This window comes from Bos taurus, chromosome 11 (assembly GCF_002263795.3).
Source record: "Bos taurus isolate L1 Dominette 01449 registration number 42190680 breed Hereford chromosome 11, ARS-UCD2.0, whole genome shotgun sequence".
Classification (NCBI taxonomy): domain Eukaryota; kingdom Metazoa; phylum Chordata; class Mammalia; order Artiodactyla; family Bovidae; genus Bos; species Bos taurus.
In genome coordinates, this window is record NC_037338.1 from 20,223,403 (window position 1) to 20,295,491 (window position 72,089).

The following is a 72,089-nucleotide window of genomic DNA, read 5'->3' on the forward strand; positions in this document are numbered from 1 at the left end:
GCTAGCTTGGAAATTAACAAGGCATTTTGCAGCATCCCAGGTGCAATCCATTTAAAATTAACCCCAATTAAAACACAAAATAGTGCACACTGAACAGGTTTATTGCATATTAATTTTGGATGTACACTGCCAGAATTTAAATGAGCTTTGTCTGTCTATTGAGCAAGCAGTAATGCACAGGCCAGACTCCCGATGTGTTTTTGACATTTGCTGACAAAAATGTGTGGATGTTATTTTTCTTTTCACCTGAGGATGTTCCACCTATTCTAGCAAGGAAGGAAAACTGGACTGAGTGGGTCCTTAGCCAGCAAAGTAACTGTTTACACTGCAGATGCTGATGGAGTGGAGTAGTCTTGATGAGAAAGAGGGATTGAGACAGAGAAGAAGAAACCCAGAGGTCTGATTTGTCTTCTGTTTTGATACCAAGTGTCATATTTTCAAGCACAAGGTTTAAAAAAAAAATCTCATTTGCAAAAGGAAAAAAAGAGAGAGAGGAAAAAAAAATCTCTTTTGCAGCCTGCAGCCATCAGCTGGCTGCAAAGCTCAGGACCTTCTCTGAGGGAGGAGAAGCACTGTGGCCTCGGGGACCACGGTGCTGCACGTGAGCTCAGATAGTGAGGCCAACTGCCAGAAGGGAGAACGATGGGAGAACATAGGCTGTTTGCAATGGACATCAGAAATAGTGGCAGGCAGGAAGCCCGTATAATTTATCATCCAAACTAGACACTTTGGAAAGAGGGCACTATTAATCTTCACACCAGGTCAATAGATATGAACGGAGCCCACCCCAGACAAATGGGGACACAGGGCTCTGCTACCCAGAGGAGGCCTGCTCAGGATACCTGTACTTTCTCTTTACTAGGTTTGCAGTGAAAACATCTATAGCTTCCCTGAAGCCTCACCTTCAGGGTTATACTGCCTGGAAATGATTTTGAGAATGTATTTTGGAGCAAAACAGATTTGTTGAAGACGATGTCCTCATAAGTGTGCAGCAATAACTATAGACGAAATTCTATTCCCACTTTGTCCCAGTGTGGTTAGAGGAGATTCTAGAATTAAAGAAGAAACTTGAAAATGAAAGGCCCGACCTAAGGGCTTAATTTTGCCCTTCAGGAAGCAAAACACACAGATTGGCCAGTGGTTCTTTAAAGATGCTTCCCATCAGTCTTCCACCACATATTCATTTGGTCTGCTTCTGCCTGACTATCACATTTCACTTTTTGAAAAAAAAAAAAAAAAGTATCTTATCTACCACCTAGAAACTCTGATACAGTCTGTCAACACTTTTACTGTGAACTGTGCCCATCCCTGCCAGTGCACAGCTTCTTGTTCAGTGGATTTCATTTTATGCTTTTCAATTTTTATTTTTGGGTGTGTGGCATGTAGGATCTTAGTTCCCCAACCAGGAATTGAACCTGCACTCCCTGCATTAGAAGAGTGGAGTCTTAGCCACTGGACCTCCAGGGAAATCCCTCATTTTATGCTTTTGTCTCTCTTCATTTGAAATACCTGAGATGGTACCATCTCAAACAAAAATGCAACCATTCAAGGAGAGAGAGCAGGAATGCCTGAGCTGCCACAGGAAATGAGACGGGACTGGGGCTGGGCCGGGGCGTGGGGGGGACTGTAAATATAGCAAAAGCCTGGGCAGAACGACAAGAAATGTTTGGCATTCCTGGCTTCCCACAAAGGGTAGGTCAAGGAGAGGGAATGGGCAGTTGGGCTGGACTGTACACCACAACTATTCTTTCTCGGGCTAAATCCAGTCCACTGTGTCATAGCAACGTCCCTGGTGGGAAGCCCCTGCGTTTATCCCACACTCTGGCAAATGCTCAGCATAATTAGACCCGATGCCTGTCTGTAGGCAGGATGGGGTCAATGTCTGTGGCAAAAGCAGCTGCTGGTTTCGAGGCTATGTGTTAAATCCACTTTGGCTAACGACCATCAGAGCCATATTCAGAACACCACGTGTTTAAGAGATGGAGCCCCAGAAGTCTGCCTCCACGGGTCCCAGTCAAAACACAGTCCGCTACTTCATGGCCTGCCCACAGGAGGGCTGTTTTAGGACCCTGCTGGCCGCTTTTTTGATTGAAATTTTGAACAAGGAGCCATGCTTACTGGTTCCCTGGGTAATGAATTGAAGATGTGTCTTTGTTTTCTCTGAAACTCTCGAGGGGGGAAAAAAATCCCACCTTATCATCCATAATGAAATAACCACAGATCCACCAAGACGAAAACAGCCATTTAATTTATTAGATTATTGGTCACTCACAGGCTTTCTTCCTGCTTGCCTCTCTGGTCCTTTCAGGGTAATTCAACTTCTGCTACAGGATCTATAAAGTGCTGTATTGAGACTATTTCATTAGGTTTCCAGCAGTGGGAAATTCCAGCTACTGGAAATACCCAAGGCCCATATAAGCTTTTTTTCTTTTCTTTTTCTTAATTCGAGACTCTGGCTGTAGAACAAACAGCAGAGCTTACTGTTGCTGGATGTCTGATTTCCTCAAGCATTTCTGAGGCAAACATCACAGGACAAGAGATGAACGGAGGTTCACATGGAGTATGAGACACTGTGACCCAAGGGTCAGCCGGTAGATGGACGGCATGTAAACCTTCTCGCCTGAGTCATTCAGATAAGCAGGTCTTAGGTGATAAACCTGAGAAGGTGCTCCCAGAACAGCAGGGTGGCTTTCCTGTCCCCACCTCTGTTCTGTCTCCATGACCCAGAGTGAAATGGAGATCTGGTAATCGTGCTAAGAGTTTGATACGTGGCAGATGTTGCTTTGGAATTATTTTTATTTTTTGTTTCATTCAAATGAACAAGTAATCTTTTTTCAAAAAAAAAAAAAAAGATGATTTCTTTGTTCCTTTATGCGGCTGGTCAGGTCTCAGTTGCAGCACATGGGACCTTCACTGTGGCAAGCAGGATCCTTCGTCACAGCAGTGGGCTCTAGAGGGCACGAGCTCAGGAGTAGCAGCTTGGCCTTCATTGCTCCACAGCATGTGGGATCTCTCCCTGACCAGGGATCGAATCCACGTCCCCTGCATTGGAAGGCGGATTCTTCAGCACTTAACCACCAGGGAAGTCCCTGAACAAGTCATATTGATGGAGTGGCCATACGCATTTCCTGAGACAGTCTTAATAGCTAATATTTTGTTTGATCGCCCCATAAGTGCACCAGAATCATGTTCCCTCAATTTTTGGTTCAAAAATATGGTTGGAGAAATCTTGGTGAACCTGCATGTTTTAAAGGAGGAGGAAAGAAGTTGGAGAGAGGGGAGGGCAGGCATGGAATGCCTGCTTGGTGACAGGTAAACTGCCATAAATTTTGCAGGGTTATGTGTAATGAGTAATAGGCATTATTGCTTTAAGTTTATAAATTTGGAAACTAGTTCAAAGCAATGCAGTGACCTGCCCAAGATACCTGGCTATGAGGTGATGAAACCAAGATTCAAATTCAGATCTGACTCCAATACTCATGAATTTTCTACCATTGTATAAATTGCTGATTCTGTTTTTAAGAAGCGTGATCATTCTTAAGGAGGTAAGATTGATAATCATGAAAACTCCAAATAATAAAGATGGGCTATATAAAAATACTTTCTTACATTATGACAAATGATCAATTCTTTAATCAGATAATTTACTCATCTGTGGCAAAATCTGGTCTGTATACACACCCAAGTTTTATTCCCAGTGAAATAAATTTCCTTTTAAAAATTATTTCTGGAAGAGGATTCCCAAAGCAATGCAGCCTGGAATATCAACACCATGTAGGAAATGAAACTCAAAAAAGTCAAGACCTGCCAATCAAAACCTTGGTTCTGCTCAGGAGGGCTAGCCATCTCTCAATGTCTTGCTGCAGAGATGCTGCAGAAATGGAGGGATGCTGCAGAGATGGAGGTGTGCCAATGGTTGCCCACTGATAAGTACTGACGGCCATGACGCTTTACAATTACTGTTTACAATGAACATCTTCCATTCCATTCCCTGGGTACCTGTTGTGTACAAAGCACAATGCTGAAGATAATGGGATGAGAGGGAGACATAAGACCCAGTCTCCACTCTCCAGGGGCTTACAGAGGAAGAAGCTATGAAATATGACTGTGTGAAAATTCCAGATGATAGATACAAATAGTAAACTCTGGCAACTCCAGAGGGGAGTGTTATCACTGAATCTAATGGGGATATCAGTGGAGGAGGCATCTGACATAGGCCTTGAAGTATGTGTAGGAGCCCAACAGACAGGGGTATGGAGCCAAAGAACAGAAGGAATGCTCAAAGTGGGGAAAAAGAACAGAATCTGTCTAAATAGTGAGTCATTCGGCTTGTCTGGATTGTCAGATGTATGAAAGGGAGTATTAGGAAGAAGGCTTATTTTCTGGGTTGGCACCTCACCTTGAACTTCAGTTGATGTAGGAATCCATCACTTTTGGCTTGTCCTCCTGGCAGGACCAGACTCCCTCAGTCAGTAGGCAGCCTGGCCAGCAGCCCAGCTTCTCTCTTATGTGTGTGTATATTCGGACCAGCGATGCAGGGGTCAAGGTGGTTTCCTCACTCAGAAACTTGCCCCGTTGACAAGCACTAGCCTCACTGACCTGGGAAGCCGATCTGGCTCTTTCTGACTTTCTGTTTTCTCATCCTGAAGCTCTGAGCCCCTGGACAGAAGCCTGGGGCAGTTCTGCCTGCAGCCAGTGGCAGTGAAATAAATTTCCTCTGTGAAAGAGGCCACCTTTCACAGGGACCCTTCTCCATCACTTCTGGGGTGGGCAGCTAGCAGCTTCTCTTTCCCTCTAGTTCCAGGCAATGGCTACCTATCAATTAAGCTGTAAGATGTTTGCCCTTGGGATGTGGTTTCAGGGTCAGTCAGTGGTTTAAAACAAAACAAAACTAATTCTTCCTCACTGCATCTTAAATTGTTGACTTCTGGTAAAGTATCTTCTAAAAATATAGCAGACACAATCACCCATGGGCCCAATAATCCCATGAACAGAAGTGAGAACTAAAAGCCTGCTTTAGCTCTTCTCTCATTTCATTGCCTCATGAACGTGTCTGGTTCTCAACTTGACCCCAACTTATCAGCTATGATGTCTGCCATATATCAACGTGGACCAGCGAGTTAGAAATGCAGATGCTGGGGTTCATCCTAGACTCAGTGAACCATAACCTCCAGGTTGAGAGATAGGCTTGTGAGTTTTATTTTTCAATATATGCTCCCCAGGTGATTATGATACACAGTCAGGACGGAAAATCACTGCCTCGGGCAAATGTCTTAGAACTTTTTGCATTTACGTTCCCTGTCTTTTGCATCCTAGAATTTCTAGAGTTAGAGGGATCTGGAAGATCAGTTGATGCAGCACTTGCATTTTTTATTTATTTTTGGCTGGCTGGGGCTGCACTGATGCATGTGGGCTTTATCTAGTCTCAATGGCTTCTCTCGCAGTGGAGCATATGGGCTTTGTTGCCCGTGGCATGTAGAATCTTCCCGGACCAGGGATTGAACCCATGTTCCCTGCACTGGCAGGTGGATTCTTAACCACTGGACCACCAGGGAAGTCCAAATGCAGCACTTTTTAAACTCATGGGAGGAAGAAGCTGGTTTAAGACCTAGGAATGTCATGGGCAGCGTTTACCCCAGGACATGACTGGAAACCAACTTCTCTTGGAGTGTAGATTAACATCTCACTATCTCACTGCCTGAAGGACACAGCATGGTTAAAAACTGATTAGTTCAACCTCCTCTTTATGCTATTGAAGAAAGGAGAAGTGACCATCTGACGGCACATGGCTCTGGATCTCCAGCCTCACTTTCTCCTGCCTGGGATACTCCTGGCTGATTCCTACTACCACCATGGTAGGGAGAAGGAGACAACAGAGGATGAGATGATTGGATGGCATCACCGACTCAAAGGAACTAAGTTTGAGCAAACTCAGGGATATAGTGAAAGACAGGGAGGCCCAGTGTGCTACAGTCCATGGAGTCGCAAAGAGTCGGACGTGACAACCACCACCATGGGGGGAGGATGGCAGGCCGCAAACAGATGTGACACTTGTGGGAACACCATGCTCTGACAGAGTGTGAGGTGACCTGACCTTATTCTGAGCATTGCCTGTGAGACCATGGCAGCCACTGGAATCGCAGAGATCTTAGAATCACTGAAGAAAGCAGAACTCATTTTTTCCCCAGAAGAAATTCCAGATCTTGGAACTTGGAAACCAAGAATCCTCTATTTCTACCCCAGGTTGATTATGGTTTTTTGGTTGGATTCTGTGCTCTAGCACAGAAGTCAGCCTCCAAATCCAGAGGCTGCCTAGGCTGAGCTCCTGGCAATGGTCAGTCAGGAGTAGATGCTCATAGCAGAGGGAACCGTGGGCATCTGGATGATCAGAGAGGAAGTGAAGGGCAGCTGGGAGGGTAGGCGGACAGGTTGAGGCTGCTTTGGTTCCTCCCTGGCTCAGAGCTCCAGCTGAACCTGACACTCCACATGCTGTCAGTAAAATGGACCCTTCATCTGATGATGCAAGAACTACAGCGTTTCATGCTTTACAACCTGGGGAATCTAGCCTGGTGCCTTTCTCCTACACACTGTTCAGGTATTGTACTACGAATAACGATGGAATAATGGTGAACTAAATGTGACAGCGGGGGACCGCTCCATTTTCAGAGGAAAACGGTTCTTAAACTCTCCTGGGGAAATCTTCCTCTCTGCTGGGATGCAGACCTATGGCTACTGGAGGCTGCCTGCTGACCCCCATCCCTCCCAGCCCAGCAGGCAGACGCAGAGCTGTTCCTGGATACGCCCCACCCCCCACCACCGACACACACTTAATCCGTTTACTTTCAGATCCTTACTCAGAATCCACCAGGAGCCCAGACCAGGTCCTGGGTTTCCAGGTCCAAAATTTGTGTAGCAAGTCAAAGCATTTCTAACCTGAAACTTTTAATAGCAAGTAAATAAAGTGATCCAGGCTCCAAATGGTCCAGGCACGGCCACCCCATTTACGGCTGTGAATATCACAATAGGTGATTGTTTTAAAGTGTTTTAATGAGTCTCAAAACATCCTACATAATATCAGCCTCCACTTTGGGCCTCCTGACAGGCTCCAGTAAATAACATGAGTTGACAGGAATAAAACAGCTTGCTCAGGAGTAATTGAGTGGAATTAGAATGAACAGACAAGAAAGAAAAATTGGTGCCTGGGTCACAAGGAACTTTTTGTTGGGAACGCTCTGGGAGATTTGGTGGGCTGTAGTCTCGCTGACTAATCACCAGTATAGAAAGTTTACAGTCTCTCTGCCATACCAACGTCTTTAATAACTTGAGCAGCATAAGAGGTGGCTGTTAATTTCAAAGACAGTCATATGAAGTTTTATTGAGTGTGGTGTGGAGTACGTAGTTAGCAGCCTGTGAGATAATAAGCCCTTTAAATAGCACTTTCAAAAAACAGCTTTATTTTTGCTTGAGCCAAAAGAACAGTGATTTCCTTCTGTTATTGGAAGGCAGGAAAGTGTATTTAAGTAGGATCTCGCCATTGGACACATTATGCACCCATTTCTTCATCTGGGACGTCTGCGGTGCCAAGAGCCATGAATGTTCAGGTGGACTGAGCTTGGGTGTTGTCGTGACACATCTCTACCAGGAAGAGAACAGTGTGGGAAGAAAGGGGTTAAATGTGTTGGGCACTGCCCCTCCCCCTGGTTCCCCATGGACACTGGCTCCTGGGTCTTCTCTCCTCATCCTTGACTGACAGGGCAGAGCGGAGGTAGAGACCCCTCGTGTCTCCAGATGTCACAATGTGGACAAACTAGAGATCAGACCAGTGGGTTCTTTGAATTAAAAAGAAGCAACTTTGTAAAAAGAGCAGGACATTTACACAGTTCCCCAGGGGTGCTCTGGCACCAGAGACCATGGGTGAGGAGCCATGCAGGCACGCACCACCTTGCTGGTCTAGAACCATGCTCCATGGCCTATTCTTACCTCTCCACACTTGTAAGGAATGGGTGAAGCGGGCAGGTGATGTGCTTGACATCGCGGAGCCATGGTGGTGGGGCATGGGCTCTCCCATCACCTCCGAGGCAGCCTAGTTCAGCCCATGGAGGAACCTGTGGTTTATCATTCCCTCTCCCCCACTCCATTCTCCCTCCTTCCCCCTCACTCCTCCCCCGCCCCTCTTCCTCCTTCTCCTTCTTTCCTTCCCATCCTCCCCTTTCCTCTACTTTGAATGCATCTGTGAGTAAGTGTGAGCAGAAACTGAGACAGAGAAATCTGTCTAGCCCTTTTTGGAAATCTGTTGTTTCCTCATCTCTCATTCTTGTGTTCTGCATTCAGTAAGCATAGTGCCAAACACCTGACCACAAATGTGAGAAAGTCTGACAAGCCTCCCCCTCCACCCACTCCCACCCAACATGCAGGTCAGCCTTGCCTGGCTCAGCCGGCAGCCTTGGGCAGGGACCGTGATGGTGGACAAGGCAGGTGGTCTCCCAACTGAGGAGCACATGTGTTGCTGGCCGTGGCTGCCTGCACCCTTCGTCCTGCAGCGAGTCTGCTGTGAGTGAGTGGCTTCAGCCATGGGACTCCCTGGACTGAGGCTCAACTTTACCAAATCCTACCCATCGGGAACTATAAAACAAAGCAAAACAAACAAACAAAAATCAGGCCTTCTCTGAGCCAGTCCTATGGAACAAAGGAAATAAACAAAGAGATTAGTTAAAGGAAAAGGAGTTATTTCCTGCCTCAGCACTAGCAACAAGCAGTCTTTCTTGGTACTTAATTCAGAATGTTGTTAGCAACGAGCCTTCTGGCTTTGCTTTTTTTTTTTTTTTTTTAAGACACATTGCTGCCCTTCACACAATATGGCAATTTAGCTGTTTCCAGGGCTTCATTCTGCAATGCGGGTCAAGTTTGACTTCTTCCTGAGCTGTAAATGCTCCATACCCAAGGAAAAACCCCTCCTAGTAGCTTTTGGGATCTGGTGAGCCCTGCAGGAAAGCCCACGGCCTCACTCAACTGCATCAGTTTGGGAGCGGCTAGGAGCCATGCGGGAGTCTGGAATGCTCAGGGAGGAGGTTTGCAGCCCATGCTGCACTGGAGCTGCTCAAAGATTCTTGCTGGTTCAGAGTGTTAAAAACCCAGAGAGCAGCCTTGTTTGAGTAAAAGAGGGAACTGCTTCTTCTAAAGCTGTCAGGAAGCTTCTTCTAAAGCTGGGGGTCAAATTTACTGTTTCACAGGTTTAACAAAGTAAGGACTATTTAAATACACTTTTGAAGTTCCAATTGTTAGCGCTTCCCAGCCCCAGCGCTGTTTCAGGAGCACCTGGAGACGTGTCTGCATACCGGATGCTGTTCCCCTCATCCTTCCTCCACGCTGGAAGTGTTGTGGGTGAGGCTCACGAGCCTGGATTCTCATCACGCTCCTTGAGTGACCTTTCTGCAGTCAGCCCAGTGACACTGCACATAAAGGGGATGCTGTCACTCAGGGGCTGTCTGCATGGCAGGGACATCAGAAGAAGCTAAGGCTGGAATGTTCTGAAGGAGTTCTTTCTTAGGAAAGGTGACCTTGGGGTTTGGGTATGGCAGGGGAGAGGGGATATTGAGTCCCAGAAGCTCCCAATTCAGAGCTAAACACCACCTTCTTAAGGATGCCAGCCTGCTGACCCACCATCCTGAGTAGCTCCGTCAGTGAACTCCCAGCAGCCCCCAGAGATGCGGTTGCCGGGAGAAGTGTAGGAAATGCCAGTGTGGCAAATATCATCTCTGGAAAAGGCTGGTAAGAGTCCCTGGAGATGCCTTGTGGGTCAAGTTGAGCGGCTGGGCTGGGGGCAGGAGGTAGGGATTTCCAGTTGGCCTGAGGCTCCACAGCATTACCTTGGGTTGCCCTCACTCAAGACCCAGCTCATCTGTCAATATGGCTTCCGCCAGGTGTGTCTGCACTTGCTGCCCCAGGCTCCTCCAGCTGCCGGGTGCTCATACAGCATGGGTGTCAACAAACTCACTCTGAGCCATCCGTTTGGATGAGGCTCCACACCTGAGAGAGCCTGGGGGCATTTCTGATCATTTTGGAGTTGCTGTAAAATATCACCTCCTCTAGAAGCCCCACTACCAATCCTCTGGCTTGCTCCCCTATGCAGAGCTCACTTGTCCACAAGGAGGGAAATAGCTTCTGAGCAAGCATCTAGGGTTTGCTCTTTTTAACAGCAAACACAGTTAAGTGACCATTCAGAGTTTCTCTCTTCCCGCCCACGTGGGCCATGGATGGCTGAAGTGGAGGGGCTGCCTCAGTAGGTTAGACTCATGGCTGGGATCTATCTTAGCCTCTGGGAAGATGAAGTTGCTCCACCAGGTACCCTGGAAGCTGGGACAACACCAGGTCATTTCATCAATGACTATTTCCTGAGTCCCTACCATTGCCAGGTACTTTCCTGGACTGCTTGAGAATTAGCTTTTAGAACAGTTAAGGACACATGGGCTGTATTGCAACCCTATGATAGACTATTACACCACCCTGAGACCCCTTTCAATCTTTGGCATTTATCAGACTCTGCAGAGTAAGTCTGCTTATAACCTTTTCAGAAGATTCAAAAAACATTAGTTTTAACACATCTCCACCCCTAGCTTCCATGAAGTTCTATCTTTCAGGTGGATGGACCAGGCTTATTGGCCTCCTGCCAATTGCTTGATTTTTATAGTTCTTAACTCTTCCCCTTTCACAGATGCTCAAAGAGAAGGATTTTTTTAAATCACAGATTAAACTTATAAAAGCTTAATGGACTGAAATTGCTAAGTCATCCAATACTCAACAGTCTGGTATAAAACATGGAAGTAAAAAAGACCTTGCAATGATTACGACATTCAAGTGATAAGTCATTTTGATCGGATGCAAGAAAAGCAGCTGAAAGTTGTTCTTCCCAGCCATGTGGCTTTAGTCTCTGGAAAAGCAGCTATTCATACAGACAGTGATTCATAGGACTTGATTAGCCCATTCAATCCGGTGACTCTGATTTCCCCATGGATACAGCACAGTCAAGTCAGTAAGTGTCAGGCTGGGCTTTTAACAGCTGTCTTTTCAGAGAAAACTCAGTTGCATAAGGGGAAGGCTGCTGTGCCAGCCTAAAGACAGCTGTTTACAAACATTGTACTTATTCTCTAGCTGAGGGAAGAATCTTGTTCAAGGCGTAAAGAGGAAACAAATGACTCTAGTCTTAAATAAGAGCCCTTTAACTGGCAGCAGCAAATCAGTGCAAATGAAGACAAGCAGCCCTCTTGTGCTCCCCAAAATGCCACCCCAAATGGGCTGCAGGCAGCTGTCTCCTAAACTGGGGGCTCTGGATTCCATGATGGTTGGGTTGATTTGGTAGAAATTAAACCCCTAAACCTACTTCTTCATTTAAATCTCTGAGCACTTGTCTTATATTTCCAGGCAGGCGGCTGAAATTTGCCCATGGTTCTCTTTCACACCTTTTGGCCAGTAAGTGTAAACGCAGCACTAGCCGAGGGTAGAGTCCCCAGAATTTGCAGCAAGGCACTCAGAGACTCGTTTGATGGGGAACAAGCATGGACAGAGGCCCCCAGTCTTCCTGGAATTGTCCTGTTGTTCTAGAGCCTCACCTAGCCTTCCCAGGTGGCTCAGTGGGTAAAGAATCCACCTGCAATGCAGGAGATACAGGAGACATGTGTTTGATTCCTGAGTTGGGAAGATCCGCTGGAGGAGGGCATGGTAACCTACTCTATTATTCTTGCCTGGAGAAGAGGAGCCTGGCAGGCTACAGTTCACGGGGTTACAAAGAGTTGGACACCACGGAAGCGACCGAGCACCGTCTACCTTTGCGCTCTCCACCATTTCCTGGGTTGGATGATGCATCATGGAACCACACTGAGAGTTCATCTCCCCAGTCCCAGTCATTATTGGAAGGCATTGATGTGCACAGGCCCTTTTATTTGAATGAGGAGGTGACTTCCTTGGTGGTCTAGTGGCTAAGACTGAGCGCTCCCAGCGCAGGGGGCCCAGGTTTGATCCCTCATTAGGGAACTAGATTCCACATGCCACAGCTAAAATTCCGTAGGCTACAACTAAGACCTGGTACAGCCGAATCAGTTTTTTTTTCTTCTTAAAGGATGAGGCTGTGCTCAGGTGTGTGGGCTGGAGTGAGGCCAAGGAAAGGAACCCAGACTTGGCTCTCCTCTCTCCACAGGAATCACAGACTAAGTCAGAAGCCGAAGGTACTCCACTCAGGAGGGGGAGAGAAGGGCAGGCTCCCCACTTTCTGGAGAATGCAGAGGCGACATCTGGCAGAGACCTGAGAGGTGCGGCACTGGGTGGCTGGAGGCAAGCGCTGTCCTAGAGCTCTAGCTTCCTTCCTCCAAGAGCTTGGCCAGAGGATGTGCACACTTGTTCCTGAGTACAGTCAGTATCTCAGTGGTCACCAGGGTACCTTGTGAGAAGGTAAGATGCCTGAGATTGTGTTTAATTTAGTGGATAAGCTTTAAACTTGTGCTCAAGGATTGCCTTAGAGACCCAGGTCCCTGTCCCCCTTCTGGAGACCTCTTGGCCAGAGGACAATGGATGCTGGTCCTCGGCTGCTGTGTTGAGACTGCATAGCCTCCTGGGTTGTGGTGTGTGTGTGTGGGGGTCATTTTTCCTCTTTAACCACACATTCTTTGCACAGGTTGTATTTATGCTCAGATGACCCATTTCTGGTCAGCATGCCTTTCTATAATAAATATCCCTGTCAAGTTCAAACTCACTGGGCTTCAGAGTGAGTTGGGGGATATTAAAAGATATTAAAAGAACCTTTTCTCTTCTTCCAGGAGCTGTGTAGATTTGGAGTTTACTCACAAGATCTACTTCTCTATGGCTATGAGTATGAGAGACTTCTTTATTTAAGATCTGGTTTTCGCTTAACCAGCTCTTTCACTTAACTAGCTACGTTGTCTCAAGATTCTTATTGTCTCTATGCCTCAATTTAATCACTTATAAATAAGAACAAGGGAATTTCCTGGTGGTCCAGTGGTTAGGACTCTGCACTCTCTCCACTGAGGTCCCAGGTTCAATCCCTGGTCAAGAAACTAAGATTCCACAACCTGCATGACTCAGTTTAAAAAAAAAAAATGAGAACATTATTACCGACCTCATAGAGTTTCTGGGAAGATGAAATGAAGTCATGTCACCAATAACATTTGAAGCAAATATCTTTTGAATGAATAAATGACTAAAGCAATAATAAAAATGTGAAAAATTATCAACTAGCCCATTGTATATGAAAAGACATGTTTATTGACTATTGTCTATGGATCAAAACCAGTTCTAAGTTCTTGAACACATACTATTTACAGTTAAGTGAAGAAATTGGGATGCAAACGTATGTCTCAGGGGCACCTGATGTCATGCTCTTAACTTTCACCTGTGTTGCTTCTTCTATACTGGTGATACCTTGCTTTGACACCAGCAACTCCCCGAAAAGAATGACCAGGTTCTGTGGTTCCCTTTACTCAAATGTAAATGAGATTCCTATAGTTTTATAACTTAGTGAGTTTAATAAGAAAAACATTCCTAGGATGTGTTAATAAGAACAAAGATTTTGGTGTCTGCACTGATAATCAAAACCAAATATTGGAATCAGGTAACCAGCTATTATCTGTTACTCTGAGCAGAGGATGTGTTAGGCTTATGCCTGAGAAATAACTTCACTGAAGTTATTCATTGAAGAAACCAATTGCTCTACCACCTACCTTCTGGTTGGTGAAAACCCAGGTACAAGATGCCTTGACTGTACACCTGGGGCAAATAGTGATACTCCTCTCTGATTCCTGGAAGGAGTTTCCTTTTTCTTGGATACAGTGTTGACCTGGGAACTGAGAGCCTCCATTGAGTTTAAACTCACCCTTTGTCACTAGGAAAGTGACAGAACTTTCACAGGCAGAGTCTGTGGTTGCTTCCAAAGACAGTAGTCCTAGCCTTCTTGCATGAATCAAGATGGGAACTATCATTTACTATGAGATAATAATTGTTATAAGAGCTTTGCTAGGTGCTTCATCAATATTGTTATAGTCAGGGTAAGCTAGTTTGTGCAGTGGTAACAAGTATTCCCCAGACCTCAGGAGCAAATAAAGTCTACTTTGCAATCTCATTAAATGTCCAGTGAAGGTTGGCTAGGTGCTCTGCTCCACATTTCTCCATATGCTGACCTGGAGTAAAAGGGCTTCTACCTGTTCCTTCTATGGCATCACAGGTTGCCAAGGCAAAAATGGAGCACAGCAGTGTCTTACACTGACTATTAAATGCTTCTGCATAGAGCAATACAGAATACTGCTCTCATTTCATTGGCCACAACAAGCCACGTTAATAAGTTCAACTTCAAGGGATGAAGGAAATGTTGTTTGACCATGTACCCAAAAGGATGAAAGTGAGCATTGTTAGTGATGCACAAATAACTACCACACTTACTGGATCTGTCTTAGACCTCAGGAGATCTATCTTAAACCTCAGCTCAGTGAGGTGTCTGCTAGGTTTCCCACATTGTAGCTGGGGACACTAAGAGAAGTTAGATAACTCTCCCAGGGTCACATAGCTAATGAGTTCAGTTCAGTTCAGTCACTCAGTCATGTCTGACTCTTTGTGACCCCATAGACTATAGCACGCCAGGATTCCCTGTCCATTACCAACTCCCGGAGCTTGCTTAAACTCATGTCCACCTAGTTGGTAATGCCATCCAATCATCTCATCCTCTGTCATCCCCTTCTCCTCCTGCCTTCAATCTTTCCCAGCATCAGGGTCTTTTCAAATGAGTCAGTTATTTGCATCAGGTGGCCAAGTATTGGAACTTTATCTTCAACATCAGTCCTTCCAATGAATATTCAGGCTGATTTCCTTTAGGATTGACTGGTTTGATCTCCTTGCAGTCCAAGGGACTCTCGAGTCTTGTCCAACACCACAGTTCAAAAGCATCAATTCTTCGGCTCTCAGCTTTCTTTACAGTCCAACTCTCACATCCATACGTGACTACTGGAAGTAGAGGGACAGATTTGAACAGAGACCTGGGGCTCAAGCAGGACCTTTTACAGGGCCCTGAGGACATGGGGGCAGGGTCCTCATGAATTCATTCTTCTCACCCACTCTGAGCTTCCCTGCCCTTGCTTCTCTTTCTGTGTTATCTTAGTCCCAAGCCAGAGTTGAAATGGACAGTTAGACATCTTAATACTGTCTGAACTTGTATGGCTGACTCAGGCTTCACAATACTTCTCACAGTTCTGGTATGGTGAAACAAGCCAGGCAATGGAGTTCAAGATAAACGGATCCCTGTGCTGGAAGGAAACTTAGAACATCTCTCCAGCTATCTCATTTTAGAGTGAGAAGTGTCTCGCCCATCAATCAAAACCCGATAACCTGATTTGCAATTCCATGTGTTTCGATTGGTGAGACCTTGCCTAGATACTTCTATGCATGATGTTGTATTTTAAAAAAGAAGAAAAAGACACAGAGTATAGCCCTGGTGGGCTGCCTGTGATGTACTTGAACTTAAGCAGAACTGTAACTGGGGATTAGGCCTGAGTGGAGGAGGGGCTAATATCCCCAGAGACTGAGATTTCACAGGATCCCCCCTCTGCAATCCTTGCATACAATATCAGAAAGTATCCCTGAACTTTCTTAACTTTGCCATCTTGAGCTCTTAAAGAAAACACTAATTGTACATTTTGCGATCCAGAAAAGGAAAGGGGGTGAGGGACATTGAGACCAGCCATTTCAACCCTGGCTAAGCCTCCCCTGGCATGGGCCACAGGGGTGAGCTTGCCTCTGTGGAGTCCCAGCTGGGAAGCACCACCCTGGTTTATTTTCAGAGGTCAAAACCCAAGCAACAATTATCTCCTGTCACAGCAAATTAAAAGCCCAGGCTCACCCGTCCCAGGAGTGGGGTGAGCACAGCCAGTGGCCAGCAAAGGGCCGTAATGACAGGCCAGGGTTGGAGCATTTCCTTTAAAGGCATGAGCCACTCAAGAAGCTCACAAAGTAAACAGAGACATAAAAGTCCATGGAAGAGGCCCGCAGTGAGAGCAAGAGTCTGCGCCAAGAGCAGAGTGTATTTTGATTCTGTAGGGGATCAGGGGCTGTGGCAGCAAGAAGCACTAGGTGGAAGATGAGTGGGGTCTGTGTTTAAGAAAAGGTGGAACCTACTGTGCATGATACTGCAGAGGGTGGGTGAGTGGCCCTGCCTATCTCACGCGTGTGTGCACACACACACACACACATCGCTGTGGCATCAAGAGTATAGCCCCCTTCCACTCACTTTCATCAGAATCTCTATCCTTGCCTGAACTCCTGCTTTCCTTCCCAGGGACAGGGCAGCCTGGCCCCAGTGGACAGAGCAGCCTGGCCCCAGTGGACAGAGCAGCCTGGCCCCGCTGGCCAGGACTGGGGCTCCTTAGCTCCTGCACTCTCCCTTTGCAACTTCTTTTTGCAGTCAGCTACTGCACTACTGGTAAAGAACCATCTGCCAATGCAGGAGACATAAGAGACATGAGTTCAATCCTGGGTCAGAAAGATCCCCTGGAGAAGAGAACGGCTACCCACTCCAGTATTCTTGCCTGGAGAATCCCTTGGACAGAGGAGCCTGATTGGCTATGGTCCGTGGGGTTGTGAAGAGTCGGACACAACTGAAGCGACTTAGCACACATACACCATGTTAAATACGCCTTCTACGGTTTTGCTTGTGCTATTTTCTCTCTCTCTCTACCACTTTACGTGAGCAAGGACTTGTGGTTGTGTCAGTTTTGCGGGAGTTAGTTTGGGCTTTATTATAGTATAAGATCTGCAGGAGTTGAGATTTTAATTTGTCTTTATTTTATGCCACACACATTTAACTTTCACAAAGCATTTTAACATCTATCATCTAATTTTGTTTTCAGTGTTACCTGGTGAGGTCAGAGGGTGGGGAAAATCATTCCAATTGCACATGGGAATTTATGCAGCAAGGTGGATTAGAACATGAGCTTTGGTTAGGGTGGGTTTTTCATCTCTCTAAGCCTCAGTTCTCTCATCTGTAAACAGGGATAAAAATAGCTCCTGCCCATAGGTTATTTTAAGGATTAAATGAGTTAACAGGAGTAGCGTGCTTACCTCACACAGAGAGAGTGCCCAGTAAAATTGTCATCATTTCAGTGATGATGAGACTCCAACTCAGTGAAGTTAAGGTTCAAGTGGTGGTGGGAGAAGCAGAAGGAGTTGGAGGCAGCAGATTCTGGTTCTGCTTGCTGTAAGCCTTTGGGCAAATTGCTTGACCTCTCTAAACCTCAGCTTCTTCATCTTAGTAATAATACTGTGTGTCACTTATGGCAGTTCTGGAGCCGGACTGCCTTATTCCTGGTGTCCTTTCTTCAAGAGTCTCCTAGGAGTCCCCATAAATGTTGTGGGCTGGGGGCGGGAGGTGCTGCACACCGCAGCTCTGAGCGGTGGAGGCCCCCAGTCTGTGGCCCTTCTCTTCCTCCTGCCTGCCCTCATGGGCACAGGGGTTGTACAGAGAGAACAGAGCTCAGAATCCAAACTATTTCCTGCTGTCCTTATCTCTGTTGTTGGTGGAGAGAACAGGAGGGGAGTAAGACAGACCCAACAAAAACCAACTTTAGCCACTGAGAGGAAGCTTAAAATCTACACAGCAACCCACACCCCTTATGCTTCACAAGTGACTTATGACCCATGTTATTAATCTCACTTTACTAAATGACAAGCAGATATACATGTGAATAATTTACTAGCATTTTCCCATTGGCCCAGGGATTAATTTCTCTAAAGTCTGCAGGGAGAAGGTGGTCTGGTCTCCACTGCATGAAATCACTTCAGTCTTCTCTCCCGCCCATGAGCAAGTCCAAGGTCAGAACTGGCAGGGGTCTGGGAAGTACCCATTGGATCTCTCTGCTCAGAGAAAGGGTTGCCTTGGACATTTCACTTTCATCGTGAAGTTCCTCAGGGATTGCCTCAGCCCCTTCAGACCACAGTTCTGAAATGCTGATTCAGACAGGATCAGGTCTGAAATAATCAGTTCAGTATACCCTGAAATATCTTGTTTCCATCCTTCCAGCTTCTGTATCCCCCTTTCTCAGCATTATTTGCTCCAGAACAACTTAGAGGTCTCTGGAAAACCGATTAGATGTGATGAGGGAACTGTACTCCCTCCACATGGCCAAAGAGAGTGACGGGGGTCAAGGACTGAGAGATTTGGTCACAACCTTGACTGTGGACTCCCAGCATGATGTTAGGAATATTCCTGGATCTTCTATCAGGAATAAATGGTCTGATTCTTTACTGGTCATAAAGATGAGGTAAGAGTCAGTGAGACTCTGAGCTTGAGCTTTGTATGAAAGATCCTGAACTGTGAGTGCATGTATGCATGTGTGTGTTTTTAGTCATGTCTGATTCTTTGCAGTCTTCCGGACTGTAGCCCGCCAAGCTCCTCTATCCGTGGGATCCTCCAGGCAAGAATACTTGAATGGGTTGCCATGCCACTTCTCTAGGGGATCTTCCCAACCCAGGGATCGAACCCACATCTCCTATGTTTCCTAGAGTGGCAGATGGGTTCTTTACCACTAGCCCCACCTGGGAAAGTCTTAATCCTATTTTATTTCTAAAAAAGCTGATATTCAAAGAAAGTTAATGACTCAGTTAATGACTCATTTCTTTCTTTAAAAAAATTTTTTTTATTTTAAACACCAAAAACATTTTGTATTGAGTATAGTGATTAACAATGTGATGATAGTTTCAGGTGAACAGTGAAGGGACTCAGCAATACATACACACGTACCCATTCTCCCCCAAACCCCCGTCCCGTCCAGGCTGGCACATAACATTGAGCAGAGTTCCATGTGCTATACAGTAGGTTTTTGTTGTTTATCCATTTTAAATATAGCAATGTGTACATGACCTTCCTGAAGTCCTTAACTATCACTTCCATACAAATGAACTTACTTATAATATAAGTAAGTGAGAAAGAAACTTCTGTGAGAAAGAAACTCAGACTTAGAACTCATGGTTGCTGGGGAGAAGGGATCAGTGTCACTCATTTCTAAGGGATGGAGAAGGAAGTTTCTTCATCTATGTGGTGGTGAAGTTGCTAAGTCGTGTCTGACTCTTTGCAACCCCATGGACTGTAGCCTACCAGGCTCCTCCATCCATGGAACTTTCTAGGCAAGAGTACTGGAGTGGGTTGCCATTTCCTTTTCCAGGGGATCTTCCCGACCCAGGGATTGAACCCAGGTCTCCCACATTGTAGGCAGACACTTTACCCTCTGAACCACCAAGTCAGAGGTTCATCTGAGCCACCAGGACAGAGGCTTCCCTTGTGGCTCAGCTGGTAAAGAATCTGCCTGCAATGCAGGAGCCCTGGGTTCGATCCCTGGGTTGGGAAGATCCCCTGGAGAAGGGAAAGGCTGCCCACTCCAGTATTCTGGCCTGGAGAATTCCATGGACTGTATAGTCCATGGGGTTGCAAAGAGTTAGACACGACTGACTTTCACTTTCATCTATATAATGGGAGTCAAAACTTACAACCAACATAGTTCGGGAGGATGTAATGAGATATACATGGAAATGCCTGTAAACCCCAAAGCCCTGAACATATGTTAGCTGTAGTTTTCATCAAGCCAGGCAGACTTCTTGGGGGGAAGGGGGCTTCTCTAGGAAGGCGCCAGAGCCATCTGAGCCAGACGCCAACTGTTGGGTGTCTCTCAGCTGCTATTTGCTTTGGCTTCAGGCCAAATCCTTTACCCAGTGCCTTTGGCAGTGATGGACAGGAAAAACACTGTGGGCCAGGTGGCAAGCCAGGACACGTTACAGGTGAGAACACGGGCTTTCCCCACTGGCATGTTCCCATTGGAAGAAGGGAGAGACCGAAGCAAGACTCTGGCTGTCTTGGTACTGTCCTCAACTGACTCAGCAGCAGGTCAGGGGTACAGAATTATTTAAATAAATCAAATAAACTTTCATAGTGTTACAAATATTATAATTATAGTTAATACACACCAGGTCTTAGTTTTGACATGCAGGGATATTTTAGCAGTGGCGTGTGAGCTCTTACTTGCAACATGGGAGATCTAGCTCCCTGATCAGGGATCAAACCCAGGCCCCCTGCATTGGGAGTATGGATTCTTAGCCACTGGACCACCAAGAAAGTCCCACAGGTACATCCTTGAATTGCATTGAGCTTACTTTTTCCCAACTCTGCTTTTCACTGTAGGTATAAGTCGCTCAGTCATGTCCAACTCTTTGAGACTCCGTAAACTATACTGTCCATGGAATTCTCCAGATCAGAATACTGGAATGGGTAGTCACTCCCTTCTCCTGGAGATCTTCCCAGCCCAGGGATCAAGCTCAGGTCTCCCATACTGCAGGCAGATTCTATACCAGCTGAGCCAACTTTCACTGCTGCTTCATTAAGTCACTTCAGTCGTGTCCGACTTTGTGTGACCCCATAGACGGCAGCCCACTAGGCTCCTCTGTCCCTAGGATTCTCCAGGCAAGAATACTGGAGTGGGTTGCCAGTTCCTTCTCCAATGCATGCATGCATGCTAACTTGCTTCAGTCATGTCCGACTCTGTGTGACCCCATAGATGGCAGCCCACTAGGCTCCTCTGTCCACAGGATTCTCCAGGCAAGAATACTGGAGTGGGTTGCCATTTCCTTCTCCACACCTTTCACTACCTCATCCCAATTATTTTCACTTCACCTTGCTGAAACCTCATTTCCTTGTAATGAACACTTCTACATTTTCAATCTATAAGACCATTGTTTCTTCTACCTCCTTGTCTTATCTGGATTGTTTACAACCTAATTCTGTGCCTAGGAGGCAGGGATGACCTTCTGCTATCTTCTCCTTGCACCTCTATCAGGCACTCACAGGCAAAGTCTCCTCCTCCTTTGAGTTTTAAGCTATTGAGATGCACCATGTTGCTCTCATCTGCTACCCTCCCATCAGTCATTACCATCATTCTTTGAGAATTCTGGCATTTCATTCACACCCTACCTGCAACCAAAGGCAACTGTGACACTCATCCAACATCCTAGACTCAGATTTTAAATTTCATGATTCCACTGCCTTTCATCCGCATCCCAATGACTGCTGAATATAAAGAGTTAAAGGCCTCATATTGGGAAATAAAATTAGATCTATGTCATGTAGCTGAAAATGGCAGAACCAGAATTTGTGGGAAAGTGTTAGAAGAGGCAGGTTTCAGCTATTAAAGGAGAGATCTCCTAGCAGAGCTGTCCACTAGTGAGACAGGCTTCTTTACTGATTGATTATAGAATGTTCACCAAAAAAGCCTGGAGTCAGGAAATCTAGTTTTGAGTCTTGTCTCAGCTCCTTACCAACTAATGGAACTTGGGTAGGACTCAACCTCTTTCAACCTTAGTTTTCTCATACTTAAAAATAAAGAATAATAGTTTCTACCTCACTGGTGGTTTAGTTGCTAAGTCATGTCCGACTCTTGTGACCCTATGGACTGTAGACCATCAGACTCCTCTGCCCATGGGATTTCCCAGGGAAGAATATTGGAGTGGGTTGCCATTTCCTGCTCCAGTGGATCTTCCTGACCCAAGGATCAAACCCGAGTCCTTACTAGGTCATAGTGAAAACCAAATGAGATCAGGAGTGAGAAAATAATTATAAATTATAAGATACTCATCAAATATGACCATAATCCCTGGGAAGACAAAGCCTATGAGCATATAACTTACACAAATCCAAATTTTTGCTTGTGAAACTATAAATGAAGAAAGAAGACAATTAAATAATGGATTCTGGTTAAGATGGTGAATTGAGTACATGTATCTATTTTCACTCCCTCTCCAAACCTGAACTTTTTAAAAAAAATAGGCATAAACTAACAAGCTTCCCAGGTGGATCAGTGGTAAAAAATTTGCCTACAATGGGAGAGCCGCAAGAGACGTGGGTTTGATCCCTGGGTCGCAAAGGTCCCCTGGAGGAGAGCATGGCAACCCACTCCAGTATTCTTGCCTGGTGAATCCCCATGGCCAGAGGAGCATGGCGGGCTATGGCCCATAGAGTCACAAAGAGTTGGACGTGACTGAAGCAACTTAGCACAGCACAGCAAACTAACAAGGGTGAAGAAAATGAGAAAAGAAACAATGACAGCAACATGTTGGAGGCATGACAGTAAACCCAAGACAGCTGAATTCTCAGGCAACTATGAAAAAGGGAGCTCAATTACCCTACAAAGTTTCTGAAACAGTCAGCTATTGGAACACCAACTGATGGGTCTTCACCCTCCAGATGGAAGATTGGATGTGTCTTCTCTGGGAAACCTGACCAAGTCAAGAGGAAACACCTCAAGAGACTGACACTGGGGGTTCCAGCCAGATCACCCTACAAAGAAGCTAATACTTAACAAGAGCCATCAATGCTTTGAAGCTTCCAATCAGTTTTTTAGTGCCTTAAATATTAAAGGCTGTTTATTGTCACCCTGTTTTTTTAACTTATACACAGAACACATGATGCAAAATGCCAGGGTGGATGAGTTATAAACTGGAATCGAGATTGCCAGGAGAAATATCAATCTCAAATAGGCAGATGATACCACTCTAATGACAGAAAGTGAAGAGGAACTAAAGAGTCTGTTGATGAGGGTAAAGGAAGAGAATAAAAAAGCCAGCTTAAAACTCAATATTAGAAAAACGAAGATCATGGTTTCCAGTCCCATCACTTCATGGCCAATAGGAGGGGAAAAGGTGGAAGCAGTGACAGATTTCCTGTTCTTGGGCTCTAAAATCACTGCAGATGGTGACTGCAGCCATGAAATTGGAAGACAATTGCTTCTTGGCAGGAAATCTATGACAAACCTAGACAGTGTGTTAAAAAGCAAAGACATCACCTTGCTGACAAAGGTCCGTATAGTCAAGGCTATGGTCTTTTGTGGTCATGTACAGATGAGAGAGCTGGACCATAAAGAAGGCAGAGCACAGAAGAATTGATGTTTTCAAACCATGGTCCTGGAGTAGACTCTTGAGAGTCCCTTGGAAAGCAAGGAGGTCAAACCAGTCAATATTAAAGGAAATCAATCCTGAATATTCAGTGGAAGGACTGATGTTGAAGCTGAAGCTTCAATACTTTGGCCACCTGATATTAACAGCTGACTCACTGGAAAAGACCCTGATGCTGGGAAAGATTGAAGGCAGAAGGAGAAGAGGGCAACAGAGGATGAGATGGCTGTATGGCATCACCGATTCAATGGACATGAACTTGGGCGAACTCCAAGAGATGATGAGGGACTGGGAGGCCTGACATGCTGCAGTCCGTGGGGTTGCAAAGAATCAGATGTGACTTGGCTACCAAACAACAACAAAAAATAGCAAATGTAATCAAGAATCATGAGACATATGAGGAAAACCTCATATGGAAGATGGAAAGGAAAACAAATTTTTAAAAATTAAACCAGTTTAGAGGAAGTGGAGACTTTGTAAGGGAGAAGAAAATGCATGTCCCTCTGTGTGTGTGTGTGTGTGTGTGTGTGTGTGTGAATCCCAACTGCACGTCAGTAGCTTTAGTGGGATAAGATTCTGCAACCATGAAATAAGATCAGGATGCTTTATTAAAAAGAGACATTCCTGTGGGGGAGGGAAGCTCTCAGAAATTAAAAATATGACAGCAAAAATGGAGAACTCGATAGAGGAGTTGAAAGATAAAGTTGAAGAAATTTTCTAGCAAGTAAAGCAAAAAGAGATAGAAAATAGAGAATAGAAATATTCTCTGTAATTTCTCTATAATTTCTATAGAAAATAGAGATAGAAAATAGAAAAGTTTTTAAAAGTTAAGAAAGACTATTCTAAGGAGTCCAATATGCAAACAAGAGTCACAGAAGAAAGAAAAGAGGCAAAATAAAGGGAGAAAAATCAGTAAAAAAATAATTTGAGAAGATTTTCCTCAGTTGGAAGATACGAGTTTTCATATTGAAAGGATCCATCAAGTGCCAGGGCCAGTAAATAAAAATAGACTCATAACAGTGGAAATCATTGTGAAGTTTCAGAATGCTTGAGACAAGGATGAGATCCTACAAGCTTTCACAGAGAAGCACACTTAAAGAAACAGCTTAGAATGGCATCATTCTTCTTAGTTGCAATGTTAGATGTTAGAACAGAGGAATCATGCCTTCATAATTCTGAAAGAAAATAACTTCTAACCCAGAATTCTACACTCAAAGCCTCAGTAAAGTCTGAACTTCCCCGATGGTCCAGTGGTTAAGACTCTACCCTCCCAGTTCAGGGGGCCCGGGTTCAATCCCTGGTTGAGGAACTAAAATCTCACATGCCACAGCTAAGAGTTCGCGTGCCACAACTAAAGATTGAAAATCCTGCGTGCCACGACTAAGACTTCGCATAGTCAAATAAATAAACAAAAACATTTTTAAAAACATCAGTGAAGTCTGAGGATAAAATAAGGCCTATTTCGACATTCAAGGTTTTTGAAAAGTGTTCTCTTCACCCTTTCTCAAGAAGTTTTGGTAAGTTACACTCACCCTAATTTGAGCTGAAGAAGAGGGAACCATGGGATTCAGGAAAGAGGGGACCCAACATGGGAGAAAAGCCGATGGCATTCCCAGGATAGTGTGGAAGCATGACTCAGGGTGACAGGTCACTGGACCATATAGGGATGGGTCAGAAGGCTCCAGAAGATTTCTCCAAGATAAAATCAATTACCCTTGTGATGTATTTGGATATACTGGCAGGAGACTGGGGCAACTGATGGAGAGTTTGAGGTTGTGGTAGTGAAAGTGCATAAAAAAGCAGATGAATAAAAAAAAATTATTAGTTTCAGGGAAAATAGAAAGTTGTTCAAGAAAGGAAACTAATACATTTACACAGCTTAGCTGTGGATACTATTTACATAGACATAAAAATGTAAACACTAGATATTGAGCTAAGCAAGATTATAATATAATTGCAATGGGAGGATGAGGAAATTGGATGGGCATGTGAAGGTGAAGGGAAATAAAAAAGAATTAAATTCTCTGTTTTCCATTATAGAAAGTCAACAGATAATGTCTAAAACTGAAAAAACAATAAGTAGCAATACGAGTGTGTTATTTAGAATTAAATATGGAGATGCTATCATTAGAGTTGGAAATCATTCCCAATGGGGGAAAAAAAAAAAGAAGAAGATATGGGAACTGTTCATTTCTATAACAAATCTGGTAGAATAGTTTGATTCAATAAAATATGACATTTATAACTTTGATAAAAATGCACATGGAAAATGATTGAATAGTGTAGATGATTCTCCATGCCATCCCACTTATAAAGTTGTTTCCTCCCTGGGGTAAAAGTGATACCAAAGACATGGGCCTGCCCCACTCTGTCCCATATTGCCTCAGCTCCCATGTGCCTCTCATTTGGGGATTTTCAAAGCTAATGCTAACACCACCTGACTTGACCATACATACTGTCTTTGGAACTTGATGCTTGCTTACGACATGTCTACTCTTTATGAGAGGGACTTCCTGGCTTCAGTTAGAGGTTGTTCTATATGTCTTATACGTCATATAGGTTCTGTATGTCCCATTCCTTTCAACTCCCAGAAAGGGCATACAAACAAACCAACCACAGTTACACAGTCACATACCCAGGGGCCTATGCGATTGATGAATGACTGATGAATGAATGAAGTGGCTGGAGCCAAGGAGAGGTCAGGGAAGGCTCCCTGGAGGAAGCAGTCAACTATATCAACGTTTTACATTCTGTTCCTTAAAAGAGTGCACCAACCATCTTCTTGCTGCATTACAGTAAAGCCTGCTTGAATTGATGCTTTTTAGTACTTTCTTTTTTTCTTTTTAAATGTAGTTGAACACACAAAGTCATAGCTGAAGGAACTGATACTTTCAATGCCTAGTATTGAGGCATTATGTAATAGGAGAAGTATGTGTCTGCTGTGTAGCTGATATGCCTCATAATGGGGAGAGGGGCTCCGAGAGTGCAGGAATGCCAGATTGTGAGCAGCAAGTGGAGAAATAATAGGACTTGGGCTGTTTGGTTTTCTTGGTTACGTTTTTCACCCCACTTCCCCCAGTTTCACTGTCAGCTCCTCGTGGGGCTACCAGGAGCCACATGAGAGCAGTCTCTCTGGCAAGGCAGAAGCAAACAAGAAAGGAGAGAACATAAGACTTGAAGCAGTAGTTGCTTTTTGGCAAAATAATAGCTTGTGATAACCTCATTCCAAGCTTTAACATATCTTGTGCCAAAAATGCAAAATGCCAAGTGGAAGAAAAGCACTCGACTTCTCAAGGGCCCCATCCAAGAGCCCTCACAAACCCATTCAAACATGATTACGCTCATTATCACCTCCCAATATGTTCAGGGCCCCTGTGAATCCCCAGAGGGGCACTCAGGTTTCTTTCAGGCTGTGATCCAAGCTTGCAAAGTTTTGTCAAAGAACTCATATGTGGTGTCTTAGAATGCCCGATTCTCAAGTTCAGCCACCCCAAGGAGATGGCATTTTTGTGCAAAAAATAGGAGGCTCCAAAGCACAATTTGGAATAGAATTTGTTGTAATGTTAAAGATTTTCCTTGGGGTGAGGAGGGACACTTCAACAAAGCTACAGTTAGGTGGGGAAACACTATACATTCAAGTTAGTAACATCTCTCCACCGTGTTTAAGGAAGAAAAGAACTCTGATGAGGTGGTGTGTAGGTGTGTAGGTGTGTAGGTGTGTCACTTTAGGTCCTCTAGGAAGCAGACACTGTGATGGGGACAGGAGTGTAAGAGATTTACTGGGAGTAATGTCTGTGAAAACTAAAGAAGGAGAAAGTCGTTTTGGGCAGGGAATGTCTTTAGACTGTGATACAAATCGGATCAAACCAGTCAATCCTAAAGGAACTCAGTCCTGAATGTTCATTGGAGGGACTGATGCTGAGGTTGATGTTCCAATACTTTGGCCACCTGAGGCCAAGAGCTGCCTCATTGGAAAAGACCCTGATGCTGGGAAAGATTGAGGGTAGGAGGAGAAGGGGCAACACAGGATGAGATGGTTGGATGGCATCACCGACTCAAAGGACATGAGTTTGAGCAAACTGCGAAGTCCCAACACATTATTCTTTTTAAATTCATCATCAGCAATTTTTTTAATTGATGTTCTACTCTGTACCAGGTACTATGCTTGGCCTCTACCTATGTAGAGTTCACAGTAATAGAATAGAATAATTAAAATAATACATGATAAAGAGTAATGGAAGTGCATGTGAATGGTAGAGAAGCTCAGGGAAAGAAGGGCAAAAATACACAATGATTTAGGTGTCTGTTTTACCCCTGCAAGGGGCCCTGCCGATCTATTTCATACCACACTGACATGAGCATGTGTGTTACTCAGGTAGGCTCCCAAAATAGGTTGCAATAGGTTAAGTAAGTGATTAGTAAACATCTTTGCTTCCCTGGCAGGTCAGTGGTTAAAAAAAAATCTTCCTGTAATGTGGGTGACCCAAGTTCAATCCCTGGGTCTGGAAGATCCCCTGGAGAAGGAAATGGCAATCTGCTCCCGTATTCTTGCCTGGAGAATCCCATGGACAGAGGAACATGGAGAGCTACAGTCCATGGGGTTGCAAATAGTCAGACATGACTGAGCGAGTAACACACACACACACACAACCATTTCTAGAGCAGAAAATTTTCTATTGAAAAAGAGGTCACAGTCTCAGTTACTAAATTTAGACAACACTGGGACCCAAAGCACTTCCCAGGTGGCTCAGTGGTAAAGAACTCACCTGCCAATGCAGGAGACACTGAAGATGCAGGTTTGATCCTTGGGTCTGGAAAATCTCTTGGAGAAGGAAATGGCAACCCACTCCAGTATTCTTGCCTGGAAAATCCCATGGACAGAGAAGCCTGGCAAGCTATAGTCCATGGGGTAGCAAAGAGTCCCACCAGACTTGGCAACAGAGAGCACATGCGAACCAAAAGCAGTCCATTATTAGAAAATGGAGTACCAATTCCAGCCCAAACAAACTGGACCTCAACTCCAGGTGGGAAAAGCCATGCTGCTTTCAGCCATGGAAGCAAAATGCTCATGGGCTCAGAGACAATATTTCCACCTAGACCGGCTGTGTGTGCTGTCTGACTTTTTGCGACCCTATGGACTGTAGCCTGCCAGACTCCTCTGTCCATGGAATTCTTCAGGCAAGAATACTGGAGTGGATTGCCATGCCCTCCTCCAGGGGATCTTCCCAACTGAAAGATGGCATCAGCATCTCTCCTCCTGCACTGGCAGGCGGGTCCTTACCACTAGCGCCACCTTGGGAAGCAGCGTTTAGGGGACTTCTTTTCCTCATTGTGATTTCTTTTCCAGTTAGGCCTCATAGACATGATGTCTGGCGTGTAAACAGTGGCTAAAAAGTTCACATGTTTAACCAGACCTTGATGTGCATTGTTCTAGAGTAAAGATCTGTGGTCAGTTTTGGCGGGATGGACTGGTGTATAAACCATGACCACTATTCTTAAGGGGCAAATAGTCCCAGGTCTAGAAAAACCCACTAGTTTCCAGGGAGCTCTCCTTTATTTTGGGACTGTCTCTGGGCTCCTTCACATCACATGATAGTTCAGATCAAGTGACTTAAACTGAGTCCACTTCCTGCCTGGGTCTGGGCTACCACTGTTAGGACTACCACTTCCAAAGGGCTAAATTTTTTAGGATGTGGCTTTACTGCTACTATTATCCCATTGATTTTACACTGAAGGGCCTTGACATTGCCTGAAGTCATTACACCCAGTTGACGTATCAGTTGGACCCCCTATTACCCTACCAGTCATAGACCTGGATGCAAACTAGTCTTTGTCGATTCATATTAATGTGCAATTATCTGCAGTGGCTCAGAAATCATGGCATTTTTCAGAAGACTTGTCATGCGTGTCTTGAGCTGTTTTTATAACAACAGGGCAAAATAGATCCATCCTATGTGAACTGATACAAAACCAACTTCCAAGTGCGGAATGACTTGCATCTTAATGCTGAAAAAATGTACAAAAATATATCATATTATATTCCCAAAACTGACCCTTTGTTTCCTTGTCCTGGAGCTGGGTAACTGGAATTCTGTTATGTTTTCTTTATACTTTTTCTTTTTAATCCTCTGTATTTTACCTACAAATCACCTCTGCTATGAACCATATGCTTCATCAAAAGTAAACCTCACTTGCTTCTTCTTACTGTGGCCCCCCAACAGATCGAGGAAAATAGTTCTGTTTTCACAGTGAAATCACAGACATAAATCTCTGAAATCCAGCTCATCTCTTTGTGAGGACTCCTTCACATTCATTTTCTGGCAAAGAGATTGAAAGAGAGATTCCTTCTAGAAAACTCAAAAGCTGGGGGAGAGGAGAGCTTTCAGCGGCCCTTGGCTAAAAGTCCATTGGGATCCCAAATGGCAGGTCCAAACCTCAATTTGCATTCAAACGTCAAGGCAAACCTCTCAGATTTTTTCCTTCTACTCCCTTATTGTAGTTCCTTCACCCACTCCTCCCTGGCTCTGCTGCTTAGTTTGTTTTTTACCTAAACCCACAGTAATGGGGGAGATAGAGCGTTAAGCTTGGAGGTAGAAAGAACCAGGCTTCTTCTCTGCTTTCTTACTATGTGACTCACAGTGCCTTCTCTCAGCCTATTTCCACAGCTGTAGTTGAGGAATAATCACTTCTCAGGGTTACTGGGGGAATCAAATGACATAACACATACTAGGTTGGCCAAAAAGTCATTTGGGTTTTTCTGCAACATCTTATGGAAAACTCGAACCAACTTTTTGACCAAGCCAATATAAACGTTTATATTAATAAAACCCACCAGTTTACATTAGTAAAATCCACCAGTCCTTACTCCCCTAACCAAATGCTTGTCTGAAATAAGACTCAAAACTAGTAGGTCTACTTAGGAGGACTCGCTTCCCCAACAGTGGGACAGCCGATTTGTCAATAGAAATCAGCTGCAGTGACCAGCCAGGAAGGTCTAAGCTTAGGCTGGAGACCACTCAGCTTGACAGAAGTATCAGCTGCCATCTGCCCCTGGAGAACCTAAGCTACAGCTTTCTGCAGGAGTTAAAGAATTCATTTCCTTCTCCTTTTTCTTTTTTCTGTATTTATAGGGCCTGACGTTGTACCAGAAGAAGCAAATTAGACAAACCAGTTTACATGAGTGAATAAGTCAGTCAAAATATTTCCCATCAGCCTGGCAGATATTCCTACCGTACCCTCTCAACAACCTCTTCTTTATGCTCTCTCCTGCCACACTTATACCTCCTTACTTCCTGCCTACATCATTGCTGCCAAAAATAATCACTTCAAAAATGGCCTAAAGGATTGTTAAATGAAATGAGCGGGTTGCATCACTCAAACTAAGACTGAGGGAACCCCCACGAACTCCCTCTCCCATGATGAATCATGTGGAAAGTCCTCAGCCTTTATTTCAAGGGCATCCCCATTTGGTCCCATTGGGCTTTCCATCCTCAGCTCTTGCTAGGTCCCAGTGTGAACTTGAACAGCAAGCAGACGGGTCTTCCCTGCTCTCCATCTGTCTTTGCTCCTCTGCCCCAACCTCAGTTTGAACTTCTCCTTTTCGTCTTTCTATGTCCAATTTTCACTCATTCTTCAAGGGCCATCACAGCCCCTCTGTTACCTTGCTTTCCCATAGACAGGCAGCACCTGCAAACGTTGGGATAAGATAGTCTGGGGTTTGAATCCCCCTCTCTGCTACTTGTTACAATAGTTGTAGCATGTGGAACAAATCCCTCATATTTTCTTTGCCTCAGATTCCATATTTATAAAGTATGTCAAGTAGGATAACACCACCTGACCGTGTTGTCAGGAGGATCAAATGAGATGAAACGTAGAGCATGGTGGCTGGTAAGTAGTAACCAAGCAATAAACAAAGATCAGTAATTTTTTTAATTAAAAAAAAACACTTTTAATTTTATGTTGAACTATAGCTGGTAACAGTGTTGTCATAGCTTCAGGTGGACAGCAAAGGGACTCAACCATACATATGCATGTATCCCTTCTCCCACAAAGTCCCCTCCCATTTTAGGTTGCCACATAACATTGAGCAGAGTCCCCTGTGCTATATAGTAGGACCTTGTTGGTTATCCATTTTAAATATAGCAATGTGCACATGGTCATCCAGCTCCTGAACGATCTCTTCCTTCCTTTCTTGCCCCTGGCAACCTTAGGTTTGTTCTCTAAGTCTGTGGGTCTGTTTCTGTTTTGTAAATAAGTTCATTTGTATCATTTCCTTCTAGATTCTGCACATAAGGGATGTCACATGACATTTCTCCTTCTCTGATTTACTTCACTCAGCATGACAGTCCCTAGGCCCATCCGTGTTGCTGCAAATGGCAGTATAATGGCCATTATTTTTATCTTCCTATAATATCTGCCACATCTCAAACTTATTGTCAGTTAATGGCAGTGCTGTACAATTTGATAGCATTACATTTAATTCATGACCAACTGCAGATATTAGGTTTGTGAAGCCCTTTGTGGGGGAGGAATTTCCAGTTGAGAAACATGTAACCTTATAAGAAAAACAGGATTAGGGAAGCTGAGGTCATGTGTAAATCTATAAAATTTATTATACATTTTTACATTCATTAAAATAAGTCAGTAAAGGCAGAACATTAAACAAAGAAGCTATAGTCATATTTATGAGTATTGCATTAGTGAAAATTAATTTCCATCTACTCTGTCTTGCTCCCTGCAAACTTTCTGGGGCACTTTGACCTGCAGAGTCAAAAGGATGCTTATGTATTCAGTTTGCTTTGTAACAGCTAACGCCAACGTCATGAGGCATTCTGATCTGGGCCTGTTCCTTCAACCACATGTTTAATGCATTTTTGATCTGGTGACTTGGAACTACTGATTCCTGCTTCTCAGATTCTTTCTGCCAATCCTGCTCCTTCAGCCCATCTTATACCATCTCTTGAAGAAACTGATTCATACCAGCATTCTTCTCCCTGCTTCCCCAAATGAAGAATATCCTGAATCTGGATAAAGAGTTAAGTCTATTTCCATGGAGGGTTTCTACCTCATTCTCAAAGCTGTACTCAGCTTAGGAGAGGAAGTCAGGTGTTGTGTAGACACATCGCCCGGAAGGAGAGACCTCACTGCCGAGGGCTTCTGAGGGAGTGTCTTGGGGATGTAATTTCTATTCTTAATAATCCCTTCCTTCTCTTCCCTTTTTTCTGGCCTCAGCTCTTTACCTCTTTGCCTTCCTCAGGCCTCTACGTGCCCCATTTTCTCCTGGGAGCCCTTTCCTGCTCCAGGAATAACTTGGCTCCCTGCCCCAAGACTCTTCTGGCAATGCAGCATTGGCGGTCCCAAGCATTCTCGAATCTCCTGGGCTTTCCTTCCGGTGACTGCGGGCTCTTGGGAAGGGAGGCAGGAGAGCAGTTCTGATCCTCTCCCTGGGGAAAAGGTAAGGGTGCTTCCACTCTGTCCTGAGATTTCTCCTTCCAAATTTCTGAAGTTAAACACACCTCTCTGTGGAGATTCGTCTCTCTGCAGAGCCTCTCAAATGGGCTCCATTTGTAGCTCTTTTAGTAACATAACATGATTCTTTCTCACCAGAACCTAGGGCCTCATCTACTCCTATCAAGTGAGTTTCTGATGGCAGCAGGAGAAGAAGGTGAGTCACTAGGTTTGGGGGAGCATCATTAAAAACTTTTGCAAGAAGCATTTGCAGCTACTTCTGGTTTCTCTTGGCTGGTTGTACTTGTTTTCTCCCAAGTCCTATTCGGGCAGGGCTATCTGTGACTTATGCTTGGAGTTATGGAAGGTGGCTTTCCCTTCTCTTTCACACAATAACTGAGTATCATGTCGCCCTTCTGTTTCCATCTCTGCCTTTCTGCATCAATTTTCATCTTATCTGAATTCTCATTGTGTATGCTCATGGGGGCCAATTCCATTACATTGCTCCACAAAAGAGTCCCTGGACTCCCTTTTCTAGAGTAATTTAGCTGACTTCAGTATGAATCAAAAGAAGCTGACTTCAATATGAATCAGAAAGGAAAGATGTTTGGCAACATTTTGATAGCAATTATAGCAATTAAGGGAGCATACTGTCATGGGCTAGCTGTGGGTGCAGGGCACCAATGCCTCAGCTACAAGGAATGTCAGATGAGAGCCTGGGGACCCCTGGGCATGGAGGACATTGCTCAAGACTAACTCTTGATGGCTAGAGGGGGGGCCTTTGACCTCACAGGAGGGTTAAGTTTCACATTATCTTTTAAGGAACTTATGGCCTAATGACTGATAAACTTAATTACCCTAGCTTTCTTACTATCTTTAATAAAACTCCTTAACGATAAAGAGTTACTGGTCCTACAGGTTTTGTGTTTAAGATGCTGTACAATTAATCAGCAAATGAGACCTTCCTTTTTTTTGTGAGGGAGAATGATCAAGGAATTGAAAATAAGGAAAGATTTAAGAAGTTGCTAGACCAGTACTACCAACTAGAACTAAGGATGAGTGTTTTTCCAACTTCAAGTCCCGAGTTAGATTCCTCAGCTAGGTCTACATGAATCATGCTAAGCAGAGTTGTGAGAGTCATATCTGGTGAATTCATGACTGCTCAGCAGCTTGCTTCAGCCCAGCTGTATTTTCCCACATTCACTGGATAATTGCCCAATACCTTTGAATTGATTAATTGGATCTTACATAAGGGAAGCCACATTCCTGAGTGGTGGCAAGTTCAAAAAAGTAAGACATTAAGAAAATTAAGAAGTTTTTTTTTTCCCCAAACTTGAGGCCACCAATGCTTATTCCAAACTTTAAATCTTTCAAGATCAAAAGTCCATCTTGAGGATAAAGCATACCAAAGCCATAGAGAAACGTTAGTTTTGGCAAGATGAGCAAAGAGAAGTGGGCAGAAAGGAAGCAAACAAAATACAGAGAGGAAATTCTACCTTAACTCTCCTCACAGAAGTTTCATTAAAAAACAACAATCACCCAGGCATCTCTTTATATCAATAAAAAAATAATTAAAGGGAAAATATTTAAAATGAGTGACCTCTGCAGGTTCTGATCTTTTCAACATATGAAATTCTGAAGTTAAAAAGTTTTGTGACTTCCCTGGTGGTCCAGTGGCTAAGATGCTGTGCTCTCAATGCAGGGTACCTGGGTTTGATCCTGGTCAGGGAACTAGATTCCACTTGCCGCAACTAAAAGATTCCCTATGCTGCAGCTAAGACGAAGCACAATCAAATAAATTAAAAAAAAAAAAAAAGAATCCATTTTTAAAAAGAGTTTTGTGAAATTAATTTCACAAATTAATCAGGAGGTCCAAATGCCCACAGCCTCAGGGGTTGGCATGACTGGTTCTCTCCTTCTAGGTGAGACAGACACTCACTCTGTGTAAAGGTGAGAATGCCGTTACATGAAACACCATCCCTGACACACAATGATTCAATTTGGTGGGCTTTAACAAGCATACCAAGTCCAAGAATCGAATGAGAGAGTTAAGAAAGCATTTGGTTTTGTTTGCCTAACAGAAACAGCAGAAATACAGTTCCAATCCCACACCAAAGCTATTAACTTCCATTGACTTTAAAACATAAAGCTACCTCTGGGACAACATTAAACACACCAATATTAGCTTTAGAGGGGTGTCAGAAGGAGAAGAGAGAGAGAAAGGACCTGAGAAAATATTTGAAGAGATAGTAGCTGAAAACTTCCCAAACATGGGAAAGGAAGTAGTCTGCCAAGTCCAGGAAGCCAGAGTCCCAGGAAGGATAAACCCAAGGAGGAACACACCAAGACACATAGTAATCAAGCTGACAAAAATTAAAGACAGAGATAAAATATTAAAAGCAACAAGGGAAAAATAACCAAACAAAATACAAGGGAACTCCCATCAGGCTTTCAGCTGATTTCTCAACAGAAACCCTACAAGCCAGAAGGGAATGGCATGATATATTTAAAGTGATGAAAGGGAAGAACCTACAACCAAGAATACTTTACCCAGCAAGACTCTCCTTCAGATTTGATGGAGAAATCAAAAGCTTTCCAGACAAGCAAAAATTAAGAGAATGTAGCACTGCAAAACCAGCTTTACAACAAATGCTAAAGCAACTTCTCTAGGCAGGAAACATAAGAGAAGGAAAAGACCTACAGAAAGTAAACCCAAAACAATTAAGAAAGCAGTAATAGGATCGTACGTACTGATACTTACTTTAAAGGGAAATGGATTAAATGCATCAACCAAAAGACATAGACTGGGTGGATGAAAACATGAGCATGTATGCACTTCCACTTTCCACGCCACTCGCCTTGACCGCCCCCCAAGTTGTATGTAATTATTTTATACTGTTAAGTTAATCATGCTCCCATTATGGCTTGCAATTGTAATTGTCTTTTACTTTTTGTCTGGCTATTGATTGGGAAAACTGATAAACATCTTTTACTATTGTGATTATGTAACTATTACTCACTTAACACCATTGTATCATGATTGGTCAACAGAAAAACAATAGAACTCTGTATCACCGAAACTAGTATCTAATACAAAAACCTGTAATCACTTTCTAAAATTCAGATGTGTATCAGAACTATCTTGAAATTTTTGAAAAATACAGTGCCCAGGTATTGCTTTTTTTCTACAGAGCTCCAGATACATTTCTAATGAGCAGTCATGTTTAAAAACAGTAGGACTATATGATGATCTTTTACTTTTATCTAGTTTGTTTCACTTCTTCTATTTCATATTCAGTGCTCCCATTTCATTTAGTTTATGTTCTCCAGTTTCTCCACTTGTTTTTAATGTTCTTTCTCAACTCTTTATCAAGTGTAGTAGAAAAACTATTGTATACATATATATATATGATATATATTTTATAAAACTTATGAATTTTTGCCTAACTAAAAAAATTATGACATCTTGATTCCACTTGGTTGACTTACTATGAATAAAATGCTAAATTTCTAATTAAAAAATAGATATGCAACAAGCAAATAAAGTTTACTGTATAGCATAGGGAACTATAGTCAGTATCTTATAATAATCTATAATGGAAAATAATTTCAAAAATAATATATGTGTATTTTGTGTAACTGAATCACCTTTCTGTGCACCTGAAACATTCTAAGTCAACTATACTTCAATACAATATATATATTTAAAAAACACAAAACCATATCAGATTATATAATTACAGTATTTGCAGAATTGAATCAAGTATAAACACATTTTATCTGGAACAACAGACTGGTTCCAAATAGGGGAAGGAGTACGTCAAGGCTGTATATTGTCACCCAGCTTATTTAACTTATATGCAGAGTACATCATGAGAAACGCTGGACTGCAAGAAACACAGGCTGAAATCAAGATTGCTGGGAGAAATATCAATAACCTCAGATATGCAGATGACACCCTTATGGTAGAAAGTGAAGAGGAACTAAAAGCCTCTTGATGAAAGTGAAAGAGCAGAATGAAAAAGTTGGCTTAAAGCTCAACATTCAGAAAACTAAGATCATGGCATCTGGTCCCATCATTTCATGGGAAATAGATGGGGAAACAGTGGAAATAATGTCAGACTTTATTTTTGGGGGCTCCAAAATCACTGCAGATGGTGACTGCAGCCATGAAATTAAAAGACGCTTACCCCTTGGAAGGAAAGTTATGACCAACCTAGATAGCATATTCAAAAGCAGAGCTATTACTTTGCCAACAAAAGTCCATCTAGTCAAGGCTATGGTTTTTCCAGTGGTCATGTATGGATGTGAGAGTTGGACTGTGAAGAAAGCTGAGCGCCAAAGAATTGATGCTTTCGAACTTTTGGAGAAGACTCTTGAGAGTCCCTTGGACTGCAAGGAGATCCAACCAGTCCATCCTAAAAGAAATCAGTCCTGAATATTCACTGGAGGGACTGATGCTGAAGCTGAAACTCCAATACTTTGGCCACCTGATGCAAAGAACTGACTTATTTGAAAAGACTTTGATGCTGGGAAAGATTGAAGGCAGGAGGAAAAGGGGACAACAGAAGATGAGATGGTTGGATGGCATCACCAACTCAATGGACATGAGTTTGAGTAAACTCTGGGAACTGTTGATGGACAAGGAAGCCTGGCATGCTGCAGTCCATGGGGTTCCAAAGAGTCAGACATGACTGAATGACTGAAGTGACTGAATATACTTGCCAATGGAAAACACACAGGGGGAGGGCAGAGAACTGCTCCTTTTTCATGTTTTATCCCACTTCGAATTTACCTGGTCTCAAGGAGCTAGTACTCTAGGTAAGCTGAGTTCTGTACATTCCACAGTGGTGGTTCCTTTAGCTAGTAGAACTCATGAGAATAGGATGAATAATGGAAACTATACTTCATAGTAAAAACTCCCCAAATCTGCCCTGTACAGAAAGTTTAAGCCCAACCGTAGCATTTGGTCTGCACTCAAAGAAAGAAGGAAATCCAACCACAGCCTGTACTTGGGTATACCTGAATTTATGGTTTATTTCTCTGCTTGCTCTATTCTCCATGGGACAGATCTGAGTATGTTTCATTTCTACTGAAAGCAACCCAACTCTAGGTCACAAAAATCAATAGGAGCCCTGTACTTATTTTGGCTGCAAAGCTAGAGAACAAGGTGAGAAATGGTCCCTAAGTTAATACAAGGAAATTGAGTACACGGACACAGACTCACCCACATATAGGCAATTGACTTCACTTCCATGCAGACTGCCAGAGGAAGCTTATTGTTAACCAAGCTGGCATGAGCACAGAAAGTAATCAGCTGTCATGAACACAATAAAAATGACCATCTTCTCCACTACCCCCCAAAAATGGTGAAGAGAGACTAACAAAATTAATCTGAATAAGATCTGCAGATATCATCAACTACAGCGGTTCTCATTCCTGGTTGAGAGTTCAGTGATTTAGCAAGTCATTAAAAAATATAGGCATATACCTACCTTACAGCACTTTGGGGAGAGAGTAAAGAGGGAGAGTAACAGTTTGATCTGTAATAGGTGAAGGGGGCATTCCTGTCCTGCAGTCTCAGATCTGGGTCCTCTCTCTGGAGAATATCTCAAGTGTTATATAGCAAGTTTAGATGGTGTCTTTGTGGGCAGGGTGTGTGGATGTTTAATATTAATATCCCAGGGGTATAGCTGCTGAGGAGTTGTTCACTCTCAAAAGCAAGTACAAAAAATCCATACTTTATATATGATTCACCTTAGATCATTCTCCATATTAATAGAGTAATCTCTTTTCACCTGGATGAAGAAAGACCTTGCTCTGGGTACAGTATGAATATTTTTACAAAGAAACTTCCAGAGGTCTGGAGCGATGCTTCATATCTGTCCTAGAGATTCAAGCAAACAACATTTATCCACGTGCAAATATCTCATTGGGGCAATGCTGATTCCTAGTTGCTCTCTTCCTCTGGGAAAGCTCTAGAAACCCATGGGAAGGATTCATTTCAACCTTCTGTATGTCCCTGAAAGTTGCCAGAAGTCTCTATTCTGTCTGAAGTGTTAAGTCAGGAGAACACGCCCATCTGAGTAAGAGTGGAATCTATTGCCACATGGTAAGTGCAGAGTTAACCTTCTTACAGACATCGTCACATTTAACTCTCACAATGAACTCAGGGAAGAACCTGATATTTTCTGTGTTTTACAGACAAGAAGACTGAGACACAAGAGACAACAGTGATTTGCCCAAGGCTGTGTCACCCAGACACCTAATGCGGAGCTCCTGTTCTTAAGCACAAATTTCTCTGCACAGGGAATGGTTTCCAAGGCCAGCCTAGTTCTTGTCAGTTCCTGGACTAGGTAAGTGAAGTCTCTGGGAAGGTCCGATTCCATGCAGCAAAACCCCAAGTGGGAAGTATGACATAACCTGCATGGAATTAACAAGGCCCTTTCTTCCATGACCTACATGCTTCTTCCGTATGTTCTTCCTGACACATATATTCTCAACAATATGTTCCTGACACACACACTGTGGACCCTGACTTTAGCAGAACTATCTCTCCTGCCTGGCTGACCACTTGCTAACCAACGATCATTTGTATAGAAGTTTATTTCTTCCTTTGCTACATGGAGATAAGAGCACAGACTTCTAAGCCACTTATGAGTGTAAATGCTGGGCCACTGGCATAATTAGCTTCAGTTCAAGATGTGATTGAGCCAGAGGCTTCCCCAGTGTGGGGAAGGATCTGCAGGGCTGTGTACAAAACTGAGTGACTGAATGTGCGCGTGCACGCACACACACATGGAGCACACCTGAGGTGTGACTGTGTGATAAGCTAGAAGCCGTGACCTGACCACTGTGGCTCAGGAGACTGACAGTGCAAATTCCTCTAAGCTGAGTGTATGGAGGTCATCTTCCTTTGAAAACTCTTGTGAAAGCATTCTGTATGCCAGCACCTGGGGAGCTGCCAGAGAAGGGACCCCTGGGATGGGGGTCCCAAGTGGAGCTCTGCCTCCCATGGTCCTCAGTTTCCACTGGTGTTGTTTCTCCACTGCCCATGCCCATGAGAAAATGATTCCAAGCCTCTTCCATCCCCACCTCCCTGGGGCAATCTCATATTGATACCGTGTGCTGAGTGAAGGTTATCAGAAGAGATTTAATGAGAAGGGATTTGGCCAGACAAATTGGGAGATGCCATCACTGAATGTAATGTTGGAAGTGAGTCAGGCAGGTCCCAAAGAATTCCAACTGCTTGAGGCAAGTTGGCACCCTCACGTCCAGGCTTCTGGGAAAGCAGAGCCCTGGACATCTGCCCTGCTTCAGTGTGTTGCACCCAGACTGCCCTGGGCACCATCTCCTCAGCCATCAGCACCCCTCAGTCATGATGAGTGCTTTAAGACAGGCCTAGACTGGACATTTAACAAGAGTTGGGAGTCCTGGACTCACTGAAGTGAGGTTGACCTCTTGCAGAGGTTTAAACTGGACCTCTAGAAGGTGGATCACACAGTGGGTAGAGTCCTATAGCTGGGTTCCTACAGCCTGGGTTTCAGGGTTGCTTTGGTGTTGGGATTAAGCTTCCCACATGGCCTGGAACAACGAACTGGTTCAAAAGTGGGATAGGAGTTCAGTTCAGTTCAGTTCAGTTCAGTTGCTCAGTCGTGTCCGACTCTTTGTGACCCCATGAATTGCAGCACGCCAGGCCTCCCTGTCCATCACCATCTCCCGAAGTTCACTCAGACTCACGTCCATCGAGTCAGTGATGCCATCCAGCCATCTCATCCTCTGTCATCCCCTTTTCCTCCTGCCCTCAATCCCTCCCAGCATCAGAGTCTTTTCCAATGAGTCAATTCTTCGCATGAGGTGGCCAAAGTACTGGAGTTTCAGCCTCAGCATCATTCCTTCCAAAGAACACCCAGGGCTGATCTCCTTTAGAATGGACAGGTTGGATCTCCTTGCAGTCCAAGGGACTCTCAAGAGTCTTCTCCAACACCACAGTTCAAAAGCACCAATTCTTCAGCACTCAGCTTTCTTCACAGTCCAACTGTCACATCCATACATGACCACTGGTAGGGGTATGTCAAGGCTATATATTGTCACCCTACTTATTTAACTTACATGTGGAGTACATTATGCAAAGGGCTGGATGAATTACAAGCTGGAATCAAGATTACCAGGAGAAATACCAACAACCTCAGATATGTAGATGATACCACTCTAATGGCAGAAAGTGAAGAGGAACTAAAGAGCCTCCTGATGGGAGTGAAAGAGGAGAGTGAAAAAGCTGGTTTAAAACTCAACATTCAAAAAACTAAGCTCATGGCATCCAGTCCCATCACTTCATGGAAAATGGAAGGGAAAAAAGTAGAAGTAGTGACAGATTTTGTTTTCTTGAGCACCAGAATCACTGCAGATGGTGATTGATGCTTGCTCATTGGAAGGAAGGTTATGATAAACCTAGACAGCATATTAAAAAGCAGAGACATCACTTTGCCAACAAAAGTTCATCTAGTCAAAACTATGGTTTTACCACTAGTCATATATGGATGTGAGAGTTGGACCATAAAGAAAGCTGAATATGCATGCTCCATCATGTCTGCCTCTTTGCAACCCCATAGACTGTAACCTGCCAGGCTCCTCTGTCCATGGCATTTTCCAGGCAAAAGATACTGGAGTGGGCTGCCATTTCCTTCTCTAAAATAAAGCTGAATGCTGAAGAACAGATGCTTTCAAATTGTGGTACTGGAGAAGACCCTTAAGAGTTCCTTGGAAAGCAAGAAGATCAATCCTAAAGGAAAGCAATCCTGGATATTCATTGGAAGGACTGATGCTGAAGCTGAAGGTCCAGTACTTTGGCCACCTGAGGTGAGGAGCCAACTCACTGGAAAATACCCTGATGCTGGGAAAGATTGAAGGCCAAAGGAGGAGGGGGCAGCAGAGGATGAGATGGTTAAATAGCTCAATGGACATGAGTTTGAGCAAACTCCAGGAAGGAAGGACAACTCCAGGATAGTGAAGGACAGGGAAATCTGGCTTGCTGCAGTCCATGGGGTCACAAAGAGTCGGACATGACGGACATGACTTAGCACTGAACAACAACCTCGAAAGTTCACCTCGAGTGAATTCAACAGGGATTTCTTCCAAAGGACATCTATTCTCATTCTTAGTTATTTAAAACATTGGAACTCCCCTAGCCATCCTGCCTTCCCACAAATGCTGAGTGAAAGATTGCTTCTACAGTAACTGAGAGACTTCAGGGAGACTTGGTTGATTTGATAAAATTCCCCACTGCACTCCTAAATCTTGGCCTATTAATGATTCGTTTGTGACTAAGTATTAATTTTTAACAATGCAAACCTGCCTCAGATGGATAAATAGTGAATAGCTTTCCCATTCACGTGTTTTTAGAGAAGGAAAGGGACAGAATGTTAATACTGGATCAGCAGGTGAAACTCCAAGAAGGATAATGTTTGCTCAAGAAGAAGTGCCTTCACTTTGCCATGTGGGGGTCATGGCCTCCCCAGGCCCTTACAGGTCCAGCCTTAGGAGTCTTTGCATTGGTGTCAGCAAAACACAAGGATAGGGTTTCAACCTTCACTGAGACTCAGGCAGTGAACACTCTAAAAAATCTACTGTGAATGTGTGGGAAAAAAGGGAATTTTGAGCTGTTATTTTAATCAGGTGAAAACCAATTTGATGCTTCTCTATTTGACACTTTCTAATTTTCTCAGCCCCTGAATTTAGTCTCCTGGTTACTGGGGAAACAGATTTTTTTTCCCCCTGAATCTATATCTGCCCTATAATTACCTCTAATCAAGAGCTGTAATGGTGCTTTAGTTTCATATAGAAGAATCATAAAACTGGTCAGAGAGGCTCTTGTGATAAAGACAGGAATCCGAAAATACCAGGAGGCCTGAGCATTGTCTTGTCAGATCAGGCCAGTTCCTGACCCATGAGCCTGCTAGCCCCTTGGCTTCTATGATACTCATGCTTATTCTGCTGGGCTGGGTGCCCCTGCCTTAGAGATGTCACCTACACCTGCGTGTCACACCTGGAATCAGCGCCCATTCTGCTTCTGAGTCTTAAATGATGAGGAACTGACCTGTTTGTAGGAGGGGCCCCCACCACGCAGATCTCTGTCGAGGGGCTTCATGGGCATTTGGGAAGCCATTGCCAGGGTTGTAATGCCTCAGGGTCGGGGGTGGAGATTTGCCCCACCTCAGAAATACCAGAGGGAAAGGCAGAGGGCAGGAAGAGAAGTGTGTCCAGGAGAGGTATCCCAAAACCTGGGTCAATCAGCTAATTGAGGACTGACCCTGGGAAAAGGGCAAAGTCTGCAAAGCATAGTTTTTAGTCTACAAACATTCATTTAGCAACTATCATACGCCAAGCCCTGTAATAAGCCGTGGGGGAAAACATTGGTGAACAAGAAACAAGAACTTAGAGTTCAAATATCAGACTGGAATCAAGCGGTCGCCCCACCTCCAGGGTCCCCTTCTCCTTCTCAAAAAATGTCCCTGCACCAGCCAGCCTGTGTCACATGGAGACCAGAGACACCTACCTGCATTTCTGTTCTTTGAAGACACCATTCCTAAGCTCCCCCAAATCCCTTTTCTCTTGCACCCTCATCCCTTGAGTACTTTAAAATACCTATTTGCTGAGGAAGTTCAATCTTTTGACTGATCACTTAGATTCTGTTACCTTTTTTTCCAAAGATGTTTACTTTTAAAAGAGGGCACCCTGGAGGAGGAAATGGCAACCCACTCCAGTATTCTTGCCTGGAAAATCCCACAGATAGAGGAGCCTGGCACAGTCCATGGGGTCACAAAGAATCAGATACCGGAGTACATACACACACACACACACACACACACACACACCAGAGAGCAGAGTTTTATCCCAAAGAATCATATTTCTGATGCCAGTCTGTCACAAGGACAGAATGGTTAAAAACATTTTTTTAAATACTGACATTATTTTAATATTCCCTCCTATGTCTAGAGACATAATTTTAATATTCACTTAATCTCACAGCAATCATATGAAGTTGTTGATAATAAATAGATAAGAATATGAAATTCAGAAAGTCCTAGTTTTTACACACGGTCATACAGCAAGAAAGTAACAAAAGGGAAACATGGAAGCAAGTTCTCTGACTCCAAAGCAGGGGTCTTTCCACTGCACCACAAGGGCTTCCCTTGGCAATTACTTTGTGCAAGTGTTTGGGCCATCACCTGGCTTGAATTAGGGGCAGAGAGAGACATTGATGGGGTAGCAATATTTATGAGACTTTCCGCAACTCAAACAGGTACCTTGGGAATCACTTTTAGTTTTCCTAGGTGATCTGCCAAAAGTATTACCTCTTTTATTTTACCTCTAAACCTAAGTTCCCTTCTAAAACGTTGAGGTGTGAAGGAAGGATTGGATATGGATAAGGAATCCTGCCAGTGTTCTCAGGGTCCTTGGGCATGGCTTGGGGATTGGCCTGTCCTTCTCCTACCTTCCATGAACAGACGGATCAGTCTTGGTTGTTAAGAACTCCTCTGAGCGGTCCAGCAGTATGGGGAAAGCATGGCCTTTCTGGTGGCCTTGGCCCAGCCCTGGCCATAAAAAGGGCTTTCGTGTCATTAGCAGCCTTCCTTTCACAGCTTGTTGGTGTGAAATGTCTTGGCAGCTGAAATGACGGTGGGGATTCCCTCCTCATCAGTGATTTCACAGAGTGAGTCAGAAAACACCCTCTACTGAGAGCAGCCACGGCGCAGCTGTATTGACTGCTTTAATTTGGGGCACTGACAATAGCAAGTTGAGATGCTGGAAATGCGTGTAGCAGTGGTCAGCTGGCGACCAGATGGCAGGTTGAAATTAACTCTACACGGCAGGTCTTGTGGATAAGCTGGTTGTGTCTGGATGCCTAGCTTTGTCAACATTACTAGAAGGCTCTGCTACCAAGGCTGAGCTGGAGATCATGGGTAAGAAAAGGTACCCTAGGTGGTCCCAATGAAGAGTGTGGGGTGTGTACATACACACATATATTAAATATACATATTTAATATATACATGTATATGTATACATATATGTATATATACACATATGTACAAAATATAAATAAATATATTTATTTTTACTCAGTATTTGTTGTCTATCTTCCAAAGAGGATGGAAAATATAATTATATCCACCCCTGAGCAAGTTGCATTTGAGGTCAGGACTTGAAGTTCAAGTATGCTTTCTAGTAGAACTGAATATTTCACTAGTGTGTCAGAGTTGAAAATAATAGTTCCCAAGTTCATTTGAAATGTTCCCTCCTTTAAAGACCAAAGTAGAGTGATTGAACCTATTGGCTAATTGAGTCTCTCTATTGGACAGAGGAGCCTGGTAGGCTGCAGTCCATGGGGTCGCTAGGAGTCGGACACGACTGAGTGACTTCACTTTCACTTTTCACTTTCATGCATTGGAGGAGGAAATGGCAACCCACTCCAGTGTTCTTACCTGGAGAATCCCAGGGACGGGGGAGCCTGGTGGGCTGCCGTCTATGGGGTCGCACAGAGTCAGACACGACTGAAGCGACTTAGCAGCAGCAGCAGCAGCATTGATACCTAAAGTATCATGGCTTATGCTGTGAGTGAAAATTCAGGTACTGCCCTATATTAAACGTGAAGTTTTGTTTTCTTTCTACTTTGGGTCTATTGACTCAATTACCACCAATAGGCAGAGTTCACTCCAGTCCCACCTCTGCCTATTTGCCAAGTAGAAGTTGTAGAATAGAGATGAAGGTGGTTTAGTGTACAACTTTAACTCTGCTGTTTGCCTGGGGCAGCATAGCAAGCATCCTCCAAGGTAGCCAGTGGCCTCTGAATCCTGGTATTCACACCCTTGTGTAATTCCCTCCCCTTGGCTATTCACTGGCATCTAGAAAATGCAGAAAAGTGATGAGATGTGATTTCTGAGATTAGAGCAGAAAAAGATTGTGGTTTCCAGCTTGAATGCAAACGTTCTCACTTTCTCTCATTCTCTCTCTTTCTCTTTGATCATTCTTTCTGTGGGAACCATGCTGTGAATTAGGCTGCAGAAAAAAGAAAAGAGACTTGCCAGTAACTACATCAGGGAGCATGAAAGTAAATTCCCTCCCCTTTTTTGTCCCCTCTCTGGCATTCAGATGAAACCACAGCCCTGGCCAACAGCTCGCCTGCAACCTCAGAGAGACCTTGACCCAGAGGCACTCGGTGAAGCTGTGCCCAGATTTCTGACCAACACAAAGTGTAATAGATGTTTGTAGTTTGAAGACACCAAGTATTTTTTTTGAGCGAGGGGTGTCATTTATTAAGCAGGAGTAGAAAGCCAACACAGGCAGCACTGCACGACAAGGTGGTTCCCCCATTACCCACTGAGAGGGTGGGCCAAGTCATCACAGGACTCAGTGGCAGCACACTTGAGTTCTAAGTGAATCCTGATATTTGAGGGGGAGTTTTTCTAAACTTGAGTAGTGGAATCGCTACCTGTGACTCACTGTGCATACAGGGAGCTCCTCAGACGTATTTCCACCACTGGCTAGAGTAGTTTAAAGACAGTCTTGGTACAGAGACAAGGGCTTCACCACAGACTTACTAAAATAGAATCTCTAGGGTGGACCTGGATCTGTATTTCTGGAAAATCATCCCAGTAATTTTGCCGTTTAGTTCATTTTAGAAATCACTGGAATAAATAACCTTTCCAGGTCGTGTTCTGTGTTGGATCTCCATGGTTCTCTGTGTTAAGGGAGCTTCACATCTCATGCAGGTAATACCCAGCAGTGAGCTTAACATACTTGTGTGTTCTCAAATTGGGTGTCAGAAGCTTGTAGGAGTCAGAAATTTAAGCAGTACTACAAAAGAATTCCCTTGTAGCTCAGCTGGTAAAAAATCTGCCTGCAACGCAGGAGACCCAGTTCAATCCCTGGGTTGGTAAGATCCCCTGGAGAAGGAAATGGCAACCCACTCCAATATTCTTGCCTGGAGAATCCCATGGACAGAGGAGCCTATCAGGCTATAGTCCATGGGGTCGAAAGAGTTGAACATGAGTTAGCGACTAAACCACCACCACCCACAAAGTAATGCTTGTATATCTGAGTCTAATCTAGAAGTCATGAAGATTCTAGCATGATTCCACAAATGGTTTGTTCTCTAAAAACTCAAACATCAGTGATACATTGCTGAAGTTAACTATTTTCAGAGACACTGTGGTATGGGGAAGGAGACATTGGAATTAGAGCCAGAACCAGGTTTAGGTACTGGCTCCTCTGCTTTGCAGCTGTGTGACCTTGGGCAAGTTAATTAATCTCTCTGACCATACTTTTCCACTTTATTTTTAGAACTTTGTTGGGGTTTTTTTCCCCCTGACTATAAAAGTAATATAGCCTCCTTCTAAAAAATAGGGAACATGCAGAAAAGTATTTTTAAAATCCAAAATTATACATAACCTAGAAACCTCTGAAGCTATAGTCTTATTTTCTCCAGTCTAGTTTAAATGGGTTTAGGTACATGTTTTTATATAACTATGATCATGCTATTAGGTAAGCCTTTCATCCTGCTTTTTCACATAACCTTTGTATTCTGAACATTTTCTCACATCATTAAAAGTTCCTCAAAGATATCACTTCCAGGAGCCTTATAGTACTCCACTGTGTAGATGTATCATGACTGTTTTCTGTGGTTAAATATTTCACTTATTTCCAAGTTTTCACCTTAATAAAAATATTGTGAGAAACATCTTTGTTTATAATATTTGTCCACATTTCCTATTACTTTCTTAGAAGGAACTCTCAGAAATGAAATCACTGCATCCAAAGGTTTAAATACGTTTAAAGGTTCTGATACATGTTGCAAATTGCCCTTCAGAAAGGTTTAACCAGCGTGTGCTTCCACTAGTAGAAAGAGAAATTCCATCTTCACGCAACCTTGCCAGCATAAACGTTATTTGAAAATATTGCTGATTTGATGATCTACATGACTTTGTTAGTTTGATAGTCAAAGTATGCTTTCCTGTTATAATGCATACTTCTTATATTGTTAGTCAGATCAAGCACTTTTCCTATATTTAGTACTTCTTTGGTAAAATGAAAATGATGTTCCCTACCTATATCGTAGAGTTGCGGGGAAATTGTATGAAATGGTGATTGTGAATATTTTTAATAAATGCAATGATATGATATGTTCATATAAATCCTGCGGTCTCAGTGTAGTTGGTAGTTACTTTATATGGAGATAAGGCTGTGGGATCGAGGGTAAATCCCACAGTCCTCCTGCATCCCATACATTTCTGTGCCATATAATCAGAGTTCAGTAGCACTGAGCTGTAATAAAAGAATACTCATAGAGAGCAAACATATGCACCGCCCATTGCACAGCTATCTCCACATTATCACTCTTGGTAATTGTAGGTGTTGGGGGAGGGATGACTTGGTTGATTATGTGTGTGTGGTGCTCAGTTGTGTCCCACTCTAAGCGACCCCATGGACTGTATCCCACCAGGCTCCTCTGTCCATGAAATTCTCCAGGCAAGAATACTGGAGTGGGTTGTCATTTCCTACTCCAGGGGATCTTTCTGACCCAGGGATCCAATCAGGGTATCCTGCATTGCAGGCAGATTTTTTACCACCCCTTGGTTGGTCATCTGTTTGTTAACGTTAGCTCTTCATAGCCACTTCCTCCTCCTTTGCCAGCCACACCCCTGACTTACTGCTTAAATTTGGGTCACAGCAGCTGCAGGCACTTCTACAGTAAGAACCAAGATACCACCCCTTTAGACATCCCCTAAAAACTGCCGGGAGTTTCCCCAGTGGCTTAGCAGTAAAGAATCTGCCTGCAATGCAGGAGATGCAGGTTTGATCTCTGGCTCCAGAAGATCCCCTGGAGGAGGGCATGGCAACCCACTCCAGTATTCTTGCCTGAAGAATCCCATGGACAGAGGAGACTGGCTGGCTACAGTCCATAGGGTTGCAGAGTTGGACACAAATGAAGTGACTTAGCACGCATGCAAAAACTGCCTAGGTTTGCCTAGAAACTACTTGATTTCAATACATGCAATGAAGGTGAGCACCAAAAGAAAGCTACAATTCCCAGAATTTCTATGTTATTAATAAATGGATGACTCATATAGTATTGCTTAGTCAGCTTGATTTTCTCACTTATTCAAAGAAAAGAAAAGAAATTCTTAAAAAGAAATGAAAAAAGGGGAAATTAAGAAATAAAAACCATTAGGATAAAGGCCTGAAAACATTGAGAAATTTTCTTCAACAAATTCAACATAAAGCAACTAAGATGTTAAAAAATACATGGGTTTCAAAGGAGAAATGTGGTAGATTTAAAATACAATCAATGTTCAGTCAGACTAACTTCCCTTTCAGAGGCCTGGAATTCAGCCTTCCTTTTTTCCAAGAATTCTGTTTTTTTGTGCTGGTGATTACAAGTTCAAAAGTGGAAGTCATGAGGGTAGAATCTGTTCTTTCTTATTTATAATTAAAAAAATTAAAAAGGGTGTTTGGGGACCACTTGTACAAGGGCCTATAAATCCACAGTAAGGAATTTTTCCTTAGTACCTCTAAACAGACTATTCCTTTTTCTCTAAATTTATGGAGGAACTTTAAAGGCATCTTGTGTACATAGTTACACTGTCTGTGCTTTAATTCAATGGGACTTTTGGCCGAGTATGGATTGCAAAGTTAGATATTTTTGGTTCAATGTTCTTTGGTACATTTTTTCCAGATATGACTTCATTTTATTTATACAACCTCATAGTGTCTTATAAACTTGCTCTTTTTCATTATCTTCTGAAATCTCATGCAACAAATAGTAGTTGCAGAGGGGGGGAAAAAAATCAGTCTCCTAAACTTTTCCACTGAGAGAGCTGCCATTTTGTCCAGAAAGGTAGCTCAATTATCATGGTCATCATTCTGAGGACCAGAACCTGCAGTCCTCTTGAAGTGAGGGTTTCTACGATGCCCAGCAACTGTTTGTCATGGAAGCCTACGTTAATTGTCCCACATACCACCTGGGGTTTGTAGAATTGGAGAAGATGGAATTAGGGTGGCACTGGGCTTACCACAGAGCAATGTTCTTCCAGCTTGCGGCTGGTTTGAAACGATCATTACCGCTGGAAACAGAGGGCATGATCAGATGAACCACAGTGGAGAAAAGGTCCTCGGGGAAGCCATCAGTTTGGAAACAGCCATTTCTGAACTTCATATCCCATATACAACAACACCAAATTCTTTGGAGTGGGATGAACTCAAGGAAGGGCTTGTTTGACTACTTAAGCTTCCCTCTTGCTGCAAGTTCTCTGGCCAGTGCAGAGCTTTCTCCCACTTTATTATTGAAAATACTATTACTATATTAAAGATGTAGTAGTATAGTAATAATTGCTAGTGTTCATGCATACTAAGTCACTTCAGTCGTGTCCAAGTCTCTGCGACCCTATGGACTGTAGCCCTCCAGGCTCTTCTGTCCATGGGGTTCTCCAGGTAAGAATACTGGGGTCTGTTGCCATGCCCTCTTCCAGGGGATCTTCCCAGTCCTGGGATTGAATCCACCTCTCTTATATCTCCTGCATTGGCAGGCAGGTTCTTTGCCACTAATGCCACTTGGGAAACCCCAACTAATGTTCATGGGAGTTATAAAACTCCAGACACTGAGTGAAGGTTTTCCGTGTTTTGTCTCATTTAATCCTCACAATGCCTCATTGAGCCAGCAGCTATCATTATGTCACCTTGGAGGCGTGGAGACTGGGTCTGAGATGATATGTCCAGGTACTTATTCCGCTGGAATTCAAACAGGCAGTCAGGTCCCAAAGCCCATGCTCCTCGTGATCTTGATGACGGCAAGTAGTAGAAACAGTGTGCTGACATTGAACGGTCCCAAGACTAGACTCAGCGTCGCTCCCTTCCTATCAGAGAGTAAAGGGAAAGGCATCCAGCTGAGGAGATGTGCTGCAGATGCCAAGGTCAGCACTTTGCGTCTTTCAGCGCACCATCTGACAAGTAAGTCCCCCCTTTCTAACGCTGTGACTGGGAGGGGAAGGCAAAACAGAAAGAAATAAAAATGCAATATTTCTCTCCCTACAGGTCACAAAGGAAAAGATTCTCTGAAAGTTGAGAAGCAGATAGTTCAGGGCAAAAATCAACAAGTTTGAAGTCTGGGATTAAAGACCAGATGCCACTACCCAACCTTTAGAAGCCTCTAGAGGGACTTCAAAGAAATGGCCCAAAGTAGTTTGTCTCCCTTCATGAAGAAAGTAGACTCAGTGTTCCATGACCTCTTTGCAGCCAGGTTCTCCCCCTACCAGACTGTTCTCTGGAAAACACTTTGGGAAATGAAAGTAATTTTTTAGGTGGCCAGGAACAGAGAAATCTTTAAAACTTAACAAAAAAATTGCATAGTTGATTTACAGTATTGTGTTAGTTTGAGGTATATAGCACAGTAATTCAGACATATATATTCTTTTTCAGATAGTTCCCTGTGCTATACATCTTTGTTGCTTATCTGTTTTATATAGAGCAATGCTGGTAGGCTGCAGTCCATGGGGTCGCTAAGAGTCGAACACGACTGAGCGACTTCACTTTCACTTTTCACTTTCATGCATTGGAGAAGGAAATGGCAGCCCACTCTAGTGTTCTTGCCTGGAGAGTCCCAGGGATGGTGGATCCTGGTGGGCTGCCATCTATGGGGTCACACAGAGTTGGACATGACTGAAGTGACTTAGCAGTAGCAGTGGATATGTTCATCCCAACCTCCTAATTTAATCCCTCCCCATCCTTTTCCCTTTGGTAACCATTAGCTTTTCTATGCCTGTGAGTCTATTTCTGTTTGGTAGATAAGTTCATTTGTATCTTTTTTTTGGATTCCCATATAAGCGATATCATATGATATTTTTCGTTGTCTAGCTTATTTCACTTAGTATGATAATCTCCAGTCCATCCATGTTACTGCAAATGGCATTATTTGCATCATCCTTTTTTGTATCATCCTTTTTATGGCTGAGTAACATTCCATTGTATACATGTACCACATCTTCTTTATCCACTCATCTGTCAATGTACATTTACGTTGCTTCCATATCCTGTCTATTGTAAACAGTGCTGCAGTGAACACTGGGGTGCATATGTCTTTACAAATTAGTTTTTTCTAGAGATATGCCCATGAGTGTGATTGAAAGATCATATGGCAATTGTAGTTTTAGTTTTTTAAGGAAGCCCTATACTGTTCTCCATAGTGGCTGTACCAATTTACATTGCCACCAACAGTGTAGGATGGTTCCTTTTTCTCCACACCCTCTCTAGCAATTGTTATTTATAGACATTTTGGCCATGCTGACCAGAGAGAGGTGGTACTTACTGTATTTTTGATTTGCATTTCTCTAATAATTAGCAACAGTGAACATTTTTTCATGTGCCTGTTGGCCACCTGTATGTCAGGAACAGAGAAATCTAACCTCTTACGGCTTCTGTCAGTTTAGTTGCTTCACTGTGATGACTGATCAGACAAGTTTCCTGCAGGCACCAACTCCTCTCCCTCTGACCTTCACACATAATTCAGTTCACTTCTCTTTCTGGAGAGTTCTCTCACACACATACGTACCATGAGCTTTCTCGTAGCTCTTTATCTCTCATTTGCAGCTTCTCTCCCTTCCTTATCCCTTCTCACTCCATTTGTGAACCTAAGAACGATGCCAGCAATTCATCACTCCAAATCATGAGTGGTGCTAGAGACACACCTTTGTCAAGGAAAGATGGAGGTAAAGAAGTAAAATTAAACATAAAATGGAAATTATCACTTCTGGAATTCTGGAACCATCCACTGAAACTTCAGAACCCCCCTTTACAAATAATTTAGGATCACCATTAGAGAATCTCCAGTTTGGAAAAGATCATAGAGGTAATCTGACCTGAGTGCATACATTCTACATCATTCATATGTTCATTGGAAAACAAAGCCAGTCTATCATTGGTGCATAGCACTGGGACAGGTGACAAGTCAGACCTAAACACTGTCCTCAAGAAGCTTTGTATTTCAGAAAGGGAAAGTATTAGTTGCTCAGTTGTGTCCAACTCTTTGTGACCCCATGGACTGCAACCTGCCAGGCTCCTCTGTCCATGGCAAGAATACTGGACTGGGTTGCCATTCCCTTCTCCAGGGAATCTTCCCAACTCAGGGATCAAACCCAGGTCTCCCACATTTCAGGCAGATTCTTTACTGTCTGAGCCACCAGGGAAGCCCTTAGTAATTCAGGGGGACTAGAACCCACCCTGGGAAGGGAAGTACAAAATTCTATGGCCCAGACTAGATCTCGTGGGGAGGAGGTCAGGAGAATTTTTGCAGAACAGGAGATTTTTGGACTGGTTCTTAAGGGAGAGGAAAATTCTCTTGGTTGCAAGTAACAGAAATACTGTTTAGGTAAAAAGGGAATGTATTGGAAGGTTAGTCGTGACCTTGGGAAGGGCAGGAGTGCTGTGGCTTCAAATGTTCTTAGGGCCCACACTACGTGCTCACTTGGGTGCTCTCTGCACATCAGTCTCATTCTCTCTTATGGCAGATGGGCAGCAAACTGGGCTGCCGCACATTCCCCACCTCATGTGTTACAGCTGCACCACCAGAGACTGCTGCTGCTGCTGCTAAGTTGCTTCAGTCGTGTCCGACTCTGTGCAACCCCATAGACGGCAGCCCACCAGGCTCTGCCATCCCTGGGATTCTCCAGGCAAGAACACTGGAGTGGGTTGCCATTGCCTTCTCCATTGTGTGAAAGTGAAAAGTGAAAGTGAAGTCGCTCAGTCGAGTCCGACTTGTAGCGACCCCATGGATTTCAGCCTACCAGGCTCCTCCATCCATGGGATTTTCTAGGCAAGAGTACTGGAGTGGCTTGCCACTGCCTTCTCCTACCACCAGAGAGGACCCATTCTATTTCCTCAGAATCTGTTTGAAAAATCCTGGAGACCGAGGCAGGGCCCACCACAGAGCTGATCAGCAAGGGCTACATCACACACACCTGGCCCTTGGAGAACAAACCATGCATTGGCCATTCTCAGAACAGGGACACTCTGGGGATTCAAACAACCATTCCATGTAGGGACATAGGGTCTTCCAAAGACTATCCTCCAGAGCAGGAGTCTCCTAAATGATTTACCAGCAGCAGGGTAGAAGCTGCCCTAAGAAGACTCTAGAAAACCAAGCTTCCAGCTCAGTGTTGTTCTATGTATACACTCTTTGCCCCTGGCTTCTTGCTTCACACATGCTTAGTTAGCACTAATTATAAGCAAATGCAAGGGCAGATCATGAGAGCGGAAAGACCCAGTCATTTGATCATGGTCATAATTACCAGTTGAATACACTGCATTCTTCTAAATACACTCTTTCGTTTGATTCTCATCACAACTCTGTAGGGTAAGTAAAAGTGAAACAGTGATGAATACCCTATTGAGCACATGTTACGTGCCAAGCACAAGTTTCTCCTGTACAATGAAGTGAATCAGCTGTATGTATACACATATTCCCTCCCTCTTTAGCCTCCCTCTCTCCCCATATCCCACCCCTCTATGTCATCACAGAGCTCTGAGCTGAGCTCCCTGTGCTATACAGCAGCTTCCCACTAGACAGCTATTTTATACACGGTAGTGCATATGTGTCATTGTGTTCCACCCTCCCTTTCCCCTCTATGTCCACAAGTCTGCCCTCTACATCTGCAAGATAGTGACTCTTTTGACCAGCACTTACTGGGTTGAAGTCTCAGCTCTGTTGTATTTGCCTGTTGTCACAAGAGAAAAAAAAAGTCATGTGTATGAGCATACCAGGTGCAGACACTCACCTGTGTGAAGGCATTTCAAGGGGTCCGATTTGTAGAGGTCAAATATTGTGTCCAAGGTCACTCAGCTGGTAAGTGACGTGTTTGTTTCCTAGGGCTGCTCTAACAAATAACCACAAACCTGGTGGCTTAAGACAACGGAAATGTATTCTCTCACAGTTCTGGGGTCCAGAAGTCCAAAGTCAAGGGGCCAGCCGGACCACACTCCCTCCAGAGTCTCTAAGGAGAAACACTTCTGACCTCTTCTAGCTTCTGGTGGCTTCAGGTGTTCCCTGGCCTATGACAGCATCACTCCAGTCTCTGCTTCCATCTTCACATGACCTTCTCTTCTGCATCTGTGTCTTCTCCTTATTGGATACAGGACTCATCCTGCAGGGGGATCTCATCTCAGAAATCCTTAATGTATTTACATCTGCTGAGGCCCTTTTCCCCAATAAGGCCACAGTCACAGGTTCCTGGGGTTAGGAGGTGCTCTTATATATATATATATATATTTTTTTTTTTTTTGCAGGGGGCACCGTTTAACCCACTACAGCTGAGTAGCTGGCATTCAACCAGGCAGCCCAGCTCTAGAACGTAGCCTCGTAACCATAATGCTACTCCCTCTCTCACATGCTGACTTTTCCCAGGTGTCAAGAAAATGCCTGCTAAGTCCATCTGAGCTTTTCACAGATCATCGCAGGTCTGAAGGGCTCATTTTTCTGGGTTGATATCCTGTCCTTGTTTTGGAAGAGCAGCACGTGAAGTCCAGACTCTCCGACGCACGTCCTGATTAAGGAGAGGAAAAACAGCATATTGGGTTTCTTTTAAAAGAGGACTGAAGTCAACTTCGCAAACGTTAAAAGCTTATATATTTAAGAAATTTCAGGCAGAAGTATAAAACCTCATTGCCTCCAAATCACAGTTGACAGAACCACCATTGACAAAGAATTACTCCACGCGCAGTGAAAATCTGACAAAACGCAGTGATAGTCCAAACAACGGTGTTAGGTCATTACCCAGACTCCAGCAGAGTGAGACTTCCACCATCGTTCCTCTGTGATGAGGGAAAACAGGTTTTGAAATGAAGCCTGCAGCTTAAGTGTAGAAAACTTAAAGCTGTAGACAATCAATATTGTCATTTAAAGGGTGAACTTTATTTCTTTTGAGGTAAAGCGATGAACCCAGGCAAAGCACTCACTCTATCAGATATGATTTGAAACAGCTGAAAAATAAACCTCTGACAATAAGATTTTAGGACAGAAACGCTGCCAGAGCTCTAAGTGCCTTCAAGAATAATAAAAAGAAAGTAAACAATGCCAGAGGCCAGACGAACAAAAGGAAAATTCTTACTTCGTTTGTTCTCATCAAATACCGGAGAAAAATAATCTGTGCTTAGGCAGTTCTCCTGGAGTCCAAATTCCTGCCCTGTGATCATCATTCTGTTTAAGCTCTGTGCTTTCAGGCTGTCATAAAATGCCTTACGCTGCTGGAAGGGGCCAAGATGGTTTTCGATCTAAAGCCACTGAGAGCCTCAAGGCAGATTCTAAAGGCCTTCACCACCTGAGCCGGGCCATCTGGGCTCTTCCTTCCACCGCTGTGACATTGTCTTGGCGTCTGACCCCTGAGGGAGAGCCGAGTCCATTAGTGGAATCCTCTTGCCTTCAGCAGCTTCAATTAGCCAAGAGTATGGCATGAAGCGGAGGTGCTGGTAATAGAAAACAACACATCATAGGAAAGCCCTCTGGATTAGGCCAGTAAGCAGAGGCTCATTCTGCCCAACACCCAGACCTGCCTTATGAACAAACTCACTGGTCACTGAGGGAATGAGGAATGGGTGAGTGACAAATTGGGTTGTTGCTTCTAAACGGAGCCTTGACTGAATCAACATGCATGTAGTGATCAGCTGACTAGCAGCAGGATTTTATTAACACTCGCTGTGCTGAAGCTTGCTGAGGAACACGGTCCCAGAGGCACATGTTGGGATGAGGACCTCCTGGTAACTTACTCCTTTGGATGGAGTCCAAGAGTGCCACGTGCCCTGTGGAATTCTACGCTGTAGCCGGGCAGGCTTCAGAGAGATTCCAGGGCAGTGATGACAGTACTTATTTAGGCTGCAGGTTATCTGCTTGTCCTCCTCTGGTTCTCTCTAGGCCTAGGGACATGGTTGGTGTCAGATGACAGGGGTCTGGTTCCATTTACCAGAACGAGCTTTTCATGTCATACACCCTCCAGAAGATCTGAAAAGCCTTTTCTCTTGGCCACTACTTAGGAAAGAAGGCATCATAACCTGGCAAAGCAGTGGGGATCTCTGAGTCGGGGCTTGCTACTCATCTTGGTGCTATTTGTGGAAGCTCTTGGGACAAGTGTCCAAAAACCTCTTTAGAGCTCTTGCAATTAATCCTAAAGTTCTGGTTGCCAGTCTTAGGTAGAAACATATGGATTACAAATGATTTGATTATTATTATTTCAAGAAAAAGCTAAAGCATTATAATGAGGGCTGTAGTACAATGGTGAGACAGTATGGATAGGGAGAGAACTTGTCGTATTTTTTGGAGTCTTTTGTTTAACTTGTGGAAAATGGCATTTTAAAGGGAACTGATAAGACATTTTTATGAAGTCAATATATAACAACTGTCTTTCCCCCATCCAAGTTCTAAACTGTGTAAGAGACAAGGAATAAGGCAGAGGGTGGTTAAGATATCACCTTAATGAGGACAGCTGAGATATATGGCATGGCTAGCTCTGCACCCTGATTAGGAAGCATTGCCACATGGGCAGTCTTAGAAAACTTGTCTCCCCTGAGAGACCAAAGACAAAAACAGAGCAGAGCAGAGTGTGAGCTTTTCCGGGGAAGCTGGCTTCTACCAGGAAGGGAGAGAGAAAGGGCCTGGATGACACCTGTTTTCCCTTCCACTCGTTCCCACTGGCAACTTGCACAGCCTCCCTGGAATGTTAGTGATGAGGTAAGAAAATGCCGTTTAGGGGAAGTCTCCATCCCTGGAAACCAGAGAGGAGTGAGAAAGTGTTCTCCCATTAATAGGAACTTAAATGGTTAAATCTGTCTTCTTGATACAAACATTCATTTGCAGCCAAATAAATCCCTCTTGTGCTCTCTGGGTAGTTTCTCCAGCAGAGGCCTGTGGTACATAGGGAGTTTTCACCAAGAGCAGAGCTCTCATGAGTCCAGAGCTTTATCTACTGCTTAACGATTCTAAGATTTGTATCCCCTGCCACAAGCCACTACTCAAACCATCAGCTCAAAGCTGCCATGGATACATCCCACGAGGGCAGCCCCAGACCTGAGTTTCATTGGAGTCTGACATTTTTCATTATGAACATTAGTGATTCACACCCCAGCTTCACTTAGAATCACCTAGGGAGAGCTTTCAAAAACAACTGATAACCAGGTCTTCCCTCAAGCCAATAATACTGGAAACTCTGGGGATGAGCCTGGCATGGGTGGTTTTTACAAAGCTCTCCAAGGGGTTCTAACATGCAGTCTAGTTAGAGAATCCCTAATGTTGATGACTTCCATTTGTCAGGATTGGAAATTACTGACACTCAGGTTGGCAGAATTCTGAAGTAGGCGGTATAGACTTGTGGTTAAAACTGTTTGCTCTGGAGTCAGGCAGTTTGAGTTTGAATCCTGATTCCCTTCCTTACTGAGTGTTGGCTAAGTTACTTAAACATTCTTAGTCTCTTCAAGGTGAGCAATGTTGCTGTCCAGTCGCTAAGTCATGTCTGACTCTTCGCAACCCCGTAAACGGCAGCATGCCAGGCTTCCCTGTCCTTCACCATCTCCTGGACTTTGTTATCTCGTGTCTGTTGAGTTGATGATGCCATCCAACCTTCTCATCCTCTGATGTCCTCTTCTCCTCCTTCCCTCCTTCAATCTTTCCCAGCATCAAGGTCTTTCCCAGTGAGTCAGCTCTTCCCATCAGGTGGCCAAAGTATCGGAGTTTCAGCTTCAGCATCAGTCCTTCCAGTGAATATTCAGGACTAATGTCCTTTAGGATTGACTGGTTTGATCTCCTTGCTGTCCAAGGGACTCTCAAGAGTCTTTTCCAGCACCACAGTTCAAAAGCATCAATTCTTTGACACTCAGGTTTCTTTAAGGTGACCAAGGACATCCATTAAAAGAAACTCACTCCAATGAGTATCATTGTGCAGCCTTGGTCTTCAGCTTTTATGGTCATTAACCCCAGAAGGGCTCCTTCTGTTTGACTCATCACCCCTTCAGATCTGTTGCAAATGGCAACAGAACACAGTTCTGCCATGCCAGAGAGTTCCTGTGGGTCTTAGGCTCTGAACACCTGAAACGGAAGGTGTCATCCTAAAATCAGGAGCTGGGTTTCCCCTGTCGAAAAATTTCCCTATCACTCACTGTCCCATGATATAAACATTTTTGTTTTATACATTCATAACATTTATATTATTAATTCATATTGGTTAAATTTTTAGACACTCAAAAACTTACTTGTTGGTCCATATTACAGCTATCCAGCCTGTAAGGATCAAGTCTTCTTGCTTTTATCTTCAGAAAATCACACACTGATGACTTCACAAATAGTTCTTGATTATGGGAATAATTATGGTCTTGGAAGAATTCTGTTTATATAACCAAGAACTCTTAGGTCTTAATTTTATAGCGGAAAGGGACCTAAGTAACCCAGATCTTGGAGCTGAAAGGTGACTTTCCTTGGGCCACACAGGCATACCGACAAGGCCCAAATCTGAGATCTTGTTCCAAGTCCATTTTTCTTTTTTACTTTGTCACATTGCCTCTCTTTGTGACTCTCTAACCTACTCCCCTCTCTTTTCTAAATCCATCTCTTTCCAGTTTCTCTTTCTGATGCAAATGTTCCAAATTCAGAGAAGGAAAATGGAGGAAAGGTTTGAATATAAATCTGGGGCTGCCATGTTTGGGTCGCTTTGGAGAATTATTTTTCTTGCTTCGTAGCTTGTTTCTGTGTCAACTCAGGGCCCAAACGTTTCCCCAAGCAGTTGAATCAGCCACAGCTTGGTCCTCTGCCATCCCCACCCTCAGCCTGGCAGTGCCAATTGTAACCCACGGGCAGTGACACTGCTGCCATGCTCCCTGGAAAGGAGCCAAATGAGGCTAACAGAACTGCGGGGGGGGGGGGGGGGGCGGGAAGCCTGGGAAGCCAAGGCAATACCTGTCACTGCTGTCATTGACTTGAGGCCAGTGTCCCTTCCTGCTGTTTTGATGGCTTTGGCTGTGAACACTCTCCTTACAAAGGAGGCTCTCACAGACTCCAGCCATGGAGCCTTCCAGCCAGGGTTTCAGGAAACTGGGGTGAAATGGACAGAACAAGAGTTGGTCCAAAGACTGAATTAGACAGGAGGTTCCCACTGCTTGGAAATCTATCTGTGTGTTCCAGAGGCTTGCAGAACAAAGACCTACACATGGTTATTTTGGCAAGAACGGGAAGGTTTAGATTATCCTTTTCCACCCCGTGAAAGTGGCCACCTAAGATGTGCACGCTGAAGGAACATCTGTTTTAGCACTAACAGAGCCTCGGTGCAGGCCTCCCCGTGGTCTTCAGAGCAGGCCCAGCACTAGCGATGGGAGAGCCGCAGCTGTCAGAGGCACACGTTGTGAATGGTTTTGTCTCTCCCTTTCATCTTATGTTTCCTGAGTGACAGGGACACTGAGTGTGCTCTGATGGGCTCCGTTCCCACCAGCTCCCACCAGCAAGCAACTGCGATATCCCATAAGGCCGTGTCTTGCCTCCCTTAGGTGTTATTTTTGGAGTGGGCATTTGGGAAAACCAAACAAAACACCCAGCATGAGTCTTTGCACATCTTTCATACGCTGGGTGTCTGAGTGATGGAATCGGATCTGGCGGGTTATGCTGCATGGAAGACAGCTTCCCCAAGGCATCTGGAGCCCAGGTGTGCGGTTTCACTCCTGAGTCCCAGGTAGAGATATGAATGAGCAGGGAGAGCCAGGCACATGCAGCTCACCCACCCTTACTCCACAGAAATGACTTTACTCTCTGATGTACAAGGTCAAGATCTAATTTCATTTGTAGGTCAAGGTTAGCCACAATTGAACAGACAAACACATTAAGAATGATGGAATCTTGTACCTCCTTGTCAACCGCTTCATGTGACATAATGGTTAAGAGTTTGCATTCTGAAATCAGAGAGACCTGAGCTCAAATACCTGCTTTGACTGACTTTCTGTTGTGACCTTAGGAAAGAAAGTAAAACAACTTATCCATGCTGCAGTTCTCCATCTAGAAAATAAAGATAATTATAGTTCCCACCCAGGAGTATTGTTGTAATGCCTAAGAAGGAGAACACTTGTGAAAACCTAAAATGCCACTATGTCAGTCACACCACAAAAGCACAATTAATTTATTATTATCCATCTTCAAAGCATGGACTTCCCTCCACCCTACCTCTTTCCAAACACTTCCATCTAGAGCTGTCCATTCTGTCTTCTCCCACTGTGAGAATGTCCTTATCCTAAACCAAAATGTCACTCACCTTGTCCTCTGATCTTTGCATTTGAATCAACCTTTGGAGCCACTTGTTAAGAATCAAATCCCTTTTCATAATGGCAGTGACTGGGCTACTGCCTCTCACAGCCCTAAAGGATATCCTTTACATTGCAGTCTGTGTAAATGGCACCCCCTGGTGCCAGCCCTACAGGAGAGGAGAATAGGAAGGATGGAGGGGAAGAAGGGCTGCAGAGAGATGGACCATATCCTTTTTAACGAAAATGCTGGAGAAGAAAAAAAGGATAATAATGTTCCTCCTTCTCCAGGCAAAGCAGTTACAACTCTATTAACACTTGTCCACATAACATGATTTCACATCAAAGACCATTACCCTTGGATCATACTCCTCCGAAAGTGAGAGCCCTAGAATTAAGTCCATATTCCAAGGGAGACATGACCAGGGCTAAAGAGAGTGGAGATTGACCTCCTTTGTTTTGCTAGATACTATAATTAAGGCTTCTCTTAATTATACCAATTCCCTTTTCCAGTTGGTAAAGAATCCACCTGCAATGCAGGAGACCCCGGTTTGATTCCTGGGTCGGGAAGATCTGCTGGAGAAGGGATAGGCTACCCACTCCAGTATTCTTGGGCTTCCCTTGTAGCTCAGCTGGTAAAGAATCTGCTTGCAATGCGGGAGACCTGGGCTCAATCCCTGGGTTGAGAAGATCCCCTGGAGAAGGGAAAGGCTACCCACTCCAGTATTCTGTCCTGGAGAATTCCATGGACTGTTATAGTCCATGGGGTCACAAAGAGTCGGACACAGCTGAGCTGTGTCACTTTCATAATTAAGGTACCACTGAGAAAAAAGGCAGTCTTGGTACTTATAACAATTATTTTCGGGATGATGACTTTGGCCTTTAATCACATATTATCTTGCAATATCTCATTTGTTTTTAATTATCACTTACCTTTTATTTGTTTCACTTTTTATTTGTGTCTTTTCATACTGTGTATATTGGGAGTTCCTTGAGATGTGTTTGTGTTTTGAACATTTTAATGACTCCTGTTAAGTCTAGCCCAGTGAAATGTATCTAATCTGAAAACTTAAGTAGAAACAAAGGAAAAACAATATTTGCTAAATTTAAAATGGCCACCGAGGCAATGGAATAAATATATTCTGTGTGTATCCTAGCGTTCTTGGGATAAAGAACCCTGGAAAAAAATGATGGTAATTTCTTATTTGGTTAATGAATCATAATTCTCCAAAGTACAAGCATGACGCTTGTGGGAGCCCTTAGTGATAATTCTTCACGTGTGGTTTTCTCTCTCACATGTTTCTTCACGTGCAGTGATTTTCAAACTACGCTCTGTGGAGCCCCTGGGGTTCCACAGGGATGTCCTGGGGATGTGTGGGAGTGGCAGAAAAAGACCGCACAGAGGGTGGGGCTGCCCTCAGCCCTCCATCTCACTCTGAGCTGTTGGCCTTTAACTGTTGTATGTGTTGGACTTCTCTGTAATATCTCCTTTGGGAGAAAAAAAAAAGTTTAAAAATCATCAGTTGAACCACTCCCTGGTCCCTTGAGAGTGGAAGGGAATACGATCACTTCCAAGCTCCCTCTTATATAACAGATTTAAAGGTGAAGTGGATTTGAAGAGATAAGGTTTTTAATCGCTACATCTGGCCCTACTACGTTTAAAACTCTCAGTAGTCCTGGTCTCCAGGGAAAACAACCACACCATCCGCATTCTCGCCAAGCCTTCCCGCTCCTGGCCACATACCCAGCTGGAGGTGGAATCAGATCTGGAGGAAGCCTGGGGATCTGACCGACACTGTCTAAGCACTGGCCCCATTTGTGATTTGCTTCAGGTTGAGGCGAGTTCTTTGAGAACTCTAGTTCTCTTCTTCTGTTTTGATGATGGGGGAAAAAGGATCTATTCTACTTTCTGAAAGGGAACTCTCATGTATTTTTCTTACTCAGAGATGACAGTCAGATATCTAAAACTGGGTTATATACTGTCCCTTGGTTGGTGATCTTCTCTGTGGAAGTTTCTGAAGGAAGGGGGCAGGGTAGGCAAACATATTTCCTTTCTCAGCCAAATTCCTGGGGGTCCACTGGGGAGAAGCCAAGCGAGGGCACTCTAATCTCTACCTTGGGCTCCCAGATGATATTTTCTGACTGTCAGGCCTTCTCCAAGAATCATATTTTAATAAGGATTTGGGGTTCATACCAAACTCTCATTATTTTATGTGCTATAAATATTTAGAAATATCTTAACTCTGCTGGTCCATTGTTTCTTTATCTGCAAGATGGAGATAATAATATTTTTCACAGAGGGCACTCGGCCTGTTTAAATGAAGATGGATGACAAAATAACTAGGAGAAGTCTGGAATAATGTTGGAAGGGGTAAGTAACAAAAATGTATTGGCTGAGATGAGTGACCCACACTCTGGAGCACTGGGAAGGAGAGGGACAAGGAACCGCATGTGGTGAAATGTCATCACACTAGAAAAGGGGACTTGCTGTGATGTCTTCACTCCCCTAATACTTGTGCAGCAGCAGGAAAAAATCTGAACTATGTTCAATGTAAAAAAATCCACGAACTGAAACATAAGGAAATCTTGCCATTTATCTTTTCTTTCAGTGTTATCACAAATAAAACCAGTCTGTGACCAATAAAAACATACAAGCTTTCCTCCTAATCTGTGTTGTGTGCTCAGATGCTCAGTTGCGTCTGACTCTTCAACCCCAGGGACTGTAGTTGCACTTCACATACCAGGAAAGAGGAGCTTCTTTGAAAGTAACTTTAGTTAAGAAATGTATCTTTTTCTTTAGAAGGATTCCACCCAACTTGATATTTTGGATTACATTTAAGGGAACTCACAGGCACTGAGTGTCTCCTATTTGTGCTGCTATTAAGTTCAGAATAGGGTTAAAGTATAATAGCTTATAAAGGCCTGTTGCTGTTGCTGCTGCTAAGTCGCTTCAGTCGTGTCCGACTCTGTGCGACCCCATAGACGGCAGCCCACCAGGCTCCCCCATCCCTGGGATTCTCCAGGCAAGAACACTGGAGTGGGTTGCCATTTCCTTCTCCGATGCATGAAAGTTAGACCTCTTTATTTCTCTGCAACTAATCTCATAAGTCCTCATCCTACTGGGCCAGGCATGGGGAGAAGGAAGAAGCAGACAAAAGACAGAAACTTTTCTATTTACAGGAGTCTTTGGATTTGAAACAATCTCTTAAAGTTCAAATAGATGCTTTAGGGTAACCTATGTATCTTTGGGGAAATGTTTTATCACTTAGGTTTCCTACCTCCCTCAACCAAGATGGCATCTGGCTAAAGAGGGAAGCTGTGTCACCATGGTGACGGGGAAAAGGATCCACCAGCTGGGTCTCTGACCCAGTGTGGTTGGCTAGGTCTGTACCCTGTCTTGTCTGATATCTGTGGTGCAAGTCCATGGCTGGTGAAACTCGTGGTCTGTTTGCTGCTGGCTCTCGTCCCCTTAAATGGTCTGGTTTGGGGTACTGGTGGCATCTGATTGCTGGCTCTGTGGGGTAGCATGTTCACAGTCTTGAACAACCAACTAGATGTCCACTACCTTCCTGGTGCTCCGGAGCCATGACCTTCGTTCTCCCCCACACCCAGACAGAGTTTACTCCACAGTCTCTGTGTGGGGTTCTTTTCCCCCACGGGACAGCTTCACTTAGGGCCAGTACAACCTTCTCTTGGCCCCAAGAAACCTAGGAATTCACACATCTTCACCTAATTTTTGGAGAAAATCTACGGCCTGTCCCCAATCATTATGCTAGCACTTCACCTTCTCCAATCTACCACTCAAGCAATGTCCTGTTTAAGCAGGAATTCTTTAAAAAGACTTAACATTTTCTCAGTCTTCCCAGGGAACCCTCTCTCCTCTGGGATTCCCTTAAAGTTATTTTACTTCTTAGAATCCTTTCTGGAGTTTCGCTTCCGCTTCCAATCTTAAAGGGATTCTCCTGCATAATAGCCTTCTCTTTCCTGAAGCAGCATCCGCCCACTTCCTTCCCCAGGGTCATAATACTGCAAGAGATCTGTCAAAGGAAAACAGCAGGAAGCATTGACTGTTCCCATTAGCCTCTTCACACGTTATTTTATTTAATCCTTGCCATAACACTCAGGGGTACTGTCCCCCATTTGCAGATGAGGAGACTGAGGTTCAGAGTAGCTACTTACCCAAATGATTGAGCCAGGATTGAAAGCAAATCCTGTATATTCCATCATGTTAGACTCCTCCCAAGGACCTGTAGGCAGCAGACACTGATGAGTTGTTCTCCACTGACAAGGAGTTGCTATTCTGCTGGATGTCCCCAGCGCTTCAATCTCATTTGTCTTTCACATTTGCTCCCCACTCCCATCTGCAGTGAAATGCAGGAGAGAAAAACTTTGCAGCCTTTTAAGGTGCTTGATCAATAAGTCACTTAATACAGAATTAACACATCATCACTGCAATTACAAGTTGTTTCTCTGGGAAAACAAATGAGTTGCTCACTTGTTTATCACCACTCCCTTTGGAAAGAGCTAGCGACCATAGCAAAGTACAGAGTTTACCATAAACAATAAAAGGTGAGTGAAAAGGCTTTTTAAAACAAGACCAAACATTTGGCTGGAGCCCAGAAGACATTACTCTTCGTCCATTAGTATTCTCTCCTACACAGTTTTCCAGAGGAGGATGAAATTCCTTGGGTCATGTTATAAACATTCATCTTCTAAATCACGCCCATAATAGAAAGAACAGAAGACGAAGCATGTGCTGTAAGTCATTTGCCGGCACAATGTGCTCTGCACACGATAATATAACATGTGGGGTCAACCCCTGCGTCAAAGACCAAATACACAAGTGTAAAGAGATGGGAGGAAAAAGACAGACTCCACATGGCCAGCCTGGAGGAGGGCGGGGTGTCCCTTAGGGAGGGGAGTCTTGGAAAAGCCTTGTTGGGGAGGAGCTGAGGGGAACCTGGAATCATTAGACTTTGGAGCCATTTGGGGCAGAGTTGGGAATAAGTGTGTGAGTGAGGGGCAGAGCTCAGTGGAGAAGGGAAGTGAACATGCTGGGGAAAACCAGAGATTTCTTGGCCAGCGTATGATTAGATATAGTCTAGAAGGGATCCGCAGTATGTACCTACTGGCCGAGCAGGCAGACAGAAGATAATTTCTTCCCCTCTCTCTCATTAGTCCTTAACTCTCCAGCCAAATACATCCTTCTGCTTTTTTATCCCTGACAAGGAACCAAGCAATATACACCTTTAGTCTGAGCCCTGCATTCCCTGCATGAATGCAGGAACCCTCCCTAGATGACTGGCCCTTTGTAACTGATGAACTAATTTGCCCCATCTTTTTACCCCTCTCCCCACAAGTTCACAACCCCTGTCTTACCTGAGCTCTTTAAGTCAAGCATCAAAACCCAGTGAAACAACTGTGATAGAACACTAGGCAAGGAGTCTGAAAACAGGTTCTGCCTAATTCACTGAATGGCCAAGAGTAATTATTATAATAATGAGTAAATATCTATTGATCAACTGAGCGTTTAATAGGTTGGGTCCTACGCTAAGCACTTATAGTTATTATTTTAGGGAAACTATCACCATAATTTTAATTTTCAAAAATTTTGTTATTTATTTATTTATTTGGCTGTGCCTGGTCTTCATTGCCAAACATGGGATTTTTAGCAGTGGCATGTAAACTCTTAGCTGTGGCATATGGGATCTAGTTCCCTGAACAGGGATCAAACCAGGGCCCTCTGCATTGGGAGTATGGTGTCTTAGCCACTGGATTACCAAGGAAGTCCTTATCACCATTATTTTTAAATTTTCTGGTAACTGGAAGCTTTGATACCTCATTAACTTGTCTTCTTTTTTTCCCATGGTTATTAAATTTGAAAATAAAACAAAACTCCACAAAAGCCTTTCCTGATTCTCAGGGTCAAGAGGAGGAAGGGACTGTGTGCACGTCAGGATCTTCTGGCATCTTCTTCAGTGGAATCCAAGTGGGAGGCAGAGGGTAACAGTAGAAAAGGGAAGATGGGCAGATCCTTAGGGGCAGGAAGGAAGGAAGGAGGAAGGAAGGAAGATGCTGCCCTGGGAGACACATATCTATGTACTGAGCAGTGACCACTCCCTTTGATACTGCTGAATAATCAGAGGCCTATGCTCAAATCTCTGCCTTTGTACAAATTTCCTAGATAACTGTGGAAAGTGACTTTACCTTCATGAGCTTTGCCTCCTGCTTTGTAAGATTAGCAGTGGCCAGTTACCAAGCTCAGAGGATAGAACCATGGTTCAGGCTCTTGCTCCTTGACAGACTAGCTGTGTGTGACCTTGAGTGAGTCACTGAACATCTTCTGAGCTCATAGTCTCATCTAAAATGGAAACATCGACCTGCTTCTCTACTTTACAGATGAATATAATAATGCTGGGTCCAGGGCTTTTTAAGCTCAAGGACATACTTATGAAGCAAAGGGATTGAAAGGTGATGACAAAGGTCCCTTTTGCCTAAGACAAATTCAGATTTTACAGTGCAGTGTTCTTATTCACAGAGAACAGCCTTGCAAATCCTCCAGCAGCCCCACTGCTCCACAGGACTACCCCTCATTTCCAGCAGTTGTAGTTGAGGAGAGGCTCCTCTGGGTGCTTATTCACCAGGTATCGTTATCTTATTTCTCCACTGATCAGAGTTTGGCCAAAGAAGAAAAGATTTCTCCCTCAATCTGGCAGTTGTTTTCTTCTTCACTCTAAAGACAAGGTCAAGTTCAAGGAACTGAATTCCTTAGGAAAGGATTCCCTTATAGTCTGGAAGAAATTAGTTCATAGTTAGGATGGGTGTGTCGAGACCCTTGTGACTCTCTCATCATTCTTATAAATGAAGCTAAAGTTTGATAGTATTGACCCAGGCATTAACCATGACTGTTTTTTATGGGCTGTTTCAGGTGCCCTTTGTGAATTTCATGATCCTTTCTTATAGAATGGGTGGAGTGCTTTGTTTTTAAGTTATTGATTTAAATTAATCATAGCTCATCCTGTCCAAACACTGGACTGTGTACACAGGTGGACAGGCTATTCATCTTTAGGCATTTAAATCCTGCCTACTCTTGCATATTGGTAGAGATAGACTATCAAGCTGCAAAAATATAAGTATCATTTCCCAATGAGACCTCTCATCTTATACTGCTTCTGAAAGGTTATCAAAATAAAACAGAAACTTTCAGCTTCGGAACCTATACTCTGATTTTTAAAAAGTGGTTAATGATGGTGAAATAAACTGAATTCTGTATTTGGAGTAATCAAATTTGATCTTTTTGGAAAGTCCCAAGTCCACTAAATATTAACTATGCATTCATGAGTAAGTCCGGAGAAGGCAATGGCACCCACTCCAGTACTTTTACCTGGAAGATCTCATGGACAGAGGAGCCTGGTAGGCTGCAGTCCATGGGGACGCTAAAAGTCGGATACGACTGAGCGTCTTCACTTTCACTTTTCACTTTCATGCATTGGAGAAGGAAATGGCAACCCACTCCAGTGTTCTTGCCTGGAGAATCCCAGGGACAGGGGAGCCTGGTGGGCTCCCGTCTATGGGGTTGCACAGAGTCGGACACGACTGAAGCGACTTAATGAAGCAGCATGCATGAAGTAGCAGCAGCATGAACAAGTCACTTCAATTATTTTAAATAGTAAAATTGCTTTTTTTTTTTATGTGGATCATTTTTAAAATTTTTATTGAATTTGTTGCAATATTGCTTCTGTTTTATGATCTTCTGAACATCAGCTCAGTGTCCTCATCTGAAGATGAAGATCAGGTATAAAACTATACTACATCATTTTAAAATATAGATTTATTTTCATTATAATATGCAAGATCTAGTCCTCATGAGGTATAACATGAGGGTAAGGAGTGCCTTTTGTTTCTCCTTGTTGTTAACATAGTGGACATGGAAGATGTTTGACATTTATTTATTAGATGGAATGGAACAGAGTTAATTGCAAGTGGTGCTAACTCAGAACATCAGGTTGATTTCCCAGCAGTATCCCTACTGAACCTCTTCCTTTTACAGAAGAAGGAACTGAGAGGGGAGGGGACCTCTCCCCAGAGAATTCAGCCAACAGGCCCATGGCACATTGCCTTTCATGGTGGACCTCAGACTAGAGACCATTTCACCTAAATCTCAGACCACTCTTCACTGCACAATAGCACGAGATTTTTGACCTAGCAATCAACAGAAAGGAGCCACCGTTAAACGAGGGAGAGAGGATGGAAGAGAAACAGATGGGGTGAGAGTACATATAAAGAGCCGGTATTCGGAAGTGTGAAGTTTGACATCCATATCAGTTTTTCAAGTGGAGGTGTCAAGTGGGAAACTGGGTAGTCTATGGGCAAGAGACAGGTCATGCCGGATATACAAATTTGGAAATTATTAGTGGACAGATGGTATTTAAAGTCATGGGACTGCATAAGGTAATCTAGGAAGGACTTCCACTTAGAGAAGAGTTCCCAGGACTGAGTCCTAGGGCATTCCAGCAGCTGGAGATCAGGAATATGAGAAGAGCCTTATAAAGTAAAGTTCACTGAGAAGCTACATTCCTTGAGATAGCAAGGAGAATAAAGAGAAGTGGGGAACTGAGGGCTATGCAAAGAAATTGTCTCAAAAGGGAAGGAGTGACCAACCGTGTCAAATAATGAGAACCGAGGTATGATTATCAGTCTTGGCAGCATGAGGGCTGTCAGTGAATTTGGCAAGAGCTGTTTTCATAGAGTTGTGGAGAGGAAAGCCTGATTGGAAGAATTTGAGAGAGAATGGGAGAAGAGGAAGTGGCAACTATAAACATAGATAACTCTTGTTAGAAGACTGAGTAGTAGCAGCAGCAGCAGCAGTAGGAGTAGGAGTAAAGGAAGAGCAGAGACATGGGAGATGGGGCTGCACACGGACTCGAGGGAGTGCTCAGATGATGCTGGAAATGATCCCAGGGCAACGAAGAGGAGAATGACTGGAGTTGATGAGAGGAGAAGGGAGCCAGAGACCCTAGAGAGGATTTAGCCCCAAGTAGGAGCCCAGGCAGACTGAGTATGGTGGTGTAGATCCACTTGGTAGCAAGTGTCAAAATTCTCTTCTGGGAACTCCTATTTTCTCAGTGAAAGGAGGAAAGAGATTGTTAGCTGAGAGGGGAGGACAGAAAAAGTATCGCAAGGTTGGGGAAAGCGAAGAGTTGTGAAATAATTGCGGAGGAGACTAATGACCTAGAGAACCGAAGCAGGACTGCTGGACTGCTTGTGCACTGCCTGGAAAGGAGTCAGGCTCTGTACATCTTCTCTGAAGGAAAGATGACCCGAGACCCTCAGGAAGGAGCCAACTTGAGAATTCGAGTCCCAATATAGCGCATGACTCAGTCCATCAGATTTGAATCCATATTCAATAATGCATATTTGGCCATTTTCCTGAAGTTCCATCGAAGGAAACTATAAACATTGTGATTTAAGATCTTTCCTGGCAACCCAAAAGAGGGCTCCAGCCTATGCCAAATGACAGAATTACAGACTCACCCTGGAAAGCTCCTTTCTCCAATAGAGGTTTTTATTGCCACGTTTCTTCTCCTAGTATAGTACTGTTCTCTTTATTGGTACCTTTATTTCCCTGACAGGTTTTTTTCTAAACATCAGTTTCCCAGCATCCATCATTTTTATAGCCCCTCTTCCCATTTTCCACACAAAAATTTTTTCTCTTACATTTTCCTTAGGAAAATCGCATTAATTTCATATGTTTACAAACTTTTACTATCCCATAAAGGTACTTTTCTCTACCCCCAGAGATGTATCTAGTCAGAGAAATAAAATATGTGAACCAAAGGCTTAGCATTCTTTTAAGCTAATTCATCCACATTAGCAAGGTCTCCTGAGTCTTTGACTGCTTTCTAAATGGATGATTCACCTGCTTGTGGAGAATTTCAATAATTTTTTGGTAATGGTCTTTGGTTTTCAGCCAGAGGTTGCCTCTGGAAACATATCTTTGTGAAGTTTTGAAACTCACAAACTTTGACTACAGTAATTCTCTAGGGATCTACCCCAGGGTCTGTTTTTCTTCTTCCTTCTTTTCTTTCTATTTTAAAAAATTTATTCTCAGGCCATTTTGATTAAGACCCATCCTTCTTTGGAGTAAGAAAAACATCCCCAGAATTAACCCAACTGTAGGACTTGATTTTTTCAAGATCAATGAAGGCAGCAGCTATAAACTATACTGCTTTAGATAGATTTAGATACATAAATAGATAAGGAATTTTAATTTACTTTTGAAACATATCAAAATAGAAACACACAAAAATATGATAAACTCTACACCTTCTTTCTGAAGCATATCATTTAGTAGTTCTTTTAGCAATAAACTCTTTGAGTTTTTATCTGAAAATGTCCATATTTTACCACCACTCCTGAGTGATAAGTTAGCTAGCTGTAGAATTCTAGTATGATTTTAATTTTTGCTCAGCACATTGATGTATTACTCCATTGTCATCTGGTTTCTATTGCAACTATTAAGAAGTCTAAGTCTAAATATTTCTTTTTAGATAAATTATCTCTTAACTTGGGTTCCTTTCAGAATTTTCTTTTCTATAAGTGTTCTGCATTTCCACCCTGATGCATCTAGCATGTGAATTTGACTTTTTATTTCTCCTCTTTAGAGCATTGGACTTCTTATTGTATTTCTGAAGACTTATGCCATCAATTATGGAAATTCCTAGTCACTGAGTTTGTTTGTTTTCTTTAAACATTTGCTTTCTTTTTATTCCCTGTCCTTTTCCTCTTCTGAAACTCCTATTAGGCATAGGTTGGTCTTTTTTTCCTTCCATGCTTTTCACATCTATTTTATGGTTTCATTTTCTTTATTTCTCTTTGTTAATTCTCCTCAGAAAGATCTTCTAATTTTCTGATCCCCTCTTCATCTGTTTCTAATCTTTTATTTCTTCACTGATATTTTAATATTAATGTTTTTACCTCTATAAATTCCATTTTTATTGTATTGTTCTTTTCTTATGCTTCTGATTTCTTATTTTATGCTCTTAATTATTTAAATATATTTATTTTAAAGTCCCTGGGAAACTGTTCTATTATCTGAAGTATTCGAGCCTCCAATCCTTTCATTAGCTAGATCTTCTTATTCATGTTGGATTTTTTTAACTTATATGATTTCTAACCTTGTTGGTGGATTCATTCTTAGTGGGAATCTTGTTTTCCTGTGAGACTTGCCTGCAGTCTTGATTGTGGGAGCATCCCTCCAGAGGGGTATGAAGGGGAGTAGGGGGCAACTTGCTTCTCATTTGCTTCTGCAGGTGCCCCATAGGCCTCACTAGCTATAGATTTGGGGCTTCTGGCC

At 43.6% G+C, this 72,089-nt stretch overlaps 1 long non-coding RNA gene across 1 annotated transcript; it reads right to left on the minus strand.

Annotated features, from left to right (window-relative positions):
- Positions 1-7,437: 7,437 nt before the first annotated feature.
- On the minus strand, positions 7,438-56,057 carry LOC112448758 (uncharacterized). The gene is made up of 3 exons (XR_003037120.2): positions 55,579-56,057; positions 54,250-55,014; positions 7,438-8,622 (listed from the first exon to the last, which is right to left on the minus strand). It is a non-coding gene; the product is annotated as an uncharacterized lncRNA (long non-coding RNA).
- Positions 56,058-72,089: the final 16,032 nt, after the last annotated feature.